Source organism: Peromyscus maniculatus, chromosome 4, assembly GCF_049852395.1.
Source record: "Peromyscus maniculatus bairdii isolate BWxNUB_F1_BW_parent chromosome 4, HU_Pman_BW_mat_3.1, whole genome shotgun sequence".
Taxonomy (NCBI): domain Eukaryota; kingdom Metazoa; phylum Chordata; class Mammalia; order Rodentia; family Cricetidae; genus Peromyscus; species Peromyscus maniculatus.
Window position 1 is genome coordinate 60,981,109 of NC_134855.1, and position 72,089 is coordinate 61,053,197.

The 72,089-nt window shown below is 40.4% G+C and overlaps 1 protein-coding gene and 1 long non-coding RNA gene across 4 annotated transcripts; one reads left to right on the forward strand and one right to left on the reverse strand.

Annotated features, from left to right (window-relative positions):
- Positions 1-22,957: 22,957 nt before the first annotated feature.
- Positions 22,958-39,688, reverse strand: LOC143272912 (uncharacterized). The gene is made up of 3 exons (XR_013050563.1): positions 39,509-39,688; positions 35,087-35,196; positions 22,958-23,165 (listed from the first exon to the last, which is right to left on the reverse strand). It is a non-coding gene; the product is annotated as an uncharacterized LOC143272912 (long non-coding RNA).
- On the forward strand, positions 39,579-60,027 carry Zc3h15 (zinc finger CCCH-type containing 15). Of its 3 annotated transcripts, none has more exons than XM_006996795.4 (10): positions 39,579-39,992; positions 47,639-47,740; positions 52,414-52,525; positions 53,373-53,525; positions 53,886-53,977; positions 55,475-55,657; positions 56,674-56,820; positions 56,964-57,065; positions 57,930-58,053; positions 59,211-60,027. In XM_006996795.4, the coding sequence occupies exons 1-10, from the start codon at positions 39,918-39,920 to the stop codon at positions 59,399-59,401; spliced, it is 1,281 nt and encodes a 426-aa protein (XP_006996857.1). In that variant the 5' UTR covers positions 39,579-39,917; the 3' UTR covers positions 59,402-60,027. The 3 variants fall into 3 exon arrangements, with proteins under 3 accessions (XP_006996857.1, XP_042131492.2, XP_042131493.2); XM_042275558.2 differs by lacking the exon at positions 39,579-39,992 and adding an exon at positions 40,436-40,588; XM_042275559.2 differs by lacking the exon at positions 39,579-39,992 and adding an exon at positions 40,628-40,651.
- The last annotated feature ends 12,062 nt before the right edge of the window (positions 60,028-72,089 follow it).

A 72,089-nucleotide genomic window follows, 5' to 3' on the forward strand; every position in this document is an offset into this window, starting at 1 on the left:
CTCTCCCATAGTCATCTGAACAAAAATAACTCAAGTTAAATGACATAAGGTAACTGACCACCTTCTGGTTGGGTTGAAGGTAATAAAGACTACTAGGATCCAGCCTCTAATAGTCTTTTCCCTGGGTTTCCAGAAGAAATGCTACCAATGGCAAGAAATAATCTGAAGGAATGAATCTAAGTATATCAAGCTCTTCAAAGTTCATTCACTTTATTCTTCTAAGACGAAATTCTATCTACACAGCTTCAATTCTGTCCTCATACTTAGCTCCTCTTAGTCCCTTCTCCTCCTGTCCTCTCAAGTTCTATTTAAGTTCTTCCATCTCATTCTCGTCTTTGTCTTTGTTCCTACCTCCATCCTCGCTCCTCCTCCATCCCCCACCACCAGCAATCCTCTGGCCCTCCCACTTTCTGGTCTTGTGGGGTAAGTCTGCTTGGAGCTAGGAAACCTGCCTAAAACCTTTTCGTTCTGAGTTAACTGTTGGAGGAGAAAACTGGGGGGGGGGGGGGGGGGGGGGTGATACTAAAGCTGTGTCAACTTCATATGGAAAAACAAAAAACTCAGGATAGCCAAAAGAATCCTGTACAATAAAACAACCTCTGGAGGCATCATGATCCCTGACTTCAAGCTCTACTATAGAGCTACAGTAATAAAAAAACAGCTTGGTACTGGCATAAAAACCAACATGTGGACCAATGGAATCGAATTGAAGACCCTGACACTAACCCGCACACCTATGAACATATAATTTTTGACAAAGAAGCCAAAACTGTACAATGGAAAAAAAGAAAGCATCTTCAACAAATGGTGCTGGCATAACTGGATATCAACGTGTAGAAGGCTGCAAATAGATCCATATCTGTCACTGTGCACAAAACTTAAGTCCAAGTGGATCAAAGACCTCAACATAAATCCAGCTACTCTGAACCTGATAGAAGAGAAAGTAGGAAGTAGTCTTGAATGCATTGGCATAGGAGATCACTTCCTAAATATAATACCAGTAGACATTGAGAGAAACAATCAATCAATGGGACCTCTTGAAACTGAGAAGCTTTTGTAGAGCAAAGGATACGGTCAACAAGGCAAAGCGACAGCCTATATAGAATGGGAAAAGGTCTTCACCAACCCCACATCTGACAGAGGACTGACATCCAGAATATATAAAGAACTCAAGAAATTAAACATCAATAGTCTGGGAGGAGGAGACTGGACCTGCCTGGACTGAGTCTACCAGGTTGATCTCAGTCCTCGGGGGAGGCTTTACAGTGGAGGAGAGTTCCCCTAGCTCTACATCCTCTCCAGCATAAGCTGTCTTCAGTGTTTTTGATCTTAGCCATTCTGATAGGTGTAAGGTGGTATCTCAGAGTCGTTTTGATTTGCATTTCCCTGATGACTAGGGATGTTGAGCAATTCCTTAAATGTCTTTCAGCCATTTGAGCTTCCTCTGTTGAGAATTCTCTGTTTAGTTCTATAGCCCATTTCTTAATTGGACTGTAGGACATTTTGATGTCTAATTTCTTTTTTTTTCCTTTTATTTTATTTTACAATACCATTCAGTTCTACATATCAGCCATGGTTCCCTTGTTCTCCACTCTCCTGCCCCCCTCCTCCCCCCCAGCCCACCCCCCATTCCCACCTCCTCCACTGCTGGCTTGCACAACCACTTTGGAAATCAATATGGTGCTTTCTTAGAAAATTGGGAATCAATCTCCCCCAAGACCCAGCTGTACCACTCTTGGGCATATACCCAAGGAATGTTCAATCAGACCACAAGGGCACTTGCTCAGTTATGTTCATATCAGCATTGTTTGTAATAGGCAGAACCTGGAAAACAACCTAGATGCCCTTTACCTGAAGAATGAATAAATAAAATGTGGTACATATACACAATGGAATACTACTCAGCAGAGAAAAACAATGACATCATGAGATTTGCAGGCAAATGGATGGATCTAGAAAAAATCATCCTGAGTGAAGTAACCAAGACTCAGAAAGACAAACATGGTATGTACTCACTCATAGGAGGATACTAGATGTAAAACAAAGATGACTAGACTGCTACTCACAACTCCAGGAAGGCTACCTAGAAAACAAGACCCCAAGAAAGACACAGGGATCACCCAATGACAGAGAAATGGATGAGATCTACATGAACAACCTGGATGTGAGTGGGGGTAATAAAGGGCAAGGGTCGAGTGAAAGAGAGCTTGGGGGAGCGGGAGATCCCAGCTGGATCAAGAACAGAGAAGGAGAACAAGGGTTAAGAGACCGTGATAAATGAAGACCACATGAGAATAGGAAGAAGCAAAGTGCTAGAGAGGTCCACAGAAATCCACAAAGATACCTCCACAATAGATTACTGGCAATGGTCAAGAGACAGCCCGAACTGACCTACTCTGGTGATAGGATGGCCAGACACCCTAATTGTCATGCTAGAAACCTCATCCAATGACTGAGGGAACCAGATGCAGAGATCCATGGCCAGGCCCCAGGTGGAGCTCCAGGAGTCCAATTGGCGAGAAAGAGGAGGGTTTGTATGAGCGAGAATTATTGAGACCAGGATTGGAAAAAGCACAGGGACAAATAGCCAAATGAATGGAAACACATGAACTATGAACCAAAGTCTGAGGGGCCCCCAACTGGATCAGGCCCTCTAGATAAGTGAGACAGTTGATTGGCTTGATATGTTTGGGAGGCATCCAGGCAGTGGGACCAGGACCTGTCCTCAGTGCATGAGCTGGCTGTTTGAAACCTGGGGCTTATACAGGGACACTTAGCTCAGCCTGGGAGGAGGGGACTGGACCTGCCTGGACTGAATCTACCAGGTTGAACTCAATCCTCAGGGGAGTCTTTGCCCTGGAGGAGATGGGAATGGGAAGTGGGCTGGGGGGAAGGCGGGGGAGGGGAGGGGGAGGCGGGAGTGGGGAGAACAAGGGAATCCATGGCTGATATGTAAAATTTAATTACATTATAAAATAAAATTGTAAAAATTGTAAAAAAAAAAAAAAAAAGAAAGAAAGAAAGAAAGAAAGAAAGAAAAAAAGAAAGAAAAAAAGAAAGAAAAAAAGAAAGAAAAAAAGAAAGAAATGAGGATCTGACCTTAATTTCACAAGAAGTAAAACTATCTACCTAAAGTCCACCTGGCCTAGGCAGTGTATCCCTATGGATATTTACCTATCGGGTGGTCTGGAGAGCTTATTCTGTCTGCCATTTGTCCTTGGATGCTTTTGTCCGGAGCTGGCCCTGGCTTTGTGTGCTTGCTAAAGGAGATAATTGCAGAAGGCAGACATCTGAATTCTAATGCTGAAAAGAAGCATAAAGCCTGGAAGGAGAAAGCCTTGCCTGCATGACTATATCCAAATATCTTAGTTGTATGTGCCCAAGGAATGATCAATCCACATTATTTGAAGTTCTTAGAAAAAGAATCAATTGGGGAAGCTATGATAGCGCACATAAAATTCATAACAGAAAACAGCTGATATACTAAAAGCCAAATAATACCAAACACTCCTTGAGCCTTGGCTTCCTCTGGAAAAATTCCTTGATTCTTCTAGATAATAGTTTTGCCATAGCCAGCTGAATTCCTCCTTCATATTTCTGCGGCCCACAGCATGAAGGTTCCCTCTACTAAAGGGAATTCATGTCTGCTACTACAGAACTGTTCAAAAGCCCATAGTTTGTGAGGTCTTAGACCCTAGGGGGAAAGCTACTAATGTTGTTTTACCAAATGGACATACTGTGCCTGTCAAATTACTTCTACATATTTATGTCTGTGCCTATACAGGAGTGCTGTTCTCAGCCCTGGTCAGAGAAGCCTTGTTTTGTAGTGGGCGGTGGTAAGACTCATAACTGGTAAAAATGCTGAGAATAAGTGAGTACTGGGTGTTCACCTCAAAACAGGATATCTATATAGCACCTTCTAAAGATCAAGGAAAACAGCAGAGGAAGAGGCATAAAAAAAAATGTAAGAGCCAGGTGACAGGAAGAAGTGCAGGCAGAAAGCAGTCTTCCAGACATGACATGCCACTGCATTCATTAACTCACAGCATCTGTAGTTACACATACAAGACCTGTACAATATTGTACATGGATGAGGGAGGAGAGCATGAGGTCCCACCTCTACTTATTTGTAGATAATGATTGCTGGGAGAGAGGGTGCAATTTTCTTCACTGATGCAGCCACTAGTAAGTTGCCTATGCCAAATAAGTAAGTCCTTACCCATGCTTATACAAGCAACCCTAGTTAAATTTAGTAGGTCACAAAGGAAAAAAAATTCATGAAGCAAGAAGAGGTTCTATTTTGTAAGAAGGAATTCAGCAGGAGGGAAATGGGACAAGAGGTGGTAATGGAGTGGTATATATGGTCAAAATACATTACAAACATTTATGAGATGTCAAACAATAATTTTTAAAACCAAGTTAATAATTATGGCAATAACTTCTTATATTCTATCTGATCTCAATGGAATAAAACAATAGCAAGAGAAAATACCGAATATGAATAAATTCATGAAGGCTGAACAGCATACTGTTCAATGACCAATGGATTGTTGAAGAAATCAAGAGGGAAATTAAAAAAAAATCCCTAGAACAGAATGAAAATGAACTTGAAAACAGAAGATGCCAGGCCTGTGGGATCCAGTGAAAGTTCTTCTAAGAGGGAACTTTATAGCTCTAAGTGGTTACATTAGACAAAAACACATCTCAAGGAAATAATTGTTTGCACCTCAACATCTTAAAGAAGCAAGAAGCTGCACCTAGGGGTCAGTAGACAGAAAGAAGTAACGAGTGTCAGTTCAGGCACTAACGAAGTGAAAACCAGGAGAATACAGGGCTCAATGAAGCAGAGAATCAGTCCTTTGACAAAATAAACAAGATCAACACACTCCCAGCTAAACTTACCAAAATAAAGAAAATGAGCCAGGTTAATCAAATCTGAGACCAAAGACGCCAATGAAATTCATAGGATTACCAGGGCATAGTTTGAAAACTTATACTCTAATATGTTGAAAAATCTAGGAGAAATGGATAAATTTCTATATGCCTAGGGCCTACTGTAATTAAAGTGAGATGACATAAACAATTTAAATACACCTATAAGGAGGGGTGAGATCGGAGCAGTGATTTAAAAAAAAAAAAAAAAAAATACCTGCCCACGAAAATAATTACCTTGCTTTAGAGTTTATCTAGAAACAGAAGAAAAATATATAAAGGGGACACATGGCTGGAAAGAAGACCCCCAAAAGATATTAACATCTCAATTAGAGGCATAGTCAACCAAAACTTGGCCTTACTGGGAGTTGAAAACCATGGAACACATTTTGGAGTGTCCACTGAGGGTAATGAATCTACTTGCTTTACTATTTATTCATCTTTTTTTCTGCAGTGATGGGAACTGAATCCCAAGCTGTGTGTTTGCTGGGCGAATACTCCACCACTGAGATCCATCCCCAGTCCATCTGCTGCACTTCTGACCTTCTGCAGTTCAGCTTCTCCTGGCACATTAGCTCCCTGAAATGCCCTGTGCCACATGCAGCATGATGCCAGAAAAAAGACTCAGAAGTGTGGCCGCTTCAGAACATAAAAGAACTGATTCTCACCAAGCTGCGGGGGATGTGAAAAACAGACCATGAACTACAATGAGGACAGAACTCAGTTCAGGGGTGCGGTGGGTTAAAATTTCTGGCATCCCTTCACTGTTAGTTTAGTGTTTCCTAAATAGCAGAAGCAATTTCTTCTGAATTTTCCTCAGATGCCCAGAGTGATATCTCATTTACTATCTTAAATATCTCATATCTAACACGGGTTTCTTCTTTCCTGACCACACTAGCTGATAGTGGCAGTGTGGGAATAAAGATATGGGGATATTCAAGAAATATTTAAAACTCAGAAAAATTGCCTAGATCAATTATTTAAATGGAAGGATTAAAGGGAAAATCTATAATAATCAACTAAAGTAAGATATACAGAAAGAGACATGAGCTGAGGAAATGGTGACACACACCTAAAATCCTAGCACCTGGAAATCAAAAGCAGGAGGATCAGGAGCTCAAGGCCATGTTAACTGGTATATTTGGGACTGGAGAGATGACTCAGCATCTAACAGTGTTCGCTGCTCAAACATGAGGACCTGAGTTCAAATCTCCAGCACCAATGTAAAACACCTGGGTTGCCTACACTCCCAACTGATGTAGAGGATGAAGACAGAGGATAACTGGGGTTTGGACCAGCTTAGCTCCAGGGTTCAGTGAGAGACCCTGTCTCAAGGGAATTGCAGAGTAATACAGCATACACCTGACATCTTCCTCTGGCTTGTGTGTATGCACTCACATACACAGGCACACGCACACACACACACACGCACGCACGCACGCACGCACGCACGCACGCACATACACACACGGGGAAAAAGTAGATTTGTTCTCACTGGAGAGGGGCACACAGAAAGAAATCATTCTTTTTCAGATATGTAGAGTTGGATGAGCTGCTAGCACACCTAGATAGTTATTTAGACTCTTGAAATAGTTTGACAGAATTGTGAGTCTACATTTGAGCCAGTGACCTGGATGTAAAAGTCATCTGAGATCCAGTAAAGTTGGAGCTCATTGAGATTTCTAAGGAAGACTATTTAAAATGAGAGTCGATATAAACGCTGAAGGTACAAATCGAGTGAAGCTGGAGAGGAAACCGAGAAACTGCCAGTAGGGATTGTAATTAAAGCAAACAGTCCTGAAGAACTCAAAAAGCACATTTAGAAACTGATAACAATGTCAAGTAGAACAGATTTCTTGCAAAACATGGGGTCCCAAATCATCTTCTGAATTCAACAGGGATGAGATTATTAGCAACTGAAGGAAAAGCACTCTCAGGGAGCAATTTGGACAAGGCTTTGCTGAAGCAGGTTGACTACTGGAGAATCACTGCTACAGAAGACAGCAAGGGGGGGCTACTAGAAAAGCACACAAATGCTAATGTCTATATTATGAGTTGTATAAAATTTTCATATGTATATTATGTAAATTATATGTATATAATATAAATTATATGAATTTATTCAATTTAATTAAAGCACTATAAATACAAATGTCTGGTGACTTTCAGATTTATTAAATATCTGAAAAAAAAACTAGTGGTTTGTTTTGCTTTGTTTTTTGGTCTGTGTCTTAGGGTTTCTATTGCTGTGAAGAGATACCATGACCATGGTAACTCTTATAAGGACAACATTTAATTGGGGTGGCTTTTAGTTCAGAGGTTTATCTGTTGTCATCATGGCTGGACATGGCAGTGTGAAGGCAAACATGGTACTGGAGAAGGAGCTGAGAGTCCTATATTTTAATCCACAGGCAACAGGAAATGAACTGAGACATTGGGTGTGGCTTGAGCATATATGAGACCTCAAAGCCCACCTCCACAGTGAAACACTTCCTCCAACAGGGCCACACCTAATAGTGCCACTCCCTATGAGCTTATAAGGGGCAATGACATTCAAACTTACCACAATCTGGTTTTGTATTTTTAATTTTTCATTATTGTTTTATGTGTATGAGTGTTTTGCTTACATTTATGTCTGTGTGCCATGTGAATGCCTGCTGCTCACAGAGGCCAGAAAAAGGTGTGGGATCCTCTAGAACTGGAGTTACAGATTGTGATGAGACCTCATGTAGATACTGGGAATTGAACCAGGGTCCTCTGAAGGAGCAGTCAGTGTTCTTAACCACTGAACCATCTCTCCAACCCATCAGTGGTTTTTAAAGACTTTGTTATTGTGGTGGTTTGAATGAAAATGACCCCCAAAGGCTCCTAAGGAATGGCACTATTAGGAGGTGTGGCCTGATTGGAGTAAGTGTGGCCTTGTTGGAGGAAATGTGTCACTGGTGGTGGGTTTTGAGGTTTCAGATCTTCAAGCCGGGCCCAGTGTCACTCTCTCTTCATGCTGTCTTCAGATCCAAATGTAGAACTCTTAGCTAATTCTCCAATACCATGTCTGCCAGCATGCAGCCATGCTTACTACCGTGATGACAATGAACTAAACCTCTGAACTGTAAACCAGTCCCAAATTAAATGTTTTCCTTTATAAGAGTTGCTGTGGTCATAGTGTCTCTTCACAGTAATAGAAACCTTAAGACAGTTATTTACACCAAAAGCAGATTTCTTTATATTAGTTTAGGTCTGGATATTCATGCTGCAGATAAAATTTTCCCCCATATAGTAACATCCAATAAAAGTTTCTGCTCCCTGTATACTCCAGACATTTAGCTGCTATGGTGCTTCTGTACTGGAAGTAATAAAGCTTTTAATATGCTAGCACTGCCCACCAGGCACTTGTGTTAATTGAGAATTTGTCAGTATGTTACTCCTGGCTGCACGTGGCTAAGTCACACTGGTATTAGCAGGATTACAGTAATGCAGCATAATAAGGTTTCACAGCCTTTTATCTTTAACCTAACTCGTGGCTCATGGCATACACTATTTCTTTAAAACAGGAATTTAGAAAAGCCTTCGCTGGGCATAACAGTAGCAGCACTTTCCCCCCTAAATTAGCATTTACCCTGCAGTCGTTTCTAAATATCTCCACAGGCCTATCTCAACAAACCAGGTCCTCTGCATAGGAGCTGCACACAAGACACACTCCAGCAATACTTTATCCAAACCACAGCTCGAGAACAACTGGAGATGCGTTCTATCAACATCCTGAGTTGCATAGTGTTTATAAAGGAAGGAAATGAGAAGAATTGGATGGCATAGAATAAAATGGAAAATACCAGAGTGTATTGCATATACCAAATATAAACATCACTTCATGGCATTTATGTTGTTTTATGCTTACTTAGCACATACAAGGAGTGATAGACATTTCAATTTATGTTTGAAATTAAAATATGTGAAAGGTACTCTTCTGGAATATCTCATAGTGTAGAGGCAGCTGATGAGGGTCAAGTGCAGAAGTGTTTGGTAACAGACATACAAAAAGAACATTTCAGACATCACAAGTGCTGTGATGAGGGGATTTCACCTCAGCTGCAGGACCATAGGAATGTTTAAGAAAGAAATACCAGTTGTAGTGTTTAAGAGTAGATTATTCATTAAATAAAATTCTAAATATATTATCTGAAAATAATTTCTAGTAATGTTCTAGAAATATTCTATGCCTTATAAATTCTATAAAACACTACACCTAATTGTAGCTGAAGTTTTCCTGCATCCCAACTGGCCCGAGGTCAGAACAAATCTCTCTCACCAGCTTAGAAATTCGTCTACACCTAATTATCAGTACTTCCTAGTCCACAATGCCATGCCCTTTAATCCTATCAAAATAAAGTGTTATGTCATTTTTTATCTACAGATTTTGTTTAGGCTTCCTGTTTCTAGTTGCAAAATATGCCTTTCAAAAAAAAGGATTGGGTCTAGCAAGATGGCTTTGGGAGGATACACGTACTTGCCACCAAGTCAAGAACCACAGATTCCCTGAACTCCACTACAATTCATCTGCCTCCCATCTTCGCTCCCTTCAGCCCAACCTTTTCTCTGCTGTCCAAGTATTCTTTTACAAATCAACAAAATGATGTTCTCCCTCTGTGCCAGTGAGCTTTTTTTGGTCAACTCAACACAAACTTGAGTCATCTGGGAAGAAGGAACCTCAATTGAGAAAATGCCTCCATCAAATTTGCCTATAGGCAAGCCTGTGGGGTCATTTCTTGATTAACAATTGATATGGTAGGGCCAAGCCCACTGTGAGCAGTGCCACTCTTGGGCAGATGGTTCTGGGCTGCACAAAAAAGCAATTTAAGTAATCCAAGGAATGCAAGCCAGTAAGCAGCACTCCTCTACCACCCTGTTCGGTTCCTGTCCCTAGGTTCCTAGTTTGAGTTCCTGCCCTGACTTCCCTTATGGAGGACTGCAAGCTGTAAACTGAAAGAAAAACCCTTTCCTCCCCAAATTGCTTTTGATCATAGTGTTTATTGCAGCAATAGAAAACAAACTCGGACAGCCTCTATTTAAAATTGTTAGTTATCCCCCAGAGTTTAATGGCAATGCCCTATTGCTGGAAACATCACATACCTAAGTCAGAGAACATGGAGAAAATCAAGCAGGTACCAACCTAGAAGCTTCATATCTGCTGGCTAGCTTTCTTAGTACATGCTACTAGGTGAGAAAAGTCATTACCAGTCTACCCAGCTATGAACCCTGTGAACTACAATGATTCACCTAGCAAGATACACCTGCTGGTGAAATACTGGCATGAATGTTATGGAATTAACCAACCACTTTCTGAATTTATTTAAAACCTGATCCACAAGATGAAATCCATGCCTTGTTACTATTACCTGAGCCAAAAATTTATGGCTGTCTAGGTCATAGGCCCTAGGGTAGAACATAGTACTATTATTCTGCTAAACGGACATAGTAATAAACTGCCCTGAAGTTTTTATACCCATACGTCAGTGCATCTCCTAACTCTCATCAGAAAGGCTTCTGCAATAGATGACAATGAATACAGAGGCACACAACTGGTCAACATAGAAATTTTAAGATACTATAGAGTTCTTACTTCTAAATGGGTCATCTATATCACATACCTACCCCATCCCCAACACTCAGGATCATCTCTGAAGAGGGAGCAGAAAGATTGTAAGAGCTAGAGAGAATAGAAAGGTCAGTAGCAAAACGGTCTTTTCTGGACAAGAACATGAACTCACAGTGGCTGGAACTACATATATAAGACTTCCATAAAAACCAAGCCAGGAAAAAAAAAGAGGAGAGATGGGAGTAAGTGCATGAAGCCTCACCCTATCCAAAGAACTATTGGAAATTGATGACTACTAGAGAAAGGAGAGTCGGTTTTCTTCAAGGATGTGGGCTCTGGGAGCTGCCCACGCTCTAATAGATGGCCCCATATCCATGTTCATAGAGGTAGTGTTATAGGGACTCAGAGGGTTTGTGGGGGGTTTGTGTTTGTTTGCTGCTTGGTTTTCGTTTGTAGTCCTGTTCACTCTGTAAACCAGGTTGGCTGGCGTCCAACTCACAGCGATCCCCCTGCCTCTGCCACCCAAGTGCTGGGATTAAAGTCATGTGCCACCACACCCAGCTTGTTAATTTTTTCTTTTTTAAGACAGAGAAAGCACATGATGTTGGGAGAGAAATGTGTGCAGGCCTAAGGTGGGAACTCGGAGGGGAGAGGAAGGGTTATAGATTTGATCCAAACACATTACATGCATGTGTGAATATTAAATAAAAGTTTTTAAAATAAATAAAATCCTAAGTAAATAAATTATTTCTAATAAAGTAAGACACTTAGTATACAGACTTCTCCCAGCTTGTCCTTAAAGGCACAGATCTCTTTATCGCCATTAATGCCCCGGCCCACATCTCTTTAACACACTCATGCTCATTCCCTCTCACAAGTTCACTGTGGTTTCCACCTGCTTCCCAGCCACATCCCCCACTGCCTTCCCCCTCACCTGAACGCCACTTTCCTGTGATACTGAACTATCTGTCGGTACTGGAGAACACAATTCTCCCCAAAACTGAGACTGTTCACACACTAGTCCTTCACCTGCAATTACAGCTTGCCTTTTACAGCTTACCCTGTTAGACTCAGCAAACACTGCCAGATGCTTTCATGCTTATATTTTTTTCTGAACATTTTGAAATATCCTTTTCCAAGATCTCTACTTATCAAGGCAAAATTCACTAATTTGTCTTCTATATACTATTGCCCTATGCAGAGATATTATATTTATTAGTATTATTTTATTAGTAATATATCAATTATGTTATTAAAACGCCATAATAATTGTTTATATTTTATCATTTTTTACTAAATATTAAACCTTCAAAGTCCCATTCATCTTTGAATCCCAAGCATCATAAATCTGACATGTAGAAAGTGAATCTTTAAAATAAATAGCACAAAACAAAAATACCATTAAATGATTGTTAAACACTTGCCAACCTTACTATTTAAAAAAATAATTTAAAAAAGCTCCAGGATTTGGATGTGTGATCAAATCATGAAGCTGAAACGGTTAGTCTTAAAGATGAACGTTGCTGTCATGTGTTTGTACACCATCAAAACCTTACTGTTATTATCATCTGTTGTTCTCACAATTAGAGAGACAGCTCGACTTTGTCTGGATCCTTTCATACAACAAACCGTGTGCTTTCCACCAGGCAGCATCCTTTTTACAACATGGGAAGCCATGAGCTGAAGGGTTAGACCAAAGAAAGGGTAATTAGGCAGGAGGTGAACTTGTCTCAATTAACCTCTCTTTGGGACTTGGTTAACAGGACTCCAACCTTTTGTTCAGAACCGGTTTCTCACTGTAATTTCTAGCATTTGCCTTTTCTCTGAAAAAAATCAAAACTGTTCATGTTAGTCATTTCTCATAAAGTAAGACTCTCTCTCTCCCCCACTAAACTTTGGTTACTTCTCCTTTATTAGCATTCCTCAAAAGTTTCCTGAAACTCTTTGATCACACATTCAAGGTCTTACTTACATTTTAAAGCATGGTTTAGACAGTGCAAGGACATGAATTCATTGAAGCGACAATCCTTTCATTTCTTCTCACCACTGTTAGGACCCAATTCTCTCAATTATATTTCTGATGTCATTTGAATAAATCAATCCCTATTATTTTTCCAAAACAGGAGCACGAGATGCACTAAGTATCTAGGATTTTTCCTAACATCTGTTAGCATTACCACAACTGCTCAGAACAATAGGCCTTTCCTTACTTCATTCTTATCTTCTTTTCTTGTCTCAAAATAGGTTTGAATCACATCTTTAATTACTTGTAACAGCAATTCTAAAGATGGGTGCATTGTAAAGCTTAGTCTCTTGGCCAGGTGTCCGCAAGCCCACACCACTCTGTAATCATTTCTTTCCTGTCTTCTAGTACAGACTCTGACATTGCCATCCCTGTTTTCTTTGTGCTGATTCCTTCACTGTAGCTCCTGCCCATCATCAGTGGAGTTCATCACACATTTACCGTCAGTCACCTGGTCACCCTCAGCCACGGTTCCATTTATGTCTCCAACCATAATTTCATGTCTCTCTTTTTTTTTTCCAGAAGTTTTGGAGAGTTTTCTAAAATCTGTATCTATTTAATATGTTTAGCAACCTACAGACATTTCACTCAAGCTGAATGTCAGTTCCACATCATCAATCAATTCTTTCTTGCTTGGAATTAACCACAGAATTGCAATTCCCTTTAGTCTTTCTTGACCTTTTGAGAGATGAGATTGTGAGCAAAATGTGGCAAGAACCTATCAGAAAATCTGCTTGCACAAAATTTGATTTCTTGTAGCTGTGGAGACGACTGTGATGAGGGTGCAGCATATCCAAAATAACTTGAGGGTTAGGTTCATAGGTTTTGGGCTCCTGTTCTGACATTATTACTTGTATGACTTCAAGAAAAAGATTTAACATCTCAGATGTTCTTCATCTCAGATGCTACTTTATTGGGAAATTAAGTTAATATATATATATATCCCCTACAGTTTTATGAGGATCAAATTAAATGATTATATTAATTTAATTAACATAGGGTACGTAACAAATATTGTTACTATAAAATATTTTGTTGACATTATTATCATTATTACCCTTCTAATAACATTTGGGAAGCATGATCTGATATTTAAAAGTAAAGGGGAAACTATTTTAAAAACTTAAAGTACTAATTATTGAATCAGCTACCTTTGCTAAACAGGCGGGAAAGTCTGATGGTTTTTAACCATTCTTTGGATCTCATTGTGTGTCTGTGTCTGTGGAGTTTATTTTCACAGCCCTTAAAGCTTTGGCCAGCTAGCATGAAGCACCATTTGGGAGTATAAGCTTTATGAATTCTGTGCACCTGTCCACTGTCTTCTGGGACTCTGTTGTAACCACAAGAATAAGTCAGGATAGACTAGTGGATGACATAGCATATATATATATGTTAAGTCAAGGTCAAACTAGACCCACCAATACCCAGCAGCTCTACCTACAGAGCACAAATCCCTGAATAAGCATTAAATAGACCACTTAATAATCATTAAATAGTCAGAATATACACACATTCATTAGCAAAACTTAAGCACACTGAGGTTTTGTGTTTTCTTTTTCACAGAATAATTGTGATGACAGATAACACTGAATCTTGGTTCAGAAATTCTCCAGTTGAAATGCAACCATGTCAGCAGGTCACTGAGACCATTGGGCCAGCTCTTTTGCGTGGCCTCCCAGCAATCTTTGGAATGATGTAATTTGGCTTTACCCTCATCTCATCCCACAGTAGGAGATCAGACAGAAATACAGTGTGAAGGAAATTAGACATTAATGTCTAGAGAGAAAAGAAATTGAGCTGCAGCTGAGTCTCTAAGAAACCGAGGTCCTAGACAAGCGATTGTGCTGGAACAGGTTGTCCCCAAATCTTACTAAAGAATAAAAGCACTGAGGTTTAATATGATGGCATCATGCCTGTCATCCCAGCACTTGGCAGGGAAGAAGCTGAAAAAGCATGTTTAAAGCTAGCTTGAATGACACAGTAAAATAAAGCAAAAGAAAATAAAAAAGTACTGGGTGTAACATGAATTACTAAACAGTCTTAATAATAAAAAAACCCACAGCCGGATATTGGGGTAAAAGCTGAATGATCAGAGAGGCAGAGCAGCAAGCTACTAGTTCTTACCCCTAAGAAATCCTCCCCAGAAAGAGAGTGAGCGCCTCTCTCCACCCCGCCTAATCACTTCCTCTCTCTCTACCCATCTCTATCACTTCCTGTCTGTCAGTACAGACCTCCAGACCTCTATGGTTAACTAGTAACTAACTGTTCCTTCTGATTTTCAGGCAAGCTTTATTTATTAGAGCACAAATAAAATATCACCACAACGGGGCAAGTTTTTCCTTGGTTTGGGGTGTTTTGTTTTGTTTTTAATGTAAATTCCCAAATCAGAAGTAGTTCCAAAAAAGAGCTATTAAAACTTTCTTGAGAGCCAGGCAGCGGTGGTCCACATCTTTAATCCCAGCACTTAGAAAGCAGAAGCAGGAGGATCTCTATAAATTCAAGGCCAGCCTTGTCTACAGAGTGAGTTCCAGGACAACCAGGGCCATACATTTGAAATATCCTGTCTCAAAAAAATTAACCACCAAAAAAAAATGTTATAAAAAGAAATCCTAAGAGTCAAACATTCTTGGGCTAGAGAAATGGCTCAGAATATGAGAGCACTGGCTGCTCTTCCAAAGGTCCTAAGGTCAATTCCCAGCAAGCACATGGTGGCTCATGACCATCTATAATGGGATTTGATATCCTCTTCTGGCGTGCAGATACATGCAGGCAGAACACTGTGTGCAAAATAAATAAATAAATAAATAAATAAATAAATAAATAAATAAATAAATAAATGGAACTTTCTTATCTGTAACTTTGACATCTCAAAGTCTCAGCTCTTCCATTTACATTATTTCTCTAAGTTTGAAAGAACTTTCTTTGTGAGTAACTTTTTCTTCAGTAAATTGTATGTAAGAATAAATTGACTTAAGCAATAGTAAGGCATTAACCCCTTAATAAAAACTTCTCTAATTGTTAATTAAACACTCCCTGTTTTTTGGTTGTTGTTTTTTTTAAAGCCCCTGTGTTTTCTAAGTAATGTGATGTTTACACACAATAAATAGACTCAAGTGTGATAAAGAGAATCTCAAGAGTTCTAGTCCCTGCTTGTCCGGGCACTTTCAGCCAAGTCATTCTGGCAAACACTAACCTGAGTGCTAATGTGAAAGCTTTGTGTAGATTATAATTAATGTCCCAAAATGGTCAACCTTAAAATAGCATGTCCTCAGGGTCTCCAAAGCCAGTTTGTCCAAATTCATAAGCCCTTTAAAGAATCTGCACTCTTTCTGGCAAAAATAAAAAAGAAATTTAAATCGTGAGAAGGAATCAATGGGAAGGAGATTCTCCTTGGTCGACTTTCAGTGCAGAAGGAGCCACAGTCTCTGAGTGATTGTCGGCAAGGAGATGGGGACCTCAGTCTGACATGACAAAGAACTTAATCATTCCACAGCCACCAGAACTTCAGGAAGAGACATACCCCAACTGATGCCTGGATTTTAGCCTTGTGAGACCAGAAGCCCACACCACTGGTGAGTCGTGGCCAGAACTCTGAAAAGATGCCTGGGGTTTCGAGGCTGTGTCTGCTGTAGTTGCTACAGCATCACAAAACTAACATGCTCCGGGGAAAATCTTTGTGTTTGAATTTTAGTTATTAAAGGAAGCCAAGCTTTCTGGATCATTTGCTATAATGTATCATGTGACTCCTTTAGTCAAATTTCTAATTACTGTGACAGGGGGAAAAAAACACCTAAGATAAACAAGTGGTGTGTGGACAGGCTTATTTTACCTCTCTCTTTTAGAGCTTTCTGACAATGCTCACTTGTCTCCACCACTCTGTGCCCCAGGAGCAGAAAGCCACTCAACTCCTGGGTTGCTAGGATACTGAAGGAGAGAGAGGGCGGGGCCTGGGTCCCTATATCCTCTTCTTCAGATCACGCCTTCAACAAACTAATTACTCCCACTAGGTCTCACCCCACAAAGGTTTCACCACTGGCCAATAGCGTCGCAGGCTGATGACCTGCCTTCAATGCATAACCTTTGCCCTGAACAGTCCTCTAAAACAAGGCACAAGAGCTTTCCTTAATGACTTCCCTTACCCTGTAGCATCCCATAGCAAGATGCTTTAACATTATACAAATGAGTATAGTAACAGATTAAATAGCCCCTTAAAGCAAACGCAGAAATAAAATTTTGACAAAATTTGACATTCTTTTCTTGAATTGTGAAGCATCTCTCTGTAAGTTAATTTTAATTATGAGTCTAAGCAGACAGAAAAAAAAAATCATGGTATTCAGAAAAAAACTCAGCTCTCAGTTTTGGCATACTTTCTAAATTGTGTTATTAGTATCTTAGATGTTTCATCTTTTACTGATGAAATATTAATTAATCTTGTATTTATTCTTTAGTTGTTCTGTTTAGTAGTCAATTCTGAGTTAACAGTGTGCTATAACCCACTGGTCTGGAGACAAGGGAGGAAGCAATCTATTCAGTTTCCTCTGAGCAATCGCTTGAGCATCCTTAGACAAAATTGCCACATTTAGAATTTTACCAGATTTCTTTTTCTTTCAGTGATTGGTTCAGGGCTATTATTAAAATAAAGAAGCCACTTTAGGAGAATTACTGTGATAAACTGTCAACCTAACATTTCTTTTACAAAAGGTGCTTACTGCCATCTCTTGGACTGTCTAAGCATTTTGCTCTCAAAAAAGAACAAACGCATCAGGCCACTGATTATGGCTAAAATTTCTTTACAAAATAAAAGTTGTAAATAGTTGAAAAGCAAAAAATGTATTACTGGCATGTACTTACTTCACCAGAAATTTGTTTTACAAAACATTGATACATACCTGCATTTTCTTGGGTATGTTGAAAAAAAAAAAATTCTGGGAACTAGAGGGGTCGAGGACACCAGGAGAACACAGCCCACAGAATAAACCAACCAGGACTCACAGGCACTCACAGGGACTGAATTGACAATCACAGAACCTTTATGGATCAGAGCTCGGTCCTCTGATGTATGTTATAGTTGTACAGCTTAGTGTTCTTGTGGGACCGAGGGGGAAGGGGGTCATGTCTCTGACTCTTTTGCCTGCATAGGCACCCTTTTCCTTCTACTGGCTCATCCAGCCTTGATATGAGGGTTTGTGCCTAGTTTTATTGTAACTTGTTATGCAGTGTCCATGATATCCCTGGGAGGCCTGCTCTTTCCTGAAGGGAAAAGGAGGAGGAATGGATCTGAGAGAGAGGGGATGTGGAGGGTGGGGGGTGGGCTGGGGGAGGAGTGGAGGGATGGGAAACTTCAATCAAAATGTAATTGATGAGAGAATTTTAAAAAAAAGGGATTCTGGAAACTGAAAGCCAAAGATAAAGTGTATTGTCCTGATTTTAAATTTAAAATGTTGGTACCCACCTCCCGTTTCTCATCCTTCTCCCGCAGCTGCTGCACCTGCCGCTGCTTTCCCTGGCCTAGGAGCTAAAATTCCAAGGCTGATGCGACCATTCCGATGTTGGGGGACAATACTAGTGCTTGAGAAATAATTATGGTTCCTCCCTAAAATTAGGTTTATTTTAACCCTACAGACATCACGGAGTTCATGCTAACAGGACAGATAGAGGGGTGCCTAAGCACATGCTTCTTCCAGGGGACCTGAGTTCAGTTCCCAGCACCCCGCCAAGGGTGAGGGGCTCACAGCCACCTGTAACTCCATCTGACACCTTTTTCAGACCATTGAGCGCTCTCTCTCTCTCTCTCTCTCTCTCTCTCTCTCTCACACACACACGCACGCACGCACGCACACACACACACACACACACACACACACACACACACACACACACAGGAATTTTAAAAAAAAATTAATGACAAAGAACTTAATCACTGAGGTAAAACCAGAGTCCAAGTAAGCTATATTCATTTTATGTAATAGTTGTACACACATTTCTATTATGATTCATCATTTTACCTACACATATTTTCATGTTTAGAAATTAATGAAAATACTTGAGAAAGCTTAGTCTCTATGTGTGTATATAAATAGATCATGTATCATATGTATGATACATGTATTTACTTTTACTAGAAGATGTGTAAAGCGAGAGAATACAAAACAATAAATCTACAAGCTATTAAAACAAAAGTGGTTTCTCACTCACTTAGAAAGGAATCCTCTAATACCCTGCAAATACCAAAAGAAAATTCTGAGTTCTGCTTCTCAAAGCAGTGGTAGGTGTGGCTAAGCGCAAGCGCCACAGTCTCACCACTGGGGGGCACTGTGTAGCATCTGTACAGACCTCTGCTGGCAAAGTAATGTGCAATTTTGCAAAAGAGTATTTTGTCACTTTGAAGAACTTTGGGTTTCTATTTTTAAAGTGTTCTATTAGATCATTTGAGAAAGTAACAAAAACACCATTTAATTGCTTCTGGGGTTGTGAAATTCCCAGGGTACTTTAAATCATCCAACTTTAAAATAATTGTGACTGCATTACTCAGTATTGAGGATGCACGTGAGCAGAAATTATCTGCTCTCTCAGCAGGGAGAGCGTCTAAAATGAAATTTGTAGAGAACATAAAACTGATGAGTGTGATAGGCACATCAGAGTCTGAACTTCCGCACGTAGTAAAATCCACATTGCTTGACTTCTTAATTATTGCAAGAAAAAAAATTAGTATTGCAATTGCACACAACGTTTAAAAAATAAAAGCTAAATGAATAGAAAGAGAATCATAGATCTTGTCACAGGAGAGAAGAAATGTGTTGGGGCTGCTGGCTTACAGCCCTAACCTCATTGTGACACCTGGTGGATACAGTTGAGAAGACAGAGGACAGCTGCATGCTGCGCAGTGACAACCTCCAGTCTACACAGCACATGACATGTAGCTGCCCTAAATGAAGATATGCTGTGCAAAGCACTGTCGTGAAAATGTGTAGTATCTCACTGATCATGCTCCATATCGACTGTGTGCTGAGACGGTGTTATTAAAGATGCAATTGTTAGCCGGGCGGTGGTGGCGTACGCCTTTAATCCCAGCACTCGGGAGGCAGAGCCAGGTGGATCTCTGTGAGTTCGAGGCCAGCCTGGGCTACCAAGTGAGTTCCAGGAAAGGTGCAAAGCTACACAGAGAAACCCTGTCTCGAAAAACCAAAAAAAAAAAAGATGCAATTGTTAAGATACATAGATACATTAATTCTGTTTCTATAGTCTTTCTCCTATGTGGTAACTGAAAATTCCGAAGTTGCCTCTAAGATTCACATTCATGGCTTGCCTTACATATCTGGAGAATGATGCTGTGAAAGCATCTAAGGCTTAAATATCATAAAGATAACATTTCTTAGCTCGTTTCTGAAGACAGGAGAAACATTCCTAGTTTAATAACTATATGGTGAGTAGATTTTTAAACATTTTATTATGTTTAGTTGGGAAGCACATGTGTGGAGGTTGGAAGACAGCTTTAGTCCGTTCTCCTCCTCCACCATGTGAGTCCCAAAGATTGAACTCAAGTCATCAGGTTACAGCGAGTGGCCCACCCCACCCCACCCCACCCCACCACCCCACCCCACCCCACCCCCACCCCGGCCCCGGAGCCATTTTGCTGGCCCAGATTTTTTAAATGACTCTAAGTGAGCCGTTCCCTTTGTATTTCTTCCCTTTGTGTTCAAAGGACCTGTGAATAAATATCATTTATTTCACTTGGGTTATACTACATAACAAGAGTGAAGGGGTTTGACAGATATAATTATGGTCTCTAAGAAATTGACTTGAGTTCATTAAAAGAAAGACTATGTTGCATGGGGCCAGCTTTAAAAGACACTCAACATAACAACACTCTTCTATGGACCCAGAGAAGCTAACCACAGTGTTGTAGAGAAAGCCATACGCAAAGAGCAGCAGGCGTCAGTCCTTCCACTGTAAGACACCAAATCCTGCAAATAATCAGTGAGCCTGAAAGGGGTCAGCTTCACATGAGGCTACAGCTCTGCACAGTGGTTTCTTTGCTGTGAGAGCTGAGCAGGACCAGCTGAGCTGTGGCTGGACACTGACCCACACACACCAAGCAACTCGTGTTCTTTCTAACTGTAATATTTACTTGGATGATTTGTTACAGAGCAGAAAATAATGTGGTGATATGTTGTATACCCCAAAAAAAGCTTACCTGGGGAGAAGACAGAACCAGCCACTAAATTAGGCATAGAGGTCAGGCAGTGGCAGCACACACCTTTAATCCTGTCACTCAGGAGGCAGAGATCCATCTGGATCTATGTGAGTTCAAGGCCACACGAGGCTATATGAGAGAAAGAGAACCAGGCAGTGGTGATACATGCCTTTAATCCCAGGAAGTAATATGGCAGGACATAGAAAGGTATATAAGACGTGAGGAAACAGGACTCTCTTGACACTGAGGATTTCATAGAGGTAAGCCAGTGGCTGACTGTTATGCTTCTCTAATCTTTCAGCTTTCACCCCAATATCTGGCTCTGAGGGTTTTTTTATTATAAGACCTTTTAAGATTCGTGTTACAAAATAACATACCTTTCAGTTGGCCCTTTTTTACTTTACTTTTTGTATTAGAACATTACTAACATTCACTGAAATTTGATTTTCCTTGTTCATCTAAGGCATATTCATCCCAAGACATCAAAATCCTTAATAAAAAACAAGCACTTTGAGAGTAATACATTCCCATTACTTTATCATACCACGTACCTTTTATAACATACACAATGGAAGCAAATAAGCACAGTGCAATTATACAACACTAAATACAAACCTCTCAATAGAGCTGCAATTGTAATAACCCAAGCACAGCCCCCGGCAACCGAAAGCTGTGGTGCAGCTTCTTCTTCCTCCTGACTAAAGTTCTTAAAGCCTCACAGACTTAAAGTCTGCTCACCCTAAATATCAGAAGAAAACTGAGTGGGAGGGGGAGTGCTGAACCCACAGACCCTGTGTCTGCTGAGCATGCCCACTGTCGCTACGCTACACCCTCAGCCCAGACATCAGTAGGAAGTGACAGCTGGTTACCCGAGTAAGGAAAGCAGGACAGCTTTGTGAATTACCTCCGCTCACTTCACCGTCCAGAGAGAAAAGCTATCGGTGTGCCTGCTCCAGAAGCTCCCACGTGCACAGGACTGGACATGCACAGGTATACGAAGAAAAGGAAAGCCAACCACCGCCACCATCCCTTGTTTTTCATTTGACTACCTCCCTGAAATTGGATTGGAGTTACTCCTAACTCTTATTTACATCCACGTGTGGTTGTATCACAGGCAGTTAATGTACTGGCTGGTCTTCATGACAACTTGACACAAACTAGAATCATCTGAAAGGAGGGAACCTCAGCTGAGAAGAGGCCTCCGTAAGATCCAGCTGTAAGGCATTCTCCTAATTAGTGGTTAATGGGAGAGGGCCCAGCTCATTGTGGGTGGTTCCACCCCTGGGGTGGTGGTCCTGGGTTCTATAAGGAAGCAGGCTGAGCAAGTCCTGGGGAGCAAGTCATTAAGCAGCACCCCTCCCTCACTTCTGCCTCTGCTCTAGTCTCCAGGATCATGCCTGTTTGAGTTCCTGCCCTGACTTCCTTTAATGATGAATAGTGCTGTGGAAGTGTAAACTGAATAACCCCTCTTCTCCCTAACTTCCTTTGGTCATCGTGTTTCATCACAGCTACAGGAAGCCTAACTAAGACAGTTACCCAGTTCTTCTTATGTTTTTTAGCTTTATGTGTGTGGTGCTTTGAATGAGAATGTCGGTTAGTCTCGTGGATTTGGATATTTGGTCCCCAGCTGGTGGCACTGATTGATGTTTAGGAGGTGTCATCTTGCTGGAGGAAGTAGTCTCTGCAGGTGAGCCTTGAGAGTTTAAAGTCTCTTACCACTCCCAGTTCACAGTCTACTTCATGCAGGAAGTTCAAGACCGAGGCGCTCACTTCCTGTTCCTGTTGCCATGCCTTCTCACCATAATGCACTCTTATTCTTCTGTAACCATAAGCTCGAATAAACTCCTTCTTCAGTAAATCACGCTGATCATGGTGTTTTATTCCAGCAACAAAACAGTAACTGTGACAATGTGTGTGCGTGTTTGGCATGTTCGTCTGTTTATTTTATGAGTTCAGCCTGGTACTCGCCAGAGCCAGAAAAGGGTGTCAGGGCCTCTGGAACTGATGTTACAGACTGGGAACAGGCCTGTGGGTGTTGGGAAGCAAACCCCAGTCCTTTGAAAGAGCAGCCAGGACTCTTAACCCTTGAGCTGTCTCTCTGGCCTCCAACCCAGCTCCTTCTGTGTATCTGAGTATGTTTGTTTGGCTAGTGGGGTTTGTTTGTTTGTTTGTTTCGCTGTCCTTGTATTTTGGTATATGATTCTTGGAAGAGAGCTTTTTTCTTAAATTACTTTTTATTATTAAATCAACACGGTTTCTAACTGTTTTTACATTCTATTGCATGTCCGGTCATCTGAAGGTCCTGTTAGTTGTTTTGGGCACTGCCATTGGAAACTTGTGTTGGAGAATTCCCAACAGTGGGTATGAGCTGCTTCAGGCCTGTGTCTGCCACTCCACCTTTCTCAATTTCACATCCTTCATCTCTAAAAAACAATAAAAATAAGGTAATAAGGTGAAACAACACAATACACTAGCTCTACTCACTTAAGACTTCCCTGCGCTTAGCCAAAGCACTTAGAACCAATGTATGCTGTAACCAACAGTAACATGCATTCCGTCGCAATGAGTCGGGAGCTGAGTTTGCTAAACTGCAACTACATTGCCATCAAGTGCTGAGTGGGAAAGAGGAGGAGAGAGGAGAGTCGGCATAGTTTTCATTTTCAACTGGTCTTTAAGAAGTTGCTAAACTCTGACTTTCTTGTAGATGAATGTGGTATTGTAGGTTATACAAGAAGAGAGATGAAATGAAAGGAAGATATAGGCCCTGAGGAGCAGGAAATTAAAGTCCTGATGCTTTTTACCCTGAAAGTCATGAATGTCCTTGAGGTGTTTTGATTAGCTTCACTTCATGTTACTGGTGATATTTATTTTCATAATTAGAGTGTAGAAAGGTTTCTCTTCAAGTGAACATCTTGTGACTCCTATGTCTATGAGTTTCTAATCTCTGTGTGAACTGAGCTACTGTCTGAGTCTGTCTCAGCCAAGTTTATTGGAATTCCAGTTTATTTGGGAAAAAACTTAAGAAGGATTCATTTTAAACTAAAGGGCACCCCAATCTTCGACACAATCCCACCTCAGATTCATAAAGGCAAATCAACAGAGTCAGTCAACCCTAAGTTAACTCTCAGCTTGGAACCATTTCTATTGATTAAACTTGTGTTTCTGCCTTATTGGGAAGAGCAAAAGATCCTTGGGAATGCTATGGAGAAAAGGGGTACCATAAATACCCTATTTATGCCCCTTAGTAATACAATTAGTGCTTATAACTTCTATTTCCAATTTCACGCCAAAGGATAACATGACTGCTTTTATGTATGAATTATTCTTCCAGATTGGCAGAAGTCTTTTGCAAATATAAAAAAAAACTGTCAATGTTAAAAAATTGTTGGTGTTTCTAAACATATCAGAAAATAAGAGAAAGTGGAGTTGATAAGATAGGTTGCACATGAAAGGTTACCACAAACTTCTATAAAATAAGAGAGTTAAAAGGTGGGAAGGATTAGCTATAAGAATGGATATATTTAGCCGGGCGTTGGTGGCGCACGCCTTTAATCCCAGCACTCGGGAGGCAGAGCCAGGCGGATCTCTGTGAGTTCGAGGCCAGCCTGGGCTACCAAGTGAGTTCCAGGAAAGGAGCAAAGCTACACAGAGAAACCCTGTCTCAAAAAAACCAAAAAAAAAAAAAAAAAAAAAAAAAAGAATGGATATATTTATAATGACTATTAATTTATAAAAATTACTAAGAAAACCATCCTATTGATTCCTTATGGAATTTTGTTAGCCTTTATGTTTTTCTACAACAGCAAAAGCAGATAGGTAATTTTATACATAAAAGACAATGAAGAAATGAAACATGTTTTCTACAGGAGGAATTCTGCCTCAAGACTATCAATTCTTAACTGAGGTTTTTCATGTTTTTGTTTTAGAATTTCATACATGCATAGAATGTGTTTTTATTAAAGCCAACACCCCATACTTTTCCCTCTCCAGCTCATTCCCTAATCCCCAATACTTTCCTCTGCCAACTTCATGCTCTTTTTTTTCAAAGCCCACCAAGCCCGCTTAGTGCTTCTGGTATGCTCATATATGCCGGGTACAGGGCCATCCATGAAAGCGTGGGTTTCTTCAGTGATGTAACAACTGGTAAGTTGCCCATGCTCTGGTAAATAACCTTCTATCCCTGTTCCTGTAAGCAACTCTAATTAAACTCATGAGACCACAAAAACAGACACGAAAAGAGAAGTGGGACTCGCTGGGCAGAGGAAAGTGAGAAGGGACAATAGAGTAATGGGCAAAAGTGACCAGAAGATATTATACAGGTATGGAAATGCCATTATTACATAGTTAATATAAGATAAAAACTAATAGTGACTACTGTTCTGTCGATGTCTACTGTTCTCTAAAGGAAAACTTTTCTATCAGTGTTTAACAGCGGGACCTAATCCATTTGAGGGTCTATAACTAATGTCATTAACTAGATAGCTTATAAGCAGCAGAAATGTATTTCTAACTTTGCTGGAGACTGGGAAACACACAACCAAGGAGGGAGCAGAGGTAGTACCTGGTAAGAGCCAGCATTCTTATTCCTAATCAATTTTGAAGTGGCACAAATATTTCAATCCTAACAAATATCACTAGATGTCAACACTTTGACTGTGTTGAGGTTCCTGTTACCCCCAGCTTCCACTGTCCATGCAAATGTTAGCACACGTAAAGGGTCAATAATGTTGCAATTTATTATGAAAATGGTTTTCACCTCAACTCCTTGGAAAGTTCCAGATGACCTTCCCATGTCTATCTGTCTCTTTTTGAGAACTGTTGATATAACGTGTGGATGCTGGGATATAGGGAGTTCATGTATTTTTAACTCTTGTCTGTTTTTGTCAGAAATAGACAAACTGATCACTGAACAGCTACTTCTTCATGAAAAAAATCCAACCTTAAAAAATCCTCCAGAATGAACAGGAAGCAAAGTTCAAGTCTGTGTAAAACAGATTAAAAGAGGAAAACCTGCTGGAGGTCCTTCAAAACTAATGTAACAAGAAGGTGAGCTATAAAGTGCACATGGTGGCACATCCATAATTCCAGCACTCCGCAGACTGGGGGAAGAGGACTGCCTTGAGTTCTAGGTCACCCTGGATTTCACAATAACCTCTTATCTCAAAGGGGCGGGTAGTTAGTAAAAGTGGCAACAGAAAGGAAACATATCAACCCATTTCAGAAGTATTGGAAATGTCAGCATGCTTTGGCTTTAGGAAAATATGGAAGAGATAGACAAAAATATTCCTCCAATCCAAGGAGGAGAATCATCACTGAAGGAAGAGAAAACGAAGGACTCACTTTCCTGAGTTTTCACTTTCTTAAGCACTTTCATCTTTAGACTTTTTAGATGTGTTTAAAAACTACAAATTTCTTTATGCATCTCTCTCTTGATGGACACCTAGGCTGGCTTCATCTCTACGGTGACTAGTGATGCCATAGCATAGATGCACAGGGATCTTTGTAGAATGCTGGCCTAGACTCCTTTGGTTGTGAGCCAGGGGTGGTAGAGCTGGACCATTCAGCAGTTCTCTTTTTAACATTTGCAGGCACCCTCACTTTGATTTCCACAGTGACCAAACTCATTTTCATTCCCACCAGCAGGGTTTCCTTCCTCCCCACTCTGTCCCCCCTAGCACTTTTGGGATTAGTCTTCTTCCATTTCTGGTTGTAAGCCTAGACATCAATGGCTGAGCCATCTCTCCAGCCCATTATCAGTCTTCTTAATGGTGGCCTTTCTGACTGAGGTAAATAAGAATCTCAAAGTAGTTCTAATTTTAATTTTCCTGGTGGCTAAGAATGTTGAACATGATTCCATATGTGTATTCACCGTTTGTACTTCGTCTTTTAAGAAGGTCTCTTCAGTCTCCTGGGTAGACTGTGGACAGGTGGAAATGGGAACATGAGGGATTGGGTTGAGGGGTGGACGGAGGAGGAGAGTAATGAAAGAGATGATTTGATGGGGGAGGCCTTTTCGGGACAGGTAGAAATCTGGTGCAAGGGAAACCCCTACGAATCTACAAGAATGATCCTAACTAACACTCCTAGCAATAGAGGATAGGTAGTCTTAACTGGCCATCTCCTGTGATCAGATTGGTTACTATCCCAATTGTTATCAGAGAGCCTTTGTCCAGTAACGGATGGAAACAGATACAGGGACCCACAGCTAAGCACTAAGCCGAGCCTGGGGAATCCTGTTGAGGAAAGGGAGGAAGGATTGTACGAGCCAGGGGGTTCAGGGTCATTACAGGGGAACCCACAGAAGCAACTGGCCTGCTCATGGGAGCTCACAGCCTATGGACCCATGGCTAGGGAGCCTGCATGGAACCAGTCTAGACCCTCTGCATACATGTGACAATTTGTGGCTTGGTCTACTTGTGGGACTCCTGGCAATGAGAAGGACACCTGTCCCTAAAACTTTGGCTGGCTTTTGGGAACCTATTCCTACTGCTAGGTTGCCTTGCCCAGCCTTAATACAAGAAGAGGAACTTCATCCTACCTAAACTTGGTATGCCATGCTTTGTTGACACCCATGGGAGGCCCACCCCTTTCTGAACAGAGGTGGAGGAGGGGTGTATTGAGGAGGAGACAGAGAGGAGATGAGGTAGGGAATGGGAAGAGGAGGGAGGGGAGGGTTCAGTCAGGATGTAAAGTAAATAAAAATTTTTAAGTAATAAAAAAACTAAAAGAAAATAGCTGGGGGGTGGGAAGGCTGTTGTTGCTGGAGGGCTTCTCTCCAGGTTCCCCAAGCCTCGCAGTCCCACAATCCACTTATAAAATAATCACTCAGACGCTTATATCACTTATAAACTGTATGGCCATGGCAGGCTTCTTGCTAACTGTTCTTTTATCTTAAATTAACCCATTTTTATAAATCTATACCTTGCCACGTGGCTTACCAGAGTCTTTACATGCTGCTTGTCCTGGCGGTGGCTGCAGTGTCTCCCCCTTCAGCCTTCCGCTTCCCAGAATTCTTCTCTCTCCTTGTCCCACCTACTTCCTGCCTGGCAACCTACTTCCTGCCTGGTCACTGGCCATCAGTGTTTTATTTATATAGAGCAATATCCACAGCAGGCTGTACACGACTTTAATCCCAGCACTTGGGAGGCAGAGTCAGGCAGATCTCTGTGAGTTCAAGGCCAGCCTGGTCTACAGAGTGAGATCCAGGACAGGCACCAAAACTACATAGAGAAACCCTGTCTCAAAAAACCAAAAAAGTAAAAAAAAAAAAAAAAAAAAAAAAGAATGTCTCTTCATTTTATTAGCCTACTTATTGATTGTGCTTCATGTATATGTATCAGTTCTCTTATTCTACTTTTATGTGAGTTTGGGGGATTAAGTGCAGGTAAAGTCACTTTGTATTTTCTTGGTGGCCTGCATTTGATCCCCAGAACTCACAAAGTTGTCCTCTACCTCCATATCTATGCTGTGGCATACATGTGCCTTCCCACACATACATACATCATATACATATACACATACAAACATATGCATCATACACACTTATGAACACACAGTAGTAATTAAATAATTAAGAAAGATGTTGGTGATGTAGGTCAGTTCTTAAAATGCTTGCTTAGTATATATTTAGCCTTGGGTTCGATCCCCAGCACTGCATAATGTGGACAAATTCTTGGAGAGTAGGAGAAGGATCAAAGTTCAGGGTCATTTTTGGGTAGATAGCCAATGCAAGGCTAGTCTGGACTACAGGGGACTCTCTCTTAAATTATGTATGAATAAATAAAAGTTAAAAGTTTCACTTGCCGCCGGGCGTTGGTGGCGCACGCCTTTAATCCCAGCACTCGGGAGGCAGAGCCAGGCGGATCTCTGTGAGTTCGAGGCCAGTCTGGGCTACCAAGTGAGCTCCAAGAAAGGCGCAAAGCTACACAGAGAAACCCTGTCTCGACAAACCAAAAAAAAAAAAAAAAAAAAAAAAGTTTCACTTGCACAAATAAAAACAAACTCCCAGGAAGAAACTTCATACATAAACACTTGATGAAATTAAACCCAACCACCAATGAGATGTGTTACTTGCTGGCTTAAACACCTTCAATTAGAAGTAAGAAGTGGGTCTTGCCTCTTCTAACAGATAACTCTGCACAGTGAATGTAAATTGCAGTTTTATTTTCGAATAATAAAGATCTTCACAAGTTTTTGTGATGTAAGTGTATCTTCAAAACCATGTACTTTGTAAGCTCATATTAGGAGAACCATTCAAGTAACTATAGCATGGTTGGAGCAATCCAAGAAAGGCTTTCTCAGTGAGCTCACTAAAACTACTTTTCAGATTACAGCCATTTAATTTCTTTTCTATTCAACTGTCAAAAGTGTCTGCTGGTTTTCAGCCTTGACACATGGCATTGGTGTGTGAATTATACATTTTATTCACACATAAATGTTAGGGAAACTTGCCTTGTTTTACTGCGTTTGAAGGCTCTGTTTCATTTCTATAGGAAATAATTTGATTGATGCTGTAAAATCCGTTTTGCGTTTATCTTCTTTGCCATGAAGGTTTTTCATATCCGTGTGTGCTACCTTTGCCTCAGAGTGTGAAAAGATAAGCATTTATTGAAGATTATCATTTGTTGTACGCGTTTTGGAGTCTCACATTTGACATTTGAATTAAATATATCCCAACTCTTCTTACAATTTACTTATAAATGTATTATAGTTAGAAAACAATTTGTAGAGAAGTCCAATAATAAACTGGTTCAATAGGCCATTAGTCTCCAGTAATAAATAGGAGTTAAAAAGCTGCAGTTAGGCTCTGGCATTCACATGGCACTCAATGCTGAACCAACCTGCTTCTTCCCTCGTCTCTCTGCAGGCAGGCCTCAGTGAAGCAATGGAAATTTTCTTCCACTAATAAAAAATGTTAGATAGCATATTCCCTAAAACAGAAAGAAAGAAAAGGAGCCAGGTAATGGTGTCAAATACTTTTAATCCCAGTACTTGGGAGGCAGAGGTCAGCCTGATGTACACAGAGCAAGTTCTAGGACAGCCAGAGATACACAGATAAACCCTGTCTTGATAATAGATAGATAGATAGATAGATAGATAGATAGATAGATAGATGGGAAAACAAATAAATAAATAGTCCTTCATGCAGAAAACATAAGAATTAATACAATAAATATACTTTTTTCACTTTTCTTATTTCTTTTAGTGCATGTGTGGGTGTAGAGACGAGAGAACAACTTGTGGGACTGGTCTCTTTCAGCATTTAGTTTCCCTGGCCTGAAACGCACATCATCAGGCTCTAGGAAGCACCTTTCCCCACTGAGCCATCTCGACACCCCAACTGACATGATTGTGTTAGCAGTACTAGACAGTAGTTCAACAGGACACAAAAGATAGATGATGTGAAGATAAATCAAGGAAAGACTGAGTAGGAAGCGAGTTTATAAGTTGTCTGCCTAGCCACTCTGCTCCTTATAATCAAATAAGAAAGAAAAAGATGTAAAGGGAGAGGAGGGAGATGTGAGGTAGATAGAGGGAGAGAAAGAGGTATTTTATATCCTAGGCCAGCAGTTCACAACCTGTAGGTCGTGACCCCTTTGAAGGTCAAACGACCCTTTCACAAGGGTGTCATATCAGATATTAACATTATGATTCATAACAGTAGAAAAATTACAGTTATAAAGTAGCAATGAAAATAATTTTATGGTTTGGGGTCACCACAACATGAGGAACTGTATTACAGGGTTGCAGCATTTGGAAGGTTGAGAACCACTGACCTAGGCTGTAATATTTTGTGGTTGGTTCTGTTTCTGGAAATCTATTTTAAATTCATTTATTGGATACAAACCAATTAATCCAGCCCAGTACTCAAGAGAAAGTAAGTTATCAATGAATGTCTGGGCGTGTTTTATGCTAATGCATCCAAGTGTCACAGCAGGCAGGGAAATGATTCTTAAAGAGGTAAGAATGAAAACTAGGTTCAGCCCAACTTAGTCTGCAAGGCTGGATCAAACTTCTAGAAAATTGGATGCCAGGAAGTTTACTGCCAGCATATTTAAAGACAATATAATTTGGAAAAAGTTTCCTGGTGTAATACAATCCCCAGTGTACAATTGCACAAGGAGATAATAATTATATCAAAAGGTAACTCAGAGTATATGTCATTTCTTCTAAGAAGATGGGTTCTAGGACAGTCTACCTATACTAGCGTAAGGGCCTAGGGAAGGATCTGGCCTGGTCTTGGTCATACAAATAGTGTAGCGGTCATTTGGCTATTAGCCTGGTCCTGGCTGTGGGAGCTTGGAGGAGCCCCTGGCCATATAGATAATGTAACAGTCATTTAGACCATTAGGTATTTCCCATCCTGGTTGGGGAGGCTGGGGGAGCTCCTGGATGTTCAAATAATATAAGGGTCACTTAGATTACCAGCCCCTCTGGTCCTGGTTGTAAGAGCTTGATAAGGCCTGGCCCAACACATATTGAAGATCACCAAAGCTATTAATCACTTCTAATTCCCAGCCTTCCATAAAAACAGCTTATATATCCTTTCCTTTGAAAGAACAATTCTGAGTGCTGAACATTCCTGGCTCCCCGGAGATCTGTGGGTGCAGGACCTTCATGCTCCCAACATTGTTCCATATTCTATCCCTGTACAGCGCTGTAGCTCAGGAGTCCTTTCTTGGCTTTCTCATTTCACCTTATTCAGTCTCTTACCCTGAGTGATCTCAACTACTCCCAGGAGTTCTTTTGACACCTACGTAATAGATGGATCTAAAATTATCTTTACGCTGGCCTCTCTCTGTGCACCCATCAAGCCATCTCAGCCTATGTGTTCCTCTCCCCTTGTCTGCATTGTGCTCCTTGCTCTAAATCTTCAGCCCTGATATCCAAACACAAACTCGTTCTCAGTTCCCACCTGTCCTTCTTACCTCTCATAGGCTTTGACATAGATTTATCCTGATTATTTATAAGTCCTAAATAACTCAATTGAGTCCCTTATCTCAATCATTACTATCTGTACAGGCTGTCATTCATCTCCTACTCTACAGCAGTAACATAAAAATTGATTTCACTGTCTAGTCTCTCACCATTCTAATTTATCTTTTGTCAGGTTTATCTTGGTTAAAATATGGATCTGAGCTCATATATATCTCTATAAAAGCCTTGAATGGCTCACTAATAACTTCATTTTAAAGCTCAAGCTCTTTAAGGTCATATATAAGACTCTAAAATAAAATCTATCCTAATGTGTTTTCGCTGCATCTCCTATCACTGTCTCAACATTTCTTTAGCAAACCAGTCATGACCTGAAAATGTCATGTATATAGACATACATAAACATACATGCACACATGCTATTTCCTCTGCCTGAAGACCCGATGCTCTCTGCTCTACATAGAAATTGTTTCCATTGTTTGCAAAGGCCCTTTTCTGAAAAGCTAACTTCCCTGGGTGAAAAGTCATTTCACTTTCTGTACCCCACAATATTTTTCATACACTAATAGTATTTGTCTGACACCTGTATGTTGTGAATGCTTTTAGGACTGTTTCAATTTCAAATTTTCTATCTTAGCCTTCTTATAAGATGAAAAATGAGGGTGGAGATATGGAGTTACAGCTTTGTGGTTACATGCCCATTGTGTTGTAGAATATTATTTTAAGATGTGTTACATTTGTTTATACTGTGGAACATTTGCTTAATGATGCAAAGATGTGTTGCATTCTCTTATGTTGCATTTGTTTAACTCTGTGAAGCTGTGTTACTGTGCCTGTCTAAAATACCTGATGGCCTAATAAAGAGAAAGGATAGGTTGGGCTGGCAGGCATAGAGAATAAATAGGAGAAATCTGGGAGGAAATGTAAAAGCAGGAGAACAAGGAGAGGAGGATTCTAGGAACCAGCCACCCAGCCACCCAGCCACCCAGCCACCCAGCCACCCAGCCACCCAGCCACCCAGCCAGCCACGGAGTAAGAGTGAAAGTAAGATATACAAAAGTAAGAAAGTAAGATATACAGAAGTAAGAAAAGGAAAAAGCCCAGAGGCAAAAGGTAGATGGGATAATTTAAAGTTAAGAAAAGCTGGCAAGAAACAAGTCAAGATAAGAGCATTTGGAAGTAATAATAAGTCTCTCCATTATTTGGGAGCTGGCCCCCAAAAGAACAAAGAGTAAAAAGAGAAAAACAACCAACATTTTGGCACCCAACCTGGAGCTAGAGTAAAAGAAAACCCAACAACACTGTTAGTTTTCCAGAAAACTAGAGTGTGGTTCCCAGTACCACGTAGGGCAGTTCACAACCACCTATAGCTCTAGCCAGGGGGTGCCAAGTCCTCTTCTGGTTACTGCAGGCATACACACACACACACACACACACACACATACACACACACACACACAAATAAATAATAAATCAGTATATAAATTTGTCAGGTGTCTTAGGTTTTTATTGCTGTGAAGAGACACCACGACCACGGCAAATTTTTGCTTGTTTGTTTGTTTGTTTGAAGACAAGGTTTCTCTGTGTAGTTTTGGTGCCTGTCCTGGATCTCGCTCTGTAGACCAGGCTGGCCTTGAACTCACAAAGATCTGCCTGGCTCTGCCTCCCGAGTGTAACACCAACGCCCAGCGGCAACTCTTATAAATGAAAACATTTAATTGAGGGGACTCACTTACAGTTTCAGAGGTTCAGTCCATTATTATCATGATGAGGAACATGGCAGTGTGCAGGCAGATGTGGTGCTGGAGCTGAGAGTGCTACATCTTGCAGGGGACAGGAGGTCAACTGAAAGTCACACTGAGGGAAGCTTAAGCAAAACAGACCTCAAAGCCTGCCCCAACAGTGACACACTTCCTCCAACAAGGCCACACCTCTTAATAGTGCCACTCCCTTGGGAGCCACTTCTTTCAAACCATCACATCAGGCCACATTTTCTACTTTTAATTCAGAAAATACAAGTGCCAGTAACACCATTGACCTCCAGGCGGCCAAGATTAAGCTGAGAGATTTTTTTTCCAATCTTTTGTTTGGGGGGGGGAGCAACCAGTATCATTATGGGGGATTAAATGTCATTTCAAACTTAGAACACAAGTAAATAGCTTGGTAACATTAACACCTTTTTCCATATTGACCATTCCCCATTTTGCACAAGTCACAAAACATTGTTACAAATCTACATTTCATATCAAGCTGTGATCAGGAAAACTGGGGGGAAAGGAGCCTACAAATGTATGCATCAACATGGAGACCTTCATCCTCAGAAGTATCTTCTATTGCACGACTTTGTTGTGAACTTGAGGCACTGAGTGACAATTACGAGTCCCGTGATTACCAGGAAAATCTCCAGATGAGTCTGGGTGCTCATGCGATCTTGGCACAGAAGCTTTTCCCAGATCCATCTCCAATAACAAAACCAAACATAAAATTAGATGTACCGCTGCAGAGCGAGTGGAGAAGAAATTCTCAGCACTCTGGCACCATTCGCTTTTGATGCTCTGTTTGTGAGCCTGGGTTTCACTCGCTGAGCCCTCTCTCTGGCCCAGCATCATTCATTTTGTTGTCGATGTTTGCTTGGTTTGGTTTGGTTTTTGTAGGTATTGTTGCTGCGATTGTTGTTGTTCTCACTGTTGTTTTGAGGCGGGGTTTCTCTGTGTAGTCCTGCACCTTGCTATGTAGACCAGACTGGCTTTAAACTCACAGAGAGCCTCCTGCCTCTGCCCCCAAGGACTGAGATAAAAGGTGTGCACTACCATGTCTGGCCACATCATTCTGTCTGGCCACATATAATCACAAATCCTAGACCACTCATAAACCCCAGAAAAGGATGAAAATCTTTATAGGGTTTAGATTTAGCCTCTTGCTGTGGATATTGCTCTATATAAATAAAACACTGATGGCCAGTGACCAGGCAGGAAGTAGGTTGCCAGGCAGGAAGTAGGTGGGACAGTGCTGTGGATATTGCTCTATATAAATAAAACACTGATGGCCAGTGACCAGGCAGGAAGTGGGTGGGACAAGGAGAGAGGAGAATTCTGGGAAGCGGAAGGCTGAGGGGAGAGACACTGCAGCCACCGCCAGGAGAAGCAGCATGTAAAGACGCCGGTAAGCCACCAGCCACATGGCAAGGTATAGATTTATAAAAATGGGTTAATTTAAGATATAAGAGCAATTAGCAAGAAGCCTGCCATGGCCATGCAGTTTATAAGTAATATAAGCGTCTGAGTGATTATTTTATATGTGGATTGTGGGACTGCGGGGCTTTGGGAACCTGGAGAGAAGCCCTCCAGCAACAGCCTCTAAGACGGTAACTGTGTGAAAAATGTTGGGGGGGGGGCGGCTGGAGAGATACCTCAGCGGTTAAGAGCACAGACTGTTCTTCCAGAGATCCTGAGTTCAATTACCAGCAACCACATGGAGGCTCCCAAGCACCTGTAATGAGATCTGGTGCCCTCTTCTGGCCTGCAGGAACACATGCAGACAGAACACTGTATACATAATAAATAAATAAATATAAAAAAAGAAAAACGGGCCGGGCGGTGGTGGCGCACGCCTTTAATCCCAGCACTCGGGAGGCAGAGGCAGGTGGATCTCTGTGAGTTCGAGGCCAGCCTGGGCTACCAAGTGAGTTCCAGGAAAAGGTGCAAAGCTACACAGAGAAACCCTGTCTCGAAAAACCAAAAAAAAAAAAGAAAAACGTTGATACCTGTTAGAGGAAAAATTGACACCACTGTAACGATAGAATGATCATCAATGTATTATAAATTTCTGAAGTTTATTGGTAAAATAAAAACCTGTGATGAAAGCATTCCTATACAGTTAGGAAGAAAACATTTAAGTAATAGAGTAACACCATCTAAGTCATATCACAGCACTTACTTTGAGAGGAATAACTGGGAAGAAAATTGAACAAGATAAAGAAAGTAAGAGCCTCTCATAACAGTGCACGCAAAAGATGCAGCCCTTAAATAAGATTGTGAGCTGGAAAGCAGAGGTCTGAATCCTGGGGTAGAGAGGACTGTGGCTCACAATAACTCACTAGTGTTAAGGCCTCCAATTCTACCTAGAATTGATGGGGATAGCTATGAATTGGCTGGGTTCGGAGGTTGAAGAATAAAACAGTTCATTAAAAATCCCAGCACTCGGAAGGCAGAGCCAGGAGGATCTCTGTGAGTTTGAGGCCAGCCTGATCTACAGAGCAAGATCCAGGACAGGCACCAAAGCTACAAAGAGAAACCTTGTCTTGAAAAACCAAGGGGGAAAAAAGATTCTAGTGATGGTACCTAAATGGTACACCTTTTCTTCCTCTTCTTTTTCTCCTCCTCCTCCTTCTCTCTCTCTCTCTCTCTCTCTCTCTCTCTCTCTCTCTCTCTCTCTCTCTCTCTCTCTCTCTGTCTCATGAGACAGTAATGGGTGGTGTGTGAAGGTTGGAAATAGGAAAACTTGAACTCAAATTCAGAATATCAATTAAGTGGCAGAAGCTGAAAATCATCCACTACTGTGCTAAGGAACGTGCAGACTCCTTGCATTGGATTCCAGAGGACATGGGAAACCACCAGAAAGCTATTACTAGGGAAATGACATGATTGATGGGGATCAGGAAAAAATGGTTTAAGCTTCAGTGAAGCAAAAAAATATTTGGAAATTGTACATCTCGATTTCTTGACAAATGCCGTAATAGCTATTATAATGGTAGCCAGCAGTATTTCAAATAGAAACAGATAAGTCATCCACTTAAGAAAAATTTATGTCAGTATAGGTTGCAGTGAAGGGTTACAGTACAGAAACTCAAACTGACAAGTGAAAAGAGATTTTACATGCTCTGCTGAAACACTGGCAAGTCTTTGGTCATAGTGTATTTTGGAGGGGAAAATGTCTTAAAGGAGACTGCCTGAATGTCAGAGTATTTTGAAGCACTAAATATTTAAATAAAAACATTTCCTAGTTGGCACCATCTCAACTCATGATTCAGCAATTTACATGGTTGGGTATATTAGTCTTATCTTTACCAAAAGAATTTGAATAAAATAGCCTCTGCTCACACAATAGCAATTATCTATACTATAGTTCTATCCCTTATCAGAGTATTACTTTGATAGGGTTTCCATAACACAGTACTATAGATTTTGTACTTAAAGAATATGGAGGCTGTAGAAGATCAGGAATAAGGTATCATGTAGCCCAAGCTGGCCTTAAACACAATGGAGCCAAAGATGACCTTAAACTTCTGATTCTTTTGTCTCCATCTCCCAAATGCTGGGATTAAAGGCATGAACCACCATACCTCATTCATGTGGTACTGGAGATTGACCCCAAAGCTTTGGGCATGCTAGACAAGCCCTCTGTCAGCTGAGCTACAGCATCATCTCTGTGTTGGGTTTCTTCTAAGGCAGTGGTTCTCAACCTTCCTAAAGCTGCAACAGGTCCTCAGTTACGGTGACCTCAACCATAAAATTATCTTCATTGCTACTTTATAACTGTAATTTTGCTATGGTTATGAGTTGTAATGTAAATATCTGATATATGACCCCTGAGAAAGCATCACTCAACCCCCAAATAGGTCACAATCCACAGGCTGAGAACCGCTGTTCTAAGGCCTCTCCTTGGCTCAGAAAGGCACTTCCTGCTCTGTCTTCATGTGGTCTTTCTTGCTTCTTTACACACACAGAGATACTCTCTTACACCGTATTTGTGAAGACACAAATATGTAATTCCAGCTACTTGGGAAGCCCAGGTGGGAGGTTGGCAAATTCAAGGCCAGCCCAGGCTAGAGAGTTCAAGGCCAACGTGAGCAACTCAGGAAGACCCTGTCTCAAAAGACATTTTTAAGCTCAAATTTTCCTTTTTAAATGATTTCAGACTCCATTTAGATTGGATTAGGGTCTATCCTGAAAACCTCATTGCAACTTAACTACTTTTTTTATTATGTCCCTATCTCCAAATATAGTCACATTCTGAACTAGTTGTGGGAATTTTGAATTTTGAAAACACAATTAAATCCCTAACAGTTTTGGATTACAAATAACTAAAACCAACTCTAATTTCCATATAAAAGGAATGTATTGGGAATATTGGCCACAGAGTCTAGAATTAGCATGGTTTAGTTAGAAGCCAAGAGCAATGAACGGCCAGGCAGTGGTGGCACTGGCCTTTAATCCCAGCACTAGGGACGAAGAGGCAGGCAGAGGCTTGTAGATTTCTCTGAGTTTGAGGCCAACCTGGTCTACAGAGCAAACAAAAAACGCACAAAGGAACCAACAGCAGCAAGAGGCCAATAATGAACTATGATTCTTCAGCTGCGACTGTGAGAGTCTAGACTGTTCTAGATTCCCCTATGTATATTGTAATGATTGCCAATAAAAATCCTCAAAAAATCAAAGGCATTAAATGAATCATTAAAAAGGAAGAAATTAATATCACTACATTCGGGCTGGAGAGATGTCTCAGTGGATAAGAGCATTTGGCTGTTCTTACAGAGGTCCTGTAAGAATTCAATTCCCAGCAACCACATGGTGGCTCCCAACCATCTGTAATAAGAACTGGCACCCTCTTCTGGCCTGCAGACAGAACACTGTATACATAATAAATCTTTTTTTTTTTTTAAATCACTACATTCTACTCTTTACAGGAAGTCTTAAAGTAATCAACTTCTGAAGAAATACATAATACAGGAAGTAAACTGTCACAGTGTCCCACAAAAGCCCATGTTGGCTTGAGTGGCACTCCTGGGGAAGTGGAACATATAAAGGGTGAAAGGAAGTCAGGTTCTTGGGTGAACCTTTGAAAGGAACATTGGAATCCCTGCCCCCAAGTGCCTCTCTTTGCTTCCGTTACCATCAGGTGAACAAGCCTCCACTATTCACTCCCCCATGGTGGTTCTGGGATTGTGCCACCACCTGCCCAAGGTAGCAGTTTTCTCCTTATAAAATATTGAAAAATTAATAGCTCTCTTCTCTGGAAGGATGATTCTTCCCGTAATCAAGGCAAGTAAAACAATATGCAAAAGAACAGCCGTTCATTGTGTTGTGCTTTGTTTTGTTTGGTTTGGTTTTTCGAGACAGGATTTCTCTGTGTAGTTTTGGTGCCTGTCCTGGATCTCACTTTGTAGACCAGGCTGGCCTTGAACTCATAGAGATCTGCCTGGCTCTCCCTCCCCAGTGCTGGGATTAAAGGCGTGCACCACCTTCGCCTGGCCCCATTGTGTATTTTTTTAAGTATGTATTTTGATTGTGCAAATACTAATAGACTCGTTTACGTATCAAGGACAAGTCGTAATTCTGGATCAGACCACAACAGAAATATTGGTCCTGAAGCAAGACTGTCCGGGCTGAAATCTTTGTCTCAGACCTTACCTTAAATTTAGGCAGCTTCCCTTCCATGTTTCACCTAAAGAAGTGCTAACAGTTAACCATTCGTACCTCAGTGTAGCTGTTAATGAGTGAAATCGTGTGCCAAGTCGTTATGGAATTCACCAAGCACTTAAACTGGGCTTAGCCCATACTCATACTTTCGCATAGTAAAATGGTGACTTTCAGGAATCGTTAAGGCGTCCCCTTAGAACCTAAAATTAATACAGGACTTCAGAAGAGAGCAAAGGCTCCATCCACTGGGACTCCACTTCTGACGATCTCCAAATGAAGAAATTTGATTTCTACACCTTGTTTCCTATGGAAGGTGCAGCATTCCAACCCTGCCCCTGCAGGGGTCAAGAACGCGGTTCAGAATTGCTGCAGATGCTCCGTGACCACCCAGGATGGTACTGTCCAGTACTAACCGGATCTAGAACTGTATCTAGTTCACGGGTCCACACAAGCTAAGTCGGCCGACCCCGTACCACTCGTCGTGCCCGCGAAGGAGGGAGCCTAGCAAGCCCCAAGCGCCACTAACCCAGGCATCACGTGGTCCGCCTTTTCCCCGTTCCCACGTCTCCTCCACGCCCCCTCCCGGCCCGCCGCAGCCGCCCCCGGGGCGCAGGCGCAGCTCCACTTCCGGGCCTCCTTTCCTCACGCCCCACAATGCCGTGCGGCGCCGTCCTGTCGCAAAGGCCGCATCCGGGCGGCGAATGAGCGAGTCGCTTTCCGGGCGCTGCGGCGGCGGCTGGGTCTTCCTGCTCCCGCCGTGCTGCCGGACGCCCCGACGGTAGCCATCTGCGCCGCAGTCGGCCCGGTGCCCCCGCCTCCGCGATGCCCCCCAAGAAACAGGCTCAGGCCGGGGGCAGCAAGAAGGCGGAGCAGAAGAAGAAGGAGAAGATCATCGAGGTGCGTACCCTCCCCCCTCCGCGCGGGGCCGGGGCTCGGCGGGATGCGGAGCGCCGCTCCCGGGGCCACGTGTCGGCAACCCCGCCGGGTGGGCCCCGGCCCGGGTGGCGCTCGCCGCCCCTCATCGCTGGACGGAGGCCGCTGCGCCCGCCGCGTCTCCACCCACGCGCCCGCCGCGCCCACTCGGCCGCCCGGTGACCCCCCGGCCCGGCCTCTCTCTGCTCACGAGTTGCAGCCGTTCCCGGGGCTGTGCCTGAAGACACAGGGCTGAGCGTCGTTCTGGAAGGCCTCTTCCGACAGGCCCAATGCCTCTTGTATTTTTTTTTTTTCTTTATCAGACAGTGAGACGTAGCACTGTTGATTTTCAAGCGCCAACCTATTTACTTGATTTTTTTTTTTTCGGCCCATCTGGAAACTTTCAGGTCAAGCAAAGGGTAGCCCAGCAGTCTTGGACATAGCATTTAATTCCCTGTCTGAATTAAATGTGTGGGGCTGTGTCACTGCCTGTGTTGAATGCGATTGCGATGCTCCCGGTGTACCTATCTTACACACAAACACTCGAGAGACTTGCAGTGCATTGGACCTGTAGGCCTTCAGTGAGTGAGGCAAGGGGTTGATGTTCTTAAATGTTCCTCGGCATGTTTACAACGATGATATACGTGAGTTTCCTTAAGCTACTTCGCCATGTTTGACATTCGGTAAACAACATGTATCTCTTTGTGAGATCTGCCTCACTAATCCTCCTCATACTTAAAAATAACAGGTACCCCATAGATTTGGGGTGTAATTGGGAAAAGCAGTGACCGTTTTACAGCATAACATCTGAATAAAAATGGCCTTTTATAGGTTCGTTCTTAGTAAAATACCAGAATGAATGTTTTGGTGTTTTGAAATGAAATGTTTGCTTGTTTTTGTTTTCCAACATTTGATTGTTGCAGCCTTGGAAGATAGCAGTGAGAATCCCCAGGGTTCCCTTCTACAAGTCTAATGAGAACTAAGTTGGCTGATTCAATTTAAATAAGATTAATGTGAAGACATCCAATAATCAGGGCTGTTGTAGCTCTGTAGTAGAACTGCTATAACCAAAACATTTGAAAGCAAAATAATTGCCATGAGGTGGTGGCACAGGCCTTTAATCCCAGCACTCGGGAGGCAGAGACAGGCAGATCCCCTGTGAGTTCAAGGCCAGACTGGTCTACAGAGCAAGTTCCAAGACAACTGGGGCTACACAGAGAAACCCTGTCTTGAAAAAAAGAAGGAAAGCAAAATAATTGTCATCTTTACATCTGAAAAAAAAAATCAGGATTTTGGAGACAAACCTCTGGGAATAATAATCTGATGGCGGTTCACTGCTGTGCTAACAAAGGACTTTAGGCCATATCATTTTGCTTAAAAACTACTGAGATTGAACCAACATAATATAAACCACAAAACAGTAAAACTTCATACAAAAATAAATGTAACATAACAAATTAGAATACACTTCAGACAATATAGAGCTCTAACCACTTTTAATTAATAAGACTAAAGGTATTTTTTTAAAGTAGTGATGCAGGTCTCTCTGCGTGGGAAGACAGCCTGTTCTACAGACTGAGTTCTAGGACAGCCAGGGCTATACAGAGACCCTGTCTTGAAAAGAACAAAACAAAAAGTCAAAGTTATTTGTAGTATTTTATCTAGCCTAAAAATCCTACATATCTTTTGGCTCATTCATCTTGTAAGAAGATTTTATTTTTCTGGGTGGTGTACCCAGGACATAACACAGCCTAGGGTTGCTCTCTACCAGTGATCTACAGTCTAGTCTAGTCAAGAAGGTTTTGTTTGGTGGTGGCTTTGTTTTTGTATTGAAGTAAAGAGAAATAGACTTTAGTTTCCATTAGTGAAGACATCTTTGAAGATAGATGCATTTTCTAAAAAAATAAAATAAAATAAAATAAATAACTACATCCTTTAACTGATCAAAAGTATCCTAATAGGGTAACAGAATTAAGCCTGGTTGGGTTTGGTTTGTATTTTCTCGAAAACTGTAGCATGTCTTGACGACTTCCATAAGAAGCTATGCAGTGGTGGAATAAGCTTGTATTTTGACTCCTTAGTCAGATTTCATGTAAAACAGCCCTCTATTGATTTTCATAAGAAAAGAAAATTGTCTGCATTTTCCCCCCTCTTTCTCTTTTAAACTGTCTGGGATATCATGAATTCACTTGTGTGAATATGTGTTTTTTTTCTTGAAATGAATGTTCAAGTTTTATTCTCCATTCACATACTGTCCCCAAACAGTATATAAGATTTGTTTTCTTATGGCCAAAATAGTACATTGAGATCAGCTTCAAGCAACAAAATGTCTGATCATAGACCAGGCGGAGCCTGGAATCCCAGCTGAAGGATAAGGATTTCAAGTTTGAGGACAGCCTTGGCTACAATATAAAACCCTGTCTTAAAGAATGAAAGAAAGGGACTGGAGAGGCAGCTCAGCATTTAGGAGGACCCAGTTTCAATTTCCAGCACCCACATGGCAGCTCACAGCTGTCTATAACTGCAGTTCCATAGGATCTGGTGCCTTCATACAGGCAGGTACGTAAAAATATATCTTTAAAAAAAAAGACAGAAGAAAAATAAGTATAATTGTTGGCTTGGGTTTGGGGTCTTTGGGTTTAGGGCAAGCAGATAAAGAATGTTTGGCATGTCATGTGCACCCCCCACCCCCAAATCAGGACATGTAGCACTGAAAAATAGTTATCATCGAGACCTATGCAGACAGAACCCAGGCTTGTAAGGATGGAGAAGCTGTTGGTTGCTAGCAGCTAAATTAATCAATTGTAAAGTGTCTATTTCATAAATAGACAACAAAATACATTAGGTTGTGTAAGCCTCTGCCTACCCTAGGGTCCCAACTAATAGAATCTAGAACCCACTTACCTTGGAACACTCAACGTTGACTTTCTCCTGCTTTGTTTTTTCTAAAACATCTTTAAAGAGTGGAAACTGACCTGTAAAGGGAGCGGGATTGCTTAAGGGTCAGAAGAGAAAAGAGGTCAGAGTTGGAAGTGAAGTCTGGAACCGGGTGTGTGGAGATTCAGGAAGAAGTCCTTGGCTTATAGCCTCCTTTCTGACTCCTTTTCATTCTGCTCTGAAGTCAGCCATTGAAACTTCAGTACCCTTCTTTTCCTTATACCTGGCTTTTGAAACCTTATACATCCAGTATTTTCCTAGTTTTATTTTGTAGAGTCACTGAAATCATTTCCGACCTAATACTTTCCCACTGCCAAATCCATCCCAACTTTGTAAGAGCTTGTCCAGAGCTCAAGCAAAGGCATTATTGAAATAGTTGGGGTTGTAAACCATCCTAATTTTCATGTGTACCAATGTTATTCCAGGATGTGCTGTTTAGAAGGCTTTTTGTAACTGGGGCTATAGCTCAGGTCCAGTGCTTACTAGTACACACGAAGCCCTGGGTTACCTTCCAGTACCACAGAAACTGGGCATGGTGGTATATTTTTGTAATTCTAGCAAGTAGATCAGAAGTTCAAGGTTATACTCAGCTACATACCCAGTTTCAGGCCAGCCTAGGCTGTGTGTGGGGGTGGGGAGGGGTTGCTTTTGGTAAACCATTCTCGCCTATAACTTAACCAGACTCTGAAAACGTAGGTTTTGGTGGTGGGAGGAGTGAGGGCTTAGATCAAATACATAATGGTTGACAGGTATTGAGCTAGACAGGGTTTCTCAATATTTTGAAGGCGAGGGAAAAGCCATGTATAAGTGACACATAGCTCCTTTATTTGTCTCAGATAGTTATTAGTACCCATTGTGCAGTTGAGATAACAAGCACAAAGGTTCAATAACTTGACCAAGGTATACTGAACTGGCAAGCAGGAAGCCAGAATTTAAACCCAGAAAGTCAGGCCCCTGAGTCCTTGCTGTCAGCTGTTTTCTATAGTGCCTCCCTGTTGTAAATCTTTGATTCAGAAAGCTACGGTTAGACTCGTTTTCCTATGGCACAGTTACCTGGCTCAGTTTGACTCTATATTCTTAAACAGAACTTGGGAACATGACAAAGTTTCTGAGCTTGTAGGAAGAGATATCTTAGGTCTGTGAAGAACCAGTAGAGTGTATATGTGTCTGTCTGTCTGTATGTATGTATTCTGGAATATACTTAGTAAATGTGTGCCCTTTCTCTAGAAAAAAAAAGAAATTCTTGTCCAAAAATAAACTAGAGCCTTCCAAGGTATTCATCAAACTGGGCTAAAGCAGTGCAGTTAAATCTGGAAACTTGCTGGGGGTTTGTTTGCTTGTATTTTGTTGTTGTTTTAACTTTTCAGGTCTGGAATTATTGGAAACTACTATTGGAAGTATGTTGTTCTCAAGCTGCCAGGTTCCTGTGGGGCTTTTTTTTTCCTTCTTTTTTCTTGCTTAAATATTTTTATGTCAGTATATGCTTTACTATCCAGTTTTATTTATTCATGGTTTATTGCTTCTCTGTATTTGCATATTGGACAGAGTATTTATAGATGCTGATGCACTTTGGTCCTGATGTTTTACCTAGAGTCTCCTTTCCCACTCACGATAGCTCAATACTGAACAAAGAAGATAGGGCATTTCATACTTGGTTGTAGCCCTGAATTAATCACTCCCATATGTCATATGACCCTTGGCCTTACCCTGGAATTGGCTAGAATATTAAGCTTTGTACAAAAACTGAGGATACTATTTATAAAAAGCTTGATAAGAGACAATTTCAGCTTGTATGTGTTTCCTTTTTCATGTGCATAAGCTATGGAATATGTATGTAGACTTGTAATATCATGCATGCTGGGATATTAAAACACGAGGCAGACATTTACATAAGTAAAAGTAAAGCAAAGTACACGATAATGAATAAAGCAGTATTTGCCAGTGAGAAGTAACCTTTTAGAATCAAAGCACCTTTGAGCTCTTTACTGTTAAAAACACTGAAAGACTGTATTGAGTTTAAGATGCTGTGACGAGTATGTTGTGTTGCATGGTTTCGGATAGTTCTTTCGATAGTGTTTGTTATTTCAGACTGAAGGCTTTTCAGAGTTCCGTTTAAAATACTTGTTTGCCTTCTGTGAAACCACTCATAAACAAGAGAATGAGAAGGGAAAACACAAATTCTGATTTGAGATAAAGCACATCTACCTGTGAAGGTTGGCAGCTTACAACAGCAGGCACGACCGAGTGCCCAGTGTTGTAAACAGTGTTCTGGGAAACTCAACACTAGGAGACACTGTATACTGCAGAAAGTGAGAGGCTGAAAACTGGATTAAAGATGGTAGAACAGCTATAGTTAATGCCCACTACAACAAACAGCTGTACATTCCTGAGAGGGATGGAGAGTGGTGTACTCTTCAAACACTGGGCGCAGAGGCAATGGGGAAAGTGGTTAACATGTGAGGCTGAAGCCGGGTATGGTAGGACATGTTTATAATCTATAAACTCATGAAACTGAGGCAAGAGAATTGTGTCAGGGCTATCTTGATAAACAGTAAGGCCTGCCCTGCCCCATGGGCCTGAGAATGTCCAGGATCTGTGCAGTAAACTAAAAGATAACTGTCCCCACCTGTTCTCTCTCACTGCCCTATAGTCAGGCTTATCCCTCTCCTAGCCAGATCCTTGCAGAGAAATGAAATTACATCAGTAAAACAGTTCAGATGGCAGTGCCACCCATTCGTGTTAGGGAAGATCTCACTGTTAGTTTCTTTGGGCTGCTGTAACAAATTACCCAAAACTATTACTAGACGGCTTATTTTCTCACCATTCTGGTTGGGAAAAGTATGAAATCCCAAGTGTCAACACGGTCACATCCCCTTTCTGAAGGCCACGGGGGAAAAATTCTACTTGACTTCTTCCTAGTTTCTGATGTTATCCAGCAATCTTTGGTGTTCCTTAACTTGTGTTTGTGTTCATCTCTGCTGTCTTCACATGGCCGCCTCTCAGGGTAGGTTTCCAAATAAGGACACATTTAAAGTGTGGTAGACACAAGTTTTTAAAGTTTTCAAGGGATACCATTCATCTCATTACAGCCCCTAGAACCATGTGTGCACATCCTTATATATCTGAAACCCCAGCCTAGCACTTGTGGTGCGCCTTTAATCCCAGCCCTCAGGAGGCAGAGGCAGGCAGATCTCTGAGTTGGAGGTCAGCTTGGTCTACAAGGCAAGTTCTAGGACAGCCAGGGCTGTTACTCAGAGAAACCCTGTCTCCATAAAACAAAAGACAAAACAAACCTATCTGAAATCCTTTCTAAAGGCTTTTGCAGCATACTTATTAAATTGAGGTAGAAAGCCAAGGATCACCGTAAGTGCTGACCACAAAATGAGAACCTCCATAATGGGACGCTTCCAATGAGCTAATAAAATCCCAAACTTAACTAAAATACTGCTTTCCAATTAAATTTGTGTTATTGTCCAGAAGTTTTATGTGTCCATTCTTGTACAGCATTCCCCAAAATAAATTCATCAATACCTCATTCAGCATAAGCTTACAGAAGTGCATCCTGAGATCAATTGAGTTTTGAAAGTACTGTGTATATCCCCTCTGCTAAAAGGGGATGCTGAAATATATTGTAATTTAAGACTTAAGGATCTAGGATTTGGTGTTCAGCTCGGTAATAGAGGAATTACATCATATGCCCATTGCCCTGGGTTGTGCTCGCAGCACTGGAAATGAAAGAGTTCAGAACACCCTTCACATAGCACTTTCCTTAACTTGTTTGAGTGTGGGACTGCTTGTACCAGTGTAACAGCTCCACAGGTCCCAAGGACTGATATCTGAGTCACACCGAGGAAGAAAACAGCATAGTAAGATTTAATGACAGTGACCATTTTAGATTAGTATTAAATTGTGAATAGTCCTAGTTAATATTTTGAGCGATAAATGTGTTCATACTCATTATACTCACTAGTTTTTATGTCAGCTTGACACAGGCCAGAGTTATTTTGGAAGACCTCAGTTGAGAAAGTGCTCTCACAAGATTGGCCTTATTTTCTTGATTGATGGTTGATGTGGGAGGGTCCAACTCACTGTGGGCAGTGCCACCCGGAGGCTGATGATCCTGAGTGCTATAAGAAAGCAGGTTGAACAAGCTATGAGGAGCAGCCCAATAGGCAGCACTTGGCCATGGCCTCTGCATCGGTTCCTGCCCCCCACTCCAGAATAATGGACTACAAGCTATAGGATAAATCCTTTCCTCCCCGAGTTACTTTTGGTCATAGTGTTTTATTACAGCAATAGAAACCCTTAACAAAAATAGTGACATATTGCCTGATGTTGTAATGTTTTATATATTTTTGTGGCGCAAGAAATACATTTTCTGGGGCTAGAAAAGTGGTTTAGCATTTAAAGAGCACTGGATGCACTTCTAGATGATCTAGGTTCAATTCCCAACACCCACATGGCAGCTCACAACCACGTACACTCCAGTTCCAGGGCATCCAATGCCCTTTGCTGGACTCCATGGGCACGGTACACATGTGGCACACAGACTTGTGTGCAGGCACAACACACATACACATAAATCTTATTTTTTAAAAACTTATTTTTCTTGTCAATAAATAAGTGATTTTACACATCATTGAAAAGATAGTATAATAATATACCAAGATATTTCTATATTCTTTCTCATTTAGGACAAAACTTTCGGTCTAAAGAATAAGAAAGGAGCAAAGCAACAGAAGTTTATTAAGGCTGTCACTCATCAAGTGAAGTTTGGTCAACAGAATCCACGTCAGGTAAATAATTTAAGTTGCTGTCTTTTCTGATGGGCGTAATACAGTATACCATCTATCTCAGGTTACTTGGTATTGTAATTACATTGTGAAGTAATATCCTACTCTCTAAACTTCTTACATTTTAATCTCTTTTTGTTGTTGTTTTCGAGACAGGGTTTCTCCATGTAGTTTTGGTACCTGTCCTAGATCTCGCTCTGTAGACCCAGGTTGGCCTCAAACTCACAGAGATCCGCCTGTCTCTGCCTCCCAAGTGCTGCGATTAAAGGCGTGCACCACCGCCACCCGGCTCATTTTAATCTTTCTTACATCTTCCACAGCAGTACTTCTTGAACATTGCTCCCACCTATTTTGATATAACTCATTTTTTCTGATGATAATTGCATACTGTTCTACAGTACACTATTTTATTATTAGCAGTAGTAGTATTTTATTTCATTGTTCAGAAATGATCCCTTTGTTTCCATCTTTTTGACACTTAGAATACTTCCACAAGAAATATTCTTGTACATAGCGTCTTTAAATGTGTTTAAGCTTTTATTTCCCTTGTACAAATTATCTATTATATATAAACATACTTTCTTTTTGTAGATCAAGGAAAATGAAGTTATAATACTTTTTACATTTTATTTATTCTATATTGTGTATGTGTATGCACATGCCACAATGCTTGTCTGTAGGTCGATGGGCAACTTGTGAGAGTTAGTTTTCTCTTTCCACTGTGTAGATTCCAGTAACTGACTTTCTCAGGACTGGCAGCAAATGCCTTTACTCACTGAGCCGTCTCTGACCCTGAACTTCAAATTGTAATAAGTTTGTCTGAACAGATTCTGTGGACTAATATTTCACATTTTCATTTCCTGTATGTACTAGATGCTAAGGTTTCTTAGTGTTTTCCCCCATAATAAGTTTAAAGTGACATTTCATTGTGGTCCTCGGTGGTAGAGTGAGTCTTCTCATATGCTTGTTATTTTACACATCTGTGACTCATCTCTCCTACCCAACTACTCAGTAATACTGGCCGCCTTTTTCTTAAAATGTGTAAGAAATACTTTTGTTAACATTGCAGATAATTTGTTTTATCTCTATTTTGCTGTACAGTGATTTTTCTCACTTCCTGCTGGATTGTTATGCATAATTTTCTTAGTTTCTTAGGTTTTGTTTTATTTATTTATTTTCTGGTTGCTTCCTTTTTGCAGTCTGTACTTTGTCCTATATTTTATGTATGTGTAAGATTCTCTTTAAAGTTGAATAGCTACTTGATCCAGCAGCATTTCACCACTGAATTGGAATATAACTACTGATATATTAGCATCTATTTCTGGATTCTCTCTTCTGTTCTGCTTATTTATTGTCTGTGTCTTACCACATTGATTTTTATTATAGTGAGTGGCCTAGACATATGTGCTGTTGGCTACAGTGTGTCTCCTTTTCATTCTTGCTACTTCTGAGACAGTTGTTCTCACATAAGAATTGGTAACTTGCTCAAAAACTTTAGCCTCTTTTTCTTCAGATTTGTTAGACCTTTCATCCCATAAGGTTTTACAAATATGGTCTCCCCCCCTCCCCATTTCCTTTTTTTAATGTCTCTTTTCCTTAATTCTTGGCAGTACTCTTTGGACATAGAAAAGAAATTCTCAAGTTATGTTTTTAACTACAGTGTTTTAGTCTGACAGTATCAGCATAATATATCTGTTAGATTACTAATCTCTAACTAAAACCCATTTCTTTTCATGCTGTCTACAAATCATTCTCTCTTTCCCTCTCAAATCACAACTTTATTCTAGAGCCAAAAGATAATATTCTTTCAAAGTGCTAACTTTACCTTGTTTAGTAAGAATGTCCTCAGACTGAAACAACTAAAGTTCAAAAAAAAAATTTTTTTTTAAAGAAAAGGTACATTGTTGCTGGTGTATTTAGATCTAAAAGGATGCTCATGTTTGTACTGACTAGGTACAGAGCTTTGAAAACTATTGTTCCCTAAGCAGTACAGTGTGATGATTGAGATTTAGCCTGCATTGTATTAGATATTATAAGTAGTACTCAAGGGTCTTGAGCTACCTTGGGTTTGGGCATCTGGAGGAGTCCTAGAATCACTGCTCAGAGGTATTAAAGGATAGCTGTGTATGCTAAGCCTTGGAGACAGGTAACTTGGGTTAAATCTGTTTTGGTACATGATTTAAAATTGTTCCCAGCCGGGCGGTGGTGGCGCACGCCTTTAATCCCAGCACTCGGGAGGCAGAGCCAGGCGGATCTCTGTGAGTTCGAGGCCAGCCTGGGCTACCAAGTGAGTTCCAGGAAAGGCGCAAAGCTACACAGAGAAACCCTGTCTCGAAAAACCAAAAATAAAAAAATAAAAAATAAAATAAAAAGAAAATTGTTCCCAAATACTATTTTTTATTGTACGGTGGAAGGGCAGGTGTCCCTTGTAGGATTCCCTGGTGGTTAGAGAAGGCTCCTGTCCAATACTATTTCCTCTTCCTCTGACATCTTCCTACTAGTTTGAGTAGTTGTTTCAGACTTAATAGACCTAGAAATGTTATACCATTCATGCGCTACTTAAGTATGTCACTGCTTTCAGTATTATATTTTTGATACTTTCTTGGGTAACTGGTCTAGCTTTGAATATAGAGTACCTAATTACTACATATTACTTGGAGGTTGAGCAGCTATCCTGTTTGTAGACCCAGGCCTGAGGTTCTGCTCTGGGTTTTGTGCTGTGGAAGATGACCCTGCTCTTAGTTATTTCTCAAACATCTCTCCTAGGGGGTGTGCACCACAGATCCCAAAAAGAGCTGTCAGGGCATGTGAAGGCCCCTTCCCCATTCCCATGTGCAGGGAGAATATGTTGTGCTGTCAGTTTACCTAAGAGCCTCTACTATACCATTTCCTGCTCACTTTCTACCCTCTAACTCATACACACACAGATACTGTGAGCCTGGGGATCAGTCAGAAGATGACGAGTAAATGGAGGCTGACTGCATGGCGACCGCTAAGCCTCGTTCAGCGACTCTGTAAAAAGGAGCCTGAGTGATTTCAATTTGAACATCATAGGCCAGAAGATGTTTGTCAACCAGGAAGGCAATCACATTAATGATCTCAGTCTCCCTGCCTCAGGTCCTAATTGATTTCTAACTATAAATATTTCAGGTGGTTTATGGGCCTCTAATCAATTCTTCTAGATGCTACATATGAGATGAGCCTAGTCAGCAAAGACTACTTTTATTTAAAAGAAAGCAGAATGTTTTTTGTTGGTGTTTAAACACTTCCAATATTAGTTGAAGTCAGAACTTGTAGCATTGCTTCATTCCTCTCTCAGGTTTGTTTTGTTTTTACTTTTTGAACACATTTTCTTCTCATTGATTTATTTTTCTTCCTGCTGTTTCTTGAGTCTCTTTAACAGATTAGGTTCTGTTTTATCTCAGGCTGGACCCTGTCTAGTTGCAGTGAAATCGGTATCGTGGCCAGTGTAGCTGTCTTTAAACTGCTCTGCCCAAATGCTCTGTAAGCATTTCATGCTCCTGTGTCCAAAACTGAGCTCATCTCCACCTCCTGCCCTGAAACCTGTTCCTCCTGTATTCCCTGTCTTTTTCAGCAACGTTCATTGTGCATATGCTAATCCCCAACTCCTCTTTCTCCTCTGTGTTATGGCCAGAGTCCTTTAGTTCTGCTTCCTAAAATGCTCTCTTTTCTCCTCATCCTTGTACTAATACCTATTTAAAACACTAGTGCCTTCCTGCCTACAATTGCAGGAGAGTCCTTGCCTTTATTCTTGGATTGCTAGTCTGTCCTCCAAGTCACCACCCTGTCTTTGTAAAATGAAACCTGATCTGGTTACTTTAACCCACTAAGTTATAGACTCTCACCTATAGATAAAATCCAATTTGCCATTGACATTTCTCGTATCTTGGTATTCTCTGGTCCTTTGTCTTCACAGTGCAGGTTCGTTCTACATTCCTTTCTTGTTCATCAGAAGAATTCCTCTATAAAGATATGAGCGCAATCTAATTTTCTAAGCATATAAATATTCTTTGCTTTCAGAGTACTATGTATATTGTGTTATTCTATTATATATTCTGGGCTTCCTTAAATAAGCATCTTGTATTGTGTCTTCTAATATAGGTGCTGAGGTATAAATGTTTTAGATGACTACACTAACCATATTAAGTGTATAAAACATATACTAGAACTATGGATGTATTGTGTCTTCTATTATCTCCTGAAATTAGTGTTTTTCAATAAGGGCACTATAGTTTGTGGTGGTTACTGACCATTGTATCACTGAACATGTCAGGATATTTTCATCTCATGTCAAAAAGCACTCATATTTGTAGAGTATAGGTTGTTTTCATTGGGAAAAAAAATACTGCAATTGAGATCTATTTATTAAATGCCAGGTTTAAGTGTTTAATACTTGCTTGTTGCCATGAACTTTTATAAACCATGAGCTTTGAATGTGTTTTAATTAGGTGTGGTACCTAATTACAGGACCAAAAAGAATTTGTTTACAAAGCTAATAATTTTAATAGGTTAGCCATAATACCTAATATGTAAGCCACTTAATGTAAAGACTGCATACATATAAATATGCAAATATTTTGTTATATTAGTCATTACTGTATAGTGAAAACAGTTTTGTAAGCAATCAGATTGACATTTTTGACTTGGAAATGTAGGTAGCACAAAGTGAAGCTGAAAAGAAATTGAAGAAAGATGACAAGAAGAAAGAACTACAAGAGCTAAATGAGCTGTTCAAACCTGTAGTTGCTGCACAAAAAATAAGTAAAGGTAAAACTTAAATGTCAGAGTGCTATTTTTATCAAGTATAATTCATGTTCCAAACTTGACTTGTGAGGAGCTGGAGTGATGGCTCTTGCTCTTAAGGAGGACCTGGTCTCAATTCCCAGCACCCACAGCTCACAGTCATTCAGAACTCCAGCTCCAGGGAATCCAACGCGCTGGCCGCTTCAGGCACCAGGTACATATGTGGTACATGTACCTGCATGCAGGCCAGCACTCACACATAAAATTTTTAAAAATTTTTTAAGTGCTTTTAGTCCCAGCTCTTGGAAGGTAGGGGCAGGCAGATCTGTATGAGTTCAAGGCCAGCCAAAGCTAAACAGCAAGACCTTGTCTTAAAAAAATAAAAAAATAAAAACTTGTCTCCTGAAGTTTCTTTGTGTTTGGATGGGGGTGGTCTTTAGGAGCTGAGACACAGCTGTGGTTTCATAAATTGTAAGTCTCATACGTATTTGGGGCAGTATTCTTCCATTCTCGTTTTCCTTTGCCTCCTGCCTCACTGACTCAACAGCAAAGGAACTCTAGAATAACCTAGTGTTTGGGTTTCCACTTCTGCCACTTTGTTAAGAATAGAAGAAAAACAAGGAACTTTAAAGAAATATCTAACCAACTACCACTGCTACTTTCTCTCACATTAGTAAATAGAAAATAATAAGTTAAGCAGAAGTAACTATATCCCAGGTACAAGTTACACCGTATCATCCAGCAGCCTATAAGAAAGATGAAGGGGAAGGGGGGGACACAAACAAGGAACAGCCAACACCTGCAGCAGGAAGGGGGTCCTGGAATTGGGTTGTCTGCCTATAATACAGATGTTACTTCCTGTTTGATACAGGTGCAGATCCCAAATCTGTGGTGTGTGCATTCTTCAAACAAGGACAGTGTACTAAAGGAGATAAATGTAAGTTCTCTCATGACCTCACTTTGGAGAGAAAATGTGAAAAGCGAAGTGTTTACATTGATGCAAGAGATGAAGAACTTGAAAAAGGTATTTAACTTTCTCTTAAAGTTTGAAAATAAATTCTTTTTTGTTGTTTCTTACTACTTAGTAATAGTAGAGTATTAACTAGCATTGTTTGTTCAGAACAGTTGCATAAATTTTAAATAAATGATGCTTAGAATACAGTGATATAATTTGGATTTGGTCATTTTACTTCCTTTCTGTGCTAACGTCTCATTTATCTAAACTGATTAAGGAGCTTGGGTAGATAATTTGCAATGCTGTGTATGCTGTTTTTGCTGCTTCAGAAAAAAATTGTTAGATTATGATTATGAATATTACCTATCTGTTTAGAGGCCTGTATTGTGGGAGCAGGAGATAAAAAATGCTTGTTGTGTCTTTCTGTAGATACTATGGATAATTGGGATGAGAAAAAGCTGGAAGAAGTAGTAAACAAGAAGCACGGTGAGGCGGAAAAGAAAAAACCAAAAACTCAAATAGTATGTCCTTTTCTTGAATTGAGTTGCTGTGGCATTTTTTATTAGGGAGAATTTTATGGCAAGGTATTGATGTTTTCTACTGGACCGTTGAGTATTAGAAAATCGCATTTCACCAACATAACTATAATACATCAAGCTTTATTTTTGGAATTTACAAATTGTTTTGTTTTTTAATTAGAATGTTTTAACAAAGTTGGTCTAAAAGCTGAGTAACTAAAGTCTCCCAAATGCAATTTTCTGAAATGATTTTACTTCCTTAACTGGGTTAGCATAGCTGGACATGGTAACATATACTTGTAATTCCAATAGGTAGATTACACATTCCATGCAGGACTAGGCTACATAAATAGACTCTGTCTCAAAAAAAGGATGGATACAAAACATACTTAGATAAGAATCTTCTATCTTATGAGTAGTGATGGAAGTAGGCTTGTCATTAATTGTTTGATTTTAATACTTTGGAAGTTTTTTAAATTGCTAGGTCAAAAATATTTTTTATATATGAATTCCAAAATGTGTTTTTTGGTAGATAGTAGCTCTAGAGTTCTGGGAATCTGCCTTTAAAAATTCAGATTATTCCTTTGCTTCTTTACCCACTCCATATATCTGTATCCTGAGTACATGTCCAGCAGGATTCTTCTCTGCTAGAAAACTTAATAAATAAATGTTGGTTCATGTACACTCCTTGCTTTTTTTGGAAAATGGATACTGGTGATGTTTTATTGTGAAGGTTGCTGCCTGACATTTTAGCACAGTTGCACTTTGTACCCATTTGTGTTTGCAGATCACTACTATGTTCCTTTTGAACCTTGTACTGCTATGACTCATGTACAGAGTTGCTGTTTAGTCAACTAATCGCAATAGGGTTTATGTCGTTATTGCTAGGATTTGTTTTTGTTTTGTTTTGTTTTTTTTCTTTATTGTGCCTTGTAGTGCTAAGAGTTAGACCTTGGACTGGATTTATTTTTAAAAATCATACTCTTGGGGATTATATTTACAAAGGCTAACTGAAACATCCAGAGTAGAGGCTTTGGGTTTTGCCAGTATACTGTATGGTTTGGTTTTAATTAATTACGTGTAACATTAGTGTGTGTATGTGGTATGTGCACATAGTACAGTGCCTGTAGAAGCCAGAGGCATAGTCAGATCCCCTAGAGCCCAAGTTAGAGGCAGTTTTAAGCCTTCCGACATTAACCACTGAGCCATCTCTCTAGCCCCTGGCTTGGTTTTTGAGAACTGGGTCTCTGTAGCCCAGGCTGACCTTGAACTCTTAAACAGTTCTTGCCTTGGCTTCCTATAAGCTGGAATTACAAAGGAGTTAGCCACTGGGCCTGGCAATGTATTCGACGTATTTTCAAACATTTTTGTGTATAAGTGTGCTTTGTACATGAGTTAGCCTTAGGATGTGAGTATTGTTAGTTGTTCATATACATAAGCAACTCGAAGTGAGACAGATTTACACTGCACCACCACTTCTGAATAATACTGTTTCTATAGGTGTGCAGACATTTCCTTGAAGCTATTGAAAATAACAAGTATGGCTGGTTTTGGGTGTGTCCTGGAGGTGGCGACAATTGCATGTATCGCCATGCACTGCCTCCTGGGTTTGTGCTGAAGAAAGACAAAAAGAAAGAAGAGAAAGAAGATGAGATTTCATTAGAAGATCTAATTGAGAGAGAGGTAACAAATATCTTTTCTCTTAAAAGCTATTTTTAATTATTTTTGTAAATTCTAATATTAACCACTTGGGGGCAATAGCATGTTAAGAAAGGAAAAATAATATGCCCTTTTCCTAAAGTTACTGTACTTTAACTACTCTTGAGTATCTTAAATGTCAGGTTTGCCATTTACATTACCAAACATGCTGTAATTATAGGAGTGTGTAGGGTTTTGTTTTTAAAGCACTAGCTACTGCTGTTTTCATACAGTGGGGTTATTTTACATGCTTTTTTATGCCTCGTGTTGATGGGACTTTTAGGTTCTTTGCTTGGTGTCCTTTTCTCTTTGTAACATACTCACATGAGTGTGGAAGGAAACCACTCTTCCAGGTTCTGGTTATGTTTCACCTATCCGGTTAGAGGAGGAGTGTCTGAGTGAAGAGCTTCTTAGCTGCTGTTCTCTAGCTCAGTGAAGAAGATGATGGTGTGAGTTGGAGGGCGTTGAGGAGAGGATGAAGTTGAGATTATTGGGGAAACTAGATTTAGGATTGTTTGCTTCATTGTGTGTGTGAGTGACTAATACTAAGATTGTATACACTTCGTACGTGGCTGTGTTGTTTGTGTGTCACACAGGATGAAATAATGGAGTGGGGATGTTAGAGTCAAGTGTGCTGGAGAGTGCTTTTACCCTGGTTCCACCACTTCCTAACTGTTGATGCTTGATGACTGTCCTGCCACCCTCTGCGTATTTGTGGAGATCACCGTGGTAGTATAGAGAGCTTTTAATCTATGAGTTTTACTAACAGTTTTTCACATCAAACTTTTCTGCTCAAGTTAAGAGATTTATCTCAGAGTGCTAGCTGGGTTTGTGGGGGTGGGGGCTGGTAGTTGTTTCACTCATTGCCATGCAAAGTAAAAGTACCATGATGTAGTCTATTTACTGTTCTAGGGCAGTCACGGGGAAATGATTACCTACATTAAAAGGAAAATGCTATTAGACAACTATGAGTGACTTTAAATCTCTTCTTCCCTCTGCAGCGTTCTGCCTTAGGTCCAAATGTTACCAAAATCACTCTAGAGTCTTTCCTTGCATGGAAGAAAAGGAAAAGACAAGAAAAGATTGATAAGCTTGAACAAGATATGGAGAAGCGGAAAGCGGACTTCAAAGCAGGGAAAGCACTGGTGGTATGTCCAGACTCACCCTGATGGCACCTCATTCTTCTGTCTCACGGTTTTTAAGATGCAGGATTCTGTCTTGTCTTTAGTCAGTGTGTCTAAAAGTAATGGTAACTTCCCCTGAGATGATGATGTATTGTGTGTCTGAATAGATCAGTGGTCGTGAGGTATTTGAATTTCGTCCTGAACTGGTCAATGATGATGATGAGGAAGCAGATGATACCCGTTACATTCAAGGAACAGGCGGTGATGAGGTAAGACCAAGTTTTGACCTCCCATGTTGATCCTACTGGGGGGAATGGTAGAGAGAACAGAAACGTGGATAAAAGCATCAGCCACTGGCCAGACTGGAGTTCAGGTACTATTCCATCAATAAGAAACTTTCTCTAGACATCCACTCTTACCTGCAGTGCAGGTAAGTAATTCCTAACCCAGGCTGCTTTGAGAATGAATGAGTTCATTGATGTTTATTTTTAGGGTTGCTTTCTTTATAGAAAATTTAGTATATACTGAGTGGTGGTGGTGGTGCACGTTTTTGATCCCAGCACTTGGAACACAGAGGCAGGTGGACCTCTGAGTTCAAGGCCAGCCTGGCGTACAAGGCAAGTTCCAGGACAGCCACGGCTGTTACACAGGGAAACCCTGTCTTGATAAAACAAACTAAAACTGACCTTAGTATAGTGCCTTGATGTGTACAGTTAAGTGCTATGTTCAATAGATGTTTTAAAAAAAAAAATTTTTTTCCCTTAAAATTTGTTCTGCAAAAAACAGGGATTAAGGTCACCACATAAATAGTCAAGAACATGCAAGAATAGCAGTTCTTTAGCAGTTCCACTAATACATCATACAGTTTTTTTGTGTCATTGTCATGGAGTTCCAAATTGAAAGAATGTCAAACTCCAAAACCATGATTCCAGAGAAGGAAACTTCAGATACAGTATTGCTGCTTTTTTTTTTCCTCCTAAAAGATTAAGGGGGAAAAATGAGTTTTCAAACAGTAGTTGATCACTTGTTTTCTCTTGGTAGTAGTAATAATTTTGTTTCCAGAAGATAATGTGTCAAGATTAAAAGTGAGTTGAGGAAACTTGTAATAACTTTGCTTTCTCTCTGTTGTTAAGGTTGATGATTCTATGGGTGTCAATGACATAGATGTAAGCCTGTACATCCCAAGAGATGTAGAAGAGTCAGGTATCACTGTAGCCAGTCTTGAAAGATTCAGCACATATGCTTCAGATAAAGATGGTAAGTATGCTGCCCTTTTCAGAGTTCCAAAGAACTAGTAAACTATTTAGAGGGAGCTAAACTGGCCTAGGCAAATGCAGGTAGGTGTATGCAGGCTCTAGACTGGAAATGTGAACATTTGGCTAAATAAAAAAGGTTGTGGAAGCTGAATGACGTAATGGATATTGAAACCATGGATTAAACTTAGAAGGAAACTGAAAACAAGTTTAGAGATGCAGCTTTTTAGTATTCTCTAAAGTTCTGTGTAACTATTTACAGACAAAAACAGGCTGCACTAGGGTCAGAATGAATGAGCTCAGCTAGTCAGAGTGCATAGCTTAACAATCGAGAACATACTGCACACACCATTGTTACAGGACAGACCAAAAAAAATGCTTACAAAACACACAGCACTTGAGTGAAAACATTCAGAGACTCAAGTTGCAGGGGATAGTAGAATCACGGGTAATTTCTTAGTTGCAGTTAGAAAAAGGGATGCTGGAGTAAGGTGCCTGTTGTACTAAGACGGTGGAGAGTTAGGGTTATTAGTTGCAGTTAGAAAAGGGATGCTGGAGTAAGGTGCCTGCTGTGCTAAGACAGTGGAGAGTTAGGGTTATTAGTTGCAGTTAGGAAAAGGGATGCTGGAGTAAGGTGCCTGTTGCACTAAGACGGTGGAGCGCTCGGGAGGAGAGGACAAATGAGTACAGACCAGGTGTCAGAAGCAGTGTGGGCACGGGAGGGGCTTTAGATGGGAGAAGTATGAATATATGTGTCAGACAAGGAAAAAGGCTCTGCTAGGGGAGGAGGGAGAAGGAACAAGTCCTGGGGTCCCAGTAACAGTTTACAGTGAGAGTGGAGGGAAGGCTTCTACTAAGTGGGGCTTTGGGGACAGTGTCTGAAGTTCTGATCCCTGTGACCTGGTGATCAGAAATGTTTACATGAACTAAAATTGAAACAAGGCTGTTAAATTGTCTTTGTGTTAGTGTTGTTGTTGACCAAGAAGAGGCAGCGTCTTTGATTTCTCGTTTATGACCTGACCTTGCTGCAGGAATTTCAGGGAAATAATTCTGGGAAAGGAAGATAGGCATCAGTCTGCTTTCAGTTGCCATTGTAATAATGTCTTTTATTTCTAGGCGTTACTGATTTCAGTTTTGTTTTGTTTTTGTTTTTGTTTTCAGAGAACAAATTAAGTGAAGCCTCTGGAGGCCGGGCTGAAAATGGTGAAAGAAGTGATTTGGACGAGGACAACGGAGTAGGGGGACAAGAAAATGGATCCATCGATGCTGTTCCTGTTGATGAAAATCTGTTCACTGGGGAAGATCTGGATGAACTAGAAGAAGAACTAAACACACTTGATCTAGAAGAATGACACCAAACAAGTCAAGGAAGAAAATCAGGTCAGCTCAACACGATCAACATGAACTGAAATTGACTGCGTTAATTGCTTTGCCACCTAGAATCAACAGGATGTTTATTTCCCCGTGATGATTCTGGAGGGATACTGTCCTCCAAAAAAGGAATACTCTCCCTCCGTCTTCTCTTCTGACCTTGACTACATCTCCTAGTAAGTTCAGAGTAGTTGATAACAATTGAAAATGGTCATTACAGAAGATGATTGTTGTTGTAACTGTCCACTCCCGTAGGAAGTGTAACTGCTTCTCCAGCTTTTGGTTTTCATTGGGCATGTGTTATTTCCAGGAACAACAAATTCATACTTAAAATACTTTCCGTTTGATGCAGTTTTTAATGAGTGGTTTCCTTTCCTTTGTATTTATATGTTTTAAAGACTGCCTGAAAGGTGGGCACTGTACTTGATAAAGGAAACCGCATATGCAAGTTCAGTATTGTCCATCTGGACAGTTAGGTGGACACTGAGAATGAACTTGGTCAACCTGACAGGGTCAGCTACAGTGCCCTGTATTAAAGCTGTTTAAAGTTCTCCCCTTTTTTTGCCAATAAAGTTGTAAATAAAAACCATCATACATCCAAATCCAACTCTGGTCTTTTTACGTTTTTCTGTGAAGAGCTTCTTAATATTCCTAGGTTGGTATTTTAATTAATATTGATTATATTGGCTGTGGGTGTCATAGACGCAAAGATTTAATGGATTTTCTTGGTATATGTTATATAACCATGGAGTACTGACAATGTTAACAGTTGTTATTTTTCATTTCTTAAGTACTTAGTTAATGTACTTGTTACTTTAATTCCGGAATTGTTGGATTACCTAATTAAATGGTTACTACAGTTAAATACTTCCTTGGAACCAACATTACATAAAATTTGATTACTCTGTTTGCAAGAAGGTAAGCAAATTCACCAGTAAACTTGGGGCTGAGGGTCTTGGCCATTGATGTCCCTTGAAAATTTAGAGTAATAGCATGTTTTAAATAGACATTAAGCTTTTATAAGTATCTAAGGAAATAGCATTAAAATATCAGGTGACCTAAGCCCTAACCTGTTTTCTGCCTCAGAGAAATTGTATCCTAAGTTTCTGGGTTTTAGTTTTTTATTTACCTATAAATTTTAATACTGATTGTGGGTCTAGGATATAGCTCACTTTCGAGTGCAGAAGACCCTAGTTCTGAAATTGTTTTTTACAAACCTGTTTTCTAAAAGTGCTTTCAAAATTCTAACTTAAGAAAAAGAAAGATTATATATCTTATTAAATGATAACCTCAAAGTTTATAAAGAAATTTGTTTTTTAGCTCTTATTTATAGTTAATATTTTCAAATATAGAATATAATGAACCAAGTTTATTTCCCTCCTACTTTTTATATAAAAATACTGTTTTATACTTTATATCTACAAAGTATTTCTTCCAGTCTTTTTGTGAAGAAGTTTGATTATTTAATGAATTATCTAATGACAAAATAGTCTAAAGAGTACATCTTTTTTGTATTGTTCACATTAATGTCAGTCAACATTAATGTAGTTAATATGAAATTGAGTGTGCTTTTCCAGTCTTAACTTTAAATAGTTTTTTATTACAAATTTCTCTTACATAATTCCCATTGTCAACACATCATTGTATTCTAATTTCAGTGTGTAACTATTCATTTTAAGAGGTCTGGAGTTTAGAAAAATCATGAACGTAAATATAGGTTTTCTACAAGAGAGGAAATACAGGTTTGCACTTACTCCATGAGCTCTTTTCTCCTTCCATAAGTTGGAGTTAATGAGACCATACTTATCCTATGTTCAGTAAGCTCATTGTGTGACCTCATGTTTGACAGTCTAATTCAGAATAGTCTGAATTTCACCTTACCTTTGCATAATGGCTTCTCATAATCTAAGCCCCACTATACATGAACTAATAAAATTGTATAATCGTATAATATCTCTAAGTCATCCATTGGATGATTTTTCAATATGATAGTAACAAAACTGTAGGTTCACAGGTTTAGATACAGATTAAGAAAGCCTTATAGCCAGCTCCAAACTTAAGCATGAACTCAACAGAGGGCATTTGGGACAGAAGTAGGTAGATTATTGTGAATGTCTTGTTCATATCCAGGATGGAAGCTTTGTATAGAAAATATTGTCATCACAGACTATAGATCTTCATCACATCTGTTCAATATAGGACTGACTATTCTGATATAAATACTGTTAAGTAAATATTTGCAGGTACTTATCTCACTGTTGATACACTACAAACTCAACAGTGAGTATTTCTGTAAGTGAATTTCAAAAAATACCAGAATTAAAAATGGACTACCAAAGCTGGGCGGTGGTAGCACACACCTTTTATCCCAGCACTCAGGAGGCAGAGGCGGGCAGATCTCTGTGAGTTTGAGGCCAGGCTGGTCTACAAAGCGAGATCCAGGACAGCCAGGGATACACAGAGAAACCGTGTGTGTGTGTGTGTGTGTGTGTGTGTGTGTGTGTGTGTGTGTGTGTGTGTGTGTTTGTGTGTGTGAGAGAGAGAGACAGAGAGAGACAGAGAAACCGTGTGTGTGTGTGTGTGTGTGTGTGTGTGTGTGTGTGTGTGTGTTTGTGTGTGTGTGAGAGAGAGAGAGAGACAGAGAGACAGAAACCGTGTGTGTGTGTGTGTGTGTGTGTGTGTGTGTGTGTGTGTGTGTGTGTGTGAGAGAACAACCAGGCTGGTCTACAAAGCGAGATCCAGGACAGCCAGGGATACACAGAGAAACCGTGTGTGTGTGTGTGTGTGTGTGTGAGAGAGAGAGAGAGAGAGAGAGAGAACAACCAGGCTGGTCTACAAAGCGAGTTCCAGGACAGCCAGGGATACACAAAGAAACCCTGTCTATGAATGAATGAATGCATGCAAATGAGCAACCAAAATCTTGTTTTGAATTTTTCAATCCTTAAGCATATATTTCTAATGATAACCTTGCTGAATGAAGATAATAGTTCTCAATTAGTAGAGATTAATAGAAGCTAACTTTTATTTAAAGTAGAATTTGGTGATGTATCTTTTTTTATATCTTCATCGACAAACCTGGGTAAAACATTAGTACAGGGTGCTTTTAATACTACTTTTCTTTTTTTTTTCTTTTGATTTTTCGAGACAGGTTTCTCTGTGTAGCTTTGCGCCTTTCCTGGAACTCGCTTTTGTAGACCAGGCTGGCCTCAAACTCACAGAGATCCGCCTGCCTCTGCCTCCCGAGTGCTGGGATTAAAGGAGTGCGCCACCTCCGCCTAGCAATACTACTTTTCTTACGTTGTATATTTTCTCTTGTATTTTTGGTAATGTAGAAAGAAAAAGTGACTGTTTTTATTCATCCAGTTAGTAGATAATTTTATACTTTTCACAGACAACATTTTTTTGGTGCAATATATATAACCTGAACTATTTAACCTATTTTAAGATATCACCTCTTTGTGTTTTGGATGCATATTTTAGGAGAAGAATATCAGAAATCATGATAGTATATTATTATTTGGTGTATCTAGTGGCCTAGCTATTAATATAGATACTTTGCAGATAATCTGTAATCAGACTTTGCAGTGACATTTTGGGGGGTTTTTTGTTTTGTTTTGAATCAAGGTCTTAATGTAGTTCAGGCCTTGAATTTGCATTGTAAGCCAAGGGTAATCATGAACTCTCTTCCAAAGCATTGGGGCTGCAGGAGTGTGCCACCTTGATCAGCTTTTTGGCGATTTTGTTGTTGTTGTTTTCTTTTTAGATTTCATTGTGATTTGTTGTTTGGGTGACTGGGAGGGGTGGTAATGGAGATGTCCTTTGTGAAAATAACATGGTGGATATTTATCATGGAAGAGTTATTTTGTACCTGGTCCCGAAGACCAAAATCTCTGACAGCTGATCTCATTTTCAAACAAATGTAACTAAGACTAGCAGACCCTTGTGGAGCTCAAGTACCAGGACCTAATGTGCCTTAGTCCATCTAGTAAACCTTGCACTGTTAACTCAAAAGACAGTAAAGTCTGGGGATGTGGCTCAATGCTGCAGGGCTTGCCTAGCATGTACAAGGCCCTAGGTTCAATCCCTGGCACTGAATGGTACTGAGGAAGGCAGCTGTAAGTTATACTTTAGTTTCCTTCCAAATGTGCAGCTGTGTTTCGTTTGGTCTGAATCCTAAATTGTACTTTTGTGTCTTAGGAAACTGTATGCAGTCACCATTATGACTTCTAATACTGTGCGTTTTCAGAACGGCTTTCCATCGTGTACAGAAATGTATCAGAGAACGTATCATTAGGGGTGTTTCAGCAACTGGAACTTGACAGGCTGCAGGCACATTGTGTGATCATGTGCTTTCACTCTAGATGTCTTTAGAAGTATCCATCCTTGAGTCTTGACACTGCTAATAACCAGGGGAAGGGAAAGCCTGAGCAGGTAAGTCTGGTTTTGGTCAGTACTTTTGTATTTAACATTTAAACAGAAAACAACTAGATATGTGGAGCCAGGTGTGTTAATTACACACATTTCACCATTCTGTTGGCCTGGTACGCTAAGAGCTATAAGATATTCCTAGATGTCTTGTGCTGGTTACCCACAACAGAGGGAAGGGGTTGGGGATTTATTTTTAACTTCTTATTCTAGTTGGAAAATAGTAATAGTTATGTATATTTTTGATCCATTAACTTTTTTATACTGGAGACCCGCCTCTGACCCCCTCCTGGGAAGGAAAGTAATCGTTTGATGGCTTCAGCATGTTTCATGTTGTAAAATTAAAAGAACTGTAATCTAATTTGAGCTGATTGTTCCAATTTTTAGTGCATGTGTCATGCTTTCCCCCAAAGTAATTTTCTAACTGAAAGGACAATGTGTGGGCTATGTAGCCTGATGGGACTTATCAGGGTGACACTTGGGAGGCGGAGAGGCAGGAGGATTTTGAGTTCTAGGCCAAGCTAGACTGCATAGCAAGACTTTATCCTGAAAAGTTTCAAAAATAAATGCAGCCTCCGAACCACTTAGACGTACAGGAGGCCATAGACATCTGCCTTTGTGCTCTCCTGAAAATGGGTTTTTTTCTCCCTTCCCTTTCCTCCCTCTAAACCATCCCGTATAACCGTTCCATTCTCCTTCAAAGTCATGGCCTCCCATATATGCTCCTATGTAGAGCCTTCAGTTCATATTTTTATAAATGTAATGACCTCAAAATTAGTGAAAACTAAAAGTTAATAGCTCTATTACTTGGTAGTTTCTGATTATAGTCATCTGTAAAAGACAAAATTATGAAGGGTGAAAGATACTTTTATTTAAAAAAACAAGATACAAATAATAAAGGTATTAACAGCTGAATTATCTATAAGATGAAAACAAGTGAGCTAGGGCCTCGTAATGTTTTTAAGGCCATATTATTAAACAGAAGTTTATTTAATAATATGCTAATATTTATATACCTCTGTGTCTATATGTAGCATGCTACTGTACAAAGAAAAGTGCAAGTCAGAAATTTTTTCATTAAAAATGTTTTTCTAGGACTGCAGAGGTGACTTGGTGGTTAAGAGCATTTCTTGTCTTCTGGAGGGTGCATGTTTGATTCCCAGCAGCTACATGGTAGTTCACAACTCCAGTTCCGAGAGATCTGACTCTCTGGGCATTAGGTGTGCATGCAATACACATAAATAGAACACTCATACATACACATACATAAATCTGAAGGGTGGGATTCCAGACAGGGTTTCTCTGTATATCTCTGGTTGTCCTGGAACTCACTCTGTGGAACAGGCTGGCCTCCAACTCAGAGACACCTACTTCTTCCCTGGTGCTAGGATTAAAGGCTTGCGCCACCACTACCCAGCTAAGATTCTTAAATGCATAATGTGAAGTAACATTCCTCATGTTCCCTGAACAGAAATGTGTGGCATTAATAATCTTTACAAGATTGTCAATCTTTTTTTCATTTTTTTTCCTTAGATAGTTAAAGACAAAATGCAAAACTGACGGAACTTGTCCTGAGACAAACAGCTAAAGCTTAGGAACAAACAAAAGTGAGCCCCTGCGGTTTCAGGTGTTGACCACAGACTTAGGCAGCTAACAAGTTTCTTCTTGTGCATTGCTGCTAACAGGTTTATTCTTGCACTTGGGTTTGTATGTCTCATTTCATTGCATAAGTGAGTAAGAGTCTGCACATTACCTATAGACGTTCAAAGACCTTTCTGTGAAAAATAGAGTAGTATTTTACATTAGGTTTTGCATGGAGATGTGGGCCACCATTTTATGTAAAACTTCTTTTTTAAACTGTGAGCTTAAATTGTAAGTTATTAGATCACTTGGGGTGGTACACACCTTTGATCCCAGCATTTTAGAAGCAGAGTTTGAGACCAGCCAAAGCTACATAGTAAAATTGTCTGAAAAACAAAGAAAACTCATAAGTTAACGCCTAAGCATAAAGTAAATCAAGTCTCAAAGATTCCTGTAATTTACAGGAATCCCTATAAATTTAAAACTAACGTTTTCAAATATCTTCACTCAATTTTTAACAGCTTTAAGGTAAGATTGGGACAGTAAACTAACATGTAACAGCTGATGTATTTACCAGTGAAAACATAGTCAATGTATAATGTATACTTATCTTCCCAAGATTGTTCATGCGCCTTTGTAATCCTTTCCTAAAATGAGCACTTAATTTACATCCCCAGGAAAGTAATAATCACTCTAGGTTAGTTTGCATTTTTATAATTTTATTGGAATCATGTTATTTTATTTGTTTATTTGCTTTCACTTGGCATAATTGGAAATTATAGGTAGTAATAGTACATTTCTGGAAATTGCTAAGTACTATTTGTCTGAATGCATATAATGCAGTTTGTCCATTCACCTGTTGGCTGGTATTTGTTTCTGGTTAGGCACCTTTACAAATAGTCACCTGACTAGTCATTTACAGATCTTCATATGAGCAGTGCTTTTCTTTTCTTTTGACTAAATACAGCAACATATGGTGCACGCTTTAAATTTTAAAGAAAATGTTAGAGTATTTTCTAAAGTTGTGCCATTTTTATTTCTAACTGGTTTATAAAGTTTCTACCTTTCCTTGATGTGGTGGTCGGTTTTAAAGGAGGTAGGCTAAAATTTTGTTTAAAATTTCTTATTTCTGAGCCGGGTGGTGGTCATGGTCGTGGTGGTGGTGCACGCCTTTAATCCCTGCACTCAGGAGGCAGAGGCAGGTGGATTTCTGTGAGTTCAAGGCCAGCCTGGTCTACAGAACTAGTTCCAGGACTATACAGAGAAAACCTTTCTCTAAGAAACAAATACAAAATGTATTATTTCTTTATAAGTGCTGGTGTGAGTTTATACATGATGGAGGCCAGAAGAAGGCATCAGATGCCCTGGAACTTGAGTTACAAATGGTTGTGAGCTGCCATGTGGATACTGGGAACCTGAATCTGGATCCTCTGCAAGAGCAGTAAGCATATTTATTTAACCTCTGAGCCACCTCTCCAGCTCCCAAAATGCAGTTTTTGCATGTAGTGAACAATCCAACTGGTGTTATACAAGTTGTTGAAAAGACTGAATTCATCTTACTTTTTTTTTTTTTTTGGTTTTTCGAGACAGGGTTTCTCTGTGTAGTTTTGCACCTTTCCTGGATCTCGCTCTGTAGACCAGGCTGGCCTCGAACTCACAAAGATCTGCCTGGCTCTGCCTCCTGAGTGCTGGGATTAAAGGCGTGCACCATCACCTGGCTTTCATCTTACATTTATAGGCAATCAAACAGTAGTTGTTTTTTGTTTGAGGCCCTTTTTTGGGGAGAGGGGGTAAGCCATATTCTAAGGAGTTGTTTTCTTTCTGTTTATGGATTGTCTGCATGCTTTTGTGCTACAAAGGCATTCTTGCCTTTTTATGATCTTAAATGGAAAGCATTCAGTAGGTATGGTGACTCAATGGGCCATCTTCACAGCATGCTATATTTTAATTTCTGGATTTAATCAATTAGCATTTGATGAATCTGTCTGTAGTTTACTTCTATTTTTGGTGTTGGGAATTAAATCATGGCCTCTTACATGATCAGCAAATACTTTCATTATTTCATCATTTGAATCCATTATTCATTCTTTAATTCTATAAAAAGGGAATTTCCCAAATAAATTGTTTTGCTGTCAGAGATCTTTTCATGTAAAAATTAGTGACAATATATTTAAAGCCTTGTAGAATTTAAGGAAGCTCAAGTGTTCAGTCTGTTGCATCAGTAAAGGCACAAACACAGTACTGTGTTGTTTCCTGTTGGGTACCTTCTGAGAACACCATTAGTTTCATCATGGTGGGAACATGATAGAGAGCACTAATAGGAACCCTGATGATGAGGGTCAGCAGAGTTACATGGACAGATGTGAAGAGATGTGTAAGACTGCTGTTGGTGTAATTCAGCATGCTGGTTTTTGTTTGTTTTTGAGACGGAATCTCATAGTGCAGACTGGCCTCAAAACTGGGTGTGCGTAGAGGATGACAGGAGTTGTTGAATTTGATCCCCAGCACCCTTATAAAATGTTGGGGTTGTTATTCCAGTGCTGAGAGGCAGAGACAGTGAATCCCAGGGGCTCACTGGCCTGCCAATCTTGCCTAATCGGAGCCTCAGATCCAAGTGAGAAACCCTGTCTCGGAGGCTAGTGCAATGGCTTAGTGGATAAAGGTGCTTGTTGCCAATACTGATTATCTGAGTTTAATCCCAGGGACCCATGTGACAGGACAGAACCAACTCCTGGAAGTTGTCCTCTGACCTCCACGTGTGTGCCATGGCACACAGGCCCACACATAATTAGAAACACAGTTCTGGTAGTTTGAATAAGATGTCCCCATAGTCTTGGGCATTTGAACACTTCGTTCTGGTTGATGGCACTGTTGGAAGTTAAGGAGCTGCAGTTTTGTTTGAGGAAGTATGTCACTAGAGGCACACACTTAGAGAGTTTAAAAACTAGAGCCATTTCTAATGCAAGCTTTTGGCTTCCTGCCTGGGATTAGCCGTTCTTGCTACCATGCCTGCCATGCTTCTCTACCATAATGATGATTGAGTCTTACCCCTCTGGGACTGAATGCCCAAATATACTCTTCCATAACTTGCCATGTCATGGTATTTTATCATAGCAATAGAAAAGTAACTAATACAATGGTGAAAGATCGGCCAACCAAAAGAAGTGGTTCCCTTGATAAGTAATAAAGTCTGCATAGTGTGGATTCCCCCACAACTGCCTGAATTCATTGTACAATTCGGCATTCTTAACTGGAAACATACATTTCTCTTCTAAGTAGGCCCTAAAACACATTACCTTCTTTCACAGAGAATAATAGCTGAGTTGGTATACTGTGTCTGTTTTGGGTTTTGATACAGTGTCTTATTATGTGGGCCAGGCTGGCTCTGAACTTGATCTACTTTGTTCCAGCCTTCCACTTTTGCCAATAATAAACTTGATGGAAATATTAAGCAGGAAGTAGGCTATGAAGTTGCCCATAGGTTTCCTGACTAGCTATATCTAAACTCAGCTTTCTTCCTGGACAGTTGGTAATTTCATCAGGCCTGACAGGGAAGCAGTTAACAGAACTGCCTGTAACTCTGTTTGAAACCTAAAAGTGGAGGAATTGTAGATCCTTTCCATGTGCTCCAGGCTTTTCTGCCATCTTCGTATTCTGTCTCTTGCCAGCCTCACTTGCTTTCATGATTTCAGTAATCACTTCCACATGAGTGACTATCTCTAGCCCCATATTTCCAATAAGCTGCTCACAGCAACATGTGTTTCCTGCAAGTATGTCAGATTCCAAACTAAAGTCATTGTTTTTCCAAAACCTAGATTTTTTTTTTCCTCATTATTGGGATTTTATTACCCAGAGACTTGGACTGAAAACAACCAGTCACTGTACCACACTAGGATTTCTCCTAGAGCACTGTTCTTTTCTGTTCACGTGGCCACTGTCTTTACCAGGTTCTTACCAGGTTCTTACCTTTGTCCATAATTTGACACACATAGTTCATATTTCAAACCAGGGACATTTTAGAGTGTGAGGTCATGCCAAAGCAAGTTCTTTTAATAGAAATATTAAGACAACTGGTATACATGGGACTATCCATTCCAACCTGAGATTATACTCACCAAACTTACCGTTAACCTGTTTCTTTCCCAGGAAAATCTGCCCTGCCAAATTTAGCTTTTAATAGAACTCTGTTAGTCATGAGTTCTCCCTCTTTATAATTCTGCATGTTCCTATTTTTTAAATACTCCACATTTCCAAAAAGGAATAGCTTTAAGAATCTAAAGATGGGGGGCTGGAGAGGTGGCTCAGAGGGTTAAGAGCACTGGCTCTCTTCCAGAGGTCCTGAGTTCAATTCCCAGCAACCAAAGAAGACTATGCATAATAAATAAATCTTTAAAAAAAAAAAAAGAATCTAAAGATGGAGTTCTTTCATGCCTTTGAGTCACCAAAACAGAGGGCCCCAAATTCGCAGGTGTGCCTTTCTACTTCTATGTACATATCTTTGAGGGGGAATTTTGTTATTTTGTTGGAGGAAGGTATTGGTTGTAAACTTGGTATATTGGTTGTAAATTTGATAGGACCTCCCTTAGGAGAGGCCTCAAGGTATGCCAGTGAAGGATTTCCTGATAAAGTTTACTAAGGTAGGGAAATCCACCCTAAATGTGGGCAGCATCATTTTACAGGCTACATGAAAAAGACAGCAGAGCAGCAGCTTTCAGCATCCCCTGCTGCTAACCTGCAGTGCACTGTGAGGTCCGGCCTGCTGGTCCAGCCACACTCCCCTTCTCCACTGTAGTAGTAGTCTCCCATGTGCTTACAGGCATGAACCACCAAATCTGGCTTTATTTGCACACTTTGATTCCCATAGTGTTGTATATGCACAACCAAGAACTCTTGTCATTCATTTTAGTGCCCTCTCGCATTTTGGTAATAAATATTTAACAATTTGATTATTACATGTTTTACCATCAAATTCATTTATTTTGAAACATTAAGACTGAGGCCTATGGTGCCTTGACCAAATATTCTGTATTCTGTTATAGAAAGATGACCATGACATTTAAGTACATTCACCTTATTCAACCTCACTAAAATTTTTCATCTTGTAAAACTAAGTTTATATTCATTAACCACTAATTCTCTCATTTGCTTAGCCTTGACAAGCATCTTCCCACTGTGTTTATGTTAGCTAGTTCAAATGAATGACATCATACAGCATGACTTCATCCATGTTACCATGTGACTGGATATCTGTTATGCTATGTAGTACTTCGTGTGTGTGTGTGTGTGTGTGTGTGTGTGTGTGTGTGTGTGTGTGTGGCATTGCAACATTTCTTTTGTGAATCTCCCATCTCCTGGTTGTTTTAAACAATGCTGTATTAAAAGGAGGGTAGCTGGACAGTGGTGGCACACACCCTTAATCCCAGCACCCAGGAGGCAGAGGCAAGTGGATCTCTGTGAGTTCGAGGCCAGCCTGGTCTACAAAGCGAGTTCCAGGAAAGGTGCAAAGCTACACAAAGAAACCCTGTCTCAAAAACATAAATAAATTAAGTAAATAAATAAATAAATAAAAGGAGGGTGTACAAATACTTCTGAGCTTCAAGTTTGAATTCTTTCTGCAGTATACTCAGAACTGAAGTTGATGAATCAGATGATGGTGATGTTTTCACTTTTAAAGGAATATCCATTTAGTTGCCATAACATTTCCACCATTTTACATTCCCTCCAACAATACACAGAGGTTCCAGTTCTCCACACTCTCCTCAGTTCAGCTCATTTTCCTTCTTTAGAGTAAGTTATTTTATAGTACAAAGATCCAAATTCATTTATTTGTAGATAGCTATCCAATTTGTTCTCCATTTATTGAAGAAATATTCTTTCCCCATTGTGTAGTGTTAGCATTCTTGTCAGAAATCATTTGACCAGACATGAAGAGAAGTTTCCCAAGACTAGTCCAGATGAAGAACTCCAGGCAGTCAGTGGCTGCTGAGAGAGGGTGAGCCGGTTGTTTCAGGGACAGTGAGGGCAGAACTAACTGGACTCAGCAGGTGTTTTTGACAGTAATCACAGAAGGGGGCGTGTACATGAATTCAGGAGGGTATGTGGAGAAATTGGGTTGGGGAGTGCAGGGTGGAAATGATGCAAATACAGTGTATGAAATCCTCAAAAAACATAAAAATCATTGGCTGTTAAGAATTCTGCAGATCTACAGAATCTTAATGGCTGTTGCTCTGTAGTAAGTTTGAAAATCAGGAAGTATGCCTGGCATGGTGGTGCACACCTTTAATCCTAGGCAGAGGCTGGCAGGTCTCTGAGTTGGAGGCCAGCCTGGTCTACAGAGTGAGTTCCAGGGCAGCCAGGGCTACACAGAAAAACCCTGCATCAAAAAGAAAAAAGTCAGTAATCCTTCTCAAGATTCTTTTCTTCAGGGTCCTTTGAGATCCCATGAATTTTAGGCTGGCTTTTTTCATCTGTTCAAAGGATGCCACTGTGATTGTGGTAAGTATTGCATTGAGTCTGGATCATTCCTGGTACTGGGGGCGTTTTAACAATATGAAGTGTTCATGTGGGCAGGAATGCTTTTTGCAGTTACTTCTCTCTTTAGTGTTTAGCCATGTTTTACAGTATTTTGTGTACAGGTTTTTCACATCCTTGATTAAGTTTAGT

Bases quoted from the DNA above. Each gene is read 5' to 3' on its own strand.
- Zc3h15 (XM_042275558.2), top strand. From the start codon at position 40,475: ATGTGTGGGGCTGTGTCACTGCCTGTGTTGAATGCGATTGCGATGCTC. The intron at 40,589-47,638 runs GTGAGTGAGGCA...TTTCTCATTTAG, and splicing joins ATTGGACCTGTAGGCCTTCA to GACAAAACTTTCGGTCTAAA. The intron at 56,821-56,963 runs GTATGTCCAGAC...GTGTCTGAATAG, and splicing joins AAGCAGGGAAAGCACTGGTG to ATCAGTGGTCGTGAGGTATT.